Here is a 71,632-nt window from a genome sequence, read left to right on the forward strand (position 1 = left end):
AACGAATGAGCGGGAGCTTTTATTGAAATCCTCTAATACAATAGAGTTGTATGTAACAGAGCCAGTCCGTTGGAAATGAATGACTTAGTGAAGAAGGGGAGGTTGTGCCAGCACATCTGGATCGGTGGTCCAGTCTGGGCCTCCTCTGCTCTGTGCAACCTTTCTACGTGCAGACGCCGGGGCTCTTGTGGAGGAGGGCCTTTCTGGTTTCAGAGTTCCGCTGGTAATAACCACTGTAGCCAGGACTGAGAACGACCGCCTCGGACGATGGGTGCTTACGCAGTTGAGTTTGTAATTTCGCTCTGAACTGCTAGCGCTCCTGGAAGAGAAGAGAAAACAGGAATTTCAGGAATTTCAGACTCTTAATGTCTTCAAAACTACCTCCAGAAGAGGCGCTTTTTCCTTACCCGGCTACTGAGTTTGATTCTGTGGATGTCTACAGCTGCTCACTGTGTGTAATAAATAGTTTTATCAGAGGATTCAGAAACAGCCTTTACCTGGAGGACTTTTTATTGATCCTCGTTTGAAGCTGATGATATAAAAATCCTGAGTGTGCGATGGTGCTTCTCTGTGAAGCGAAGTGCAGCTGCTTGAGGCCCGAGGTTGCCATTTAATCCATGTGCATTTCCAGCCCCGAGCACTGTTGCTGGCACAAGTCTTGGAGGTGTTTTATAAATGCCTGTGGAATAAAGGAGCTCAAATATTTAATATTCTGGTGAACTAAATTGTTGTAAAGATAGAGCTTAGAAAAATCTAGAGTAAGAGATGATTAGCATGTTTCCTATGACCATCTGTCACTCATATCGATTGTTTCTGCTTGGACTGAAGACTTGTTTGGCGGGAGGGTGGCTTGTGTAAAGTTGAAAAAATCTAAAAAAGGATCCTAGGTCATTCTGCACCTGTTTGGTGGCTGAAAGTCAGTGTGGGGTTTAACAGATTGACATTCGTATTATTGAGTAAGAGTATGCAGTCATCGGTTGTTCTTCCCATAACCACATGCAATACGCGGTTAGTTCTGCCTCCCCCCTGCAGTCTGTCTCAGCATGAAACCCGAGTGATCCTTTGAGGACGTAAGTCAGTGCATGCCGCTTCTTGCGCGGAAGCTTCCCAGAATTCCCATCTCACTGAGAGTTAAGTAGGTGTCCTGACAGTGGCCTGTGTGTTGGGTGCGATCACCACCCCAGGCCCTTTCACGTCTCTGACATCAGCTAGTGCTCTCCCCTGGCTGATTCTTCTCCAGCTGCCTCCACCTCCTCACTGCTCTGAGAGCAAGCTGGACATATTCTTGGCCCTAGGGCCTTTGCACTTGCTGCCCCCTCAGGGTGGGGTGCTCTTCCTTGAGATGACCACGTGGCCAGCCGCCCTCCCTGTAAGGGCAGGTTCAGCTCTAGACCTCCGCAACCAAGTGAATATTACGATAAAGGAAGTCAAGCGAATGTTTTGGTTTCCTAGTGCAAATATAAAAGTTATGTTTACGCTCTTCTGTAGTCTGTTCAACGTGCAATATAGTGTTACATCTGAGAGAACAGTCTGTATACCTTAGTTAAAAAATTTTTTATTGCTAAAAACGCTAACAATCGTCTGAGCTTTCAGTGAGTCGTAACCACTGATCACAGATAACCATAATAGGTCTAATAATGATGGAAAAAGCTTGAAACAGTGTGAAAATTTCCAAAAACTATAGAGACACAAAGTGAGCAAATGCCGTTGGAAAAATGGCACCGGTAGATTTGTGCTGCAGAAACTTGCCACAAACCTTGAGTTTGGTAAAACAACACAGTATCTGTGAAGCGCAATAAAGCAACGCACAATAGAAGGAGATGGGCCTGTAATTAGCATCTATAAGAGGACCTTTGCAATAATCCCACTTGTAATGCTTTTCCAGTTGTGTGTGTGTGTGTGTGTGTGTGTGTGTGTGTCCATAATCACCAAGAATATGTTAGTATTATACTGTCTGTTTTACCTGTTGGGTCCATACACTCTCTTCATTCTTTTTTTAATCGTGTGTGTGTGGGGGTGAGTAACAACATAAAATGACAAAATATACCACCCCAGCCATTTTTTAGTACACAGTTCATTAGCCTTAGGTATTTGCGTTGTGGTGTAACCAGTCTTCAGAACTCTTTTTATCTTGCAGGTTTGAAACTATACCCGTTAGACAGCAGCTCCCCTTCTCCTCCTCCCCTCAGCCCTGGCAACCATTCTGTTTTCTGTTTCTGTGAATTTGACTGCTGTAGATACCTCATGTAGCGGATACATATTTGTGGATACATACAACATTTGTCTTTCTGTGACTAGCTTATTTCACTCAGCATGTCTTCAAGATTCATCCATACTGTAGCGTGTCAGAATTTTCTTTCTCTTTTTTTTTATAAATTAAAAATGTTTGTTTAATTTTAAGAGAGAGAGATAGAGAGATAGCAGGGGAGGGGCAGAGAGAGAGAGGGAGACAGAGAATCCCAAGCAGGCTCCGCAGCTGTCAGCACAGAGCCTGACGTGGGGCTCGAACTCACAAACCGCGAGACTGTGACCTAAGCCAAAACCAAGAGTCAGACGCTTAGCCGGCGGAGCCCCCCAGCGTCCCAGAGTTTCCTCTCCTCGTAAGGCTGAGTCCTACTGCATTGTCTCTACATGCCACCTCTTGTTCATCCACTCCTCTGCCCAGGGACCCTTGGGTTGCTTCCGCCTCGTGACTGTTGTCCGCAGTGTTGCCGTGAACCTGGCGTGCGACTGTCTGTCTGAGACTGCACACTCTTCTCTTGAGATCCGTAGGCCGACAGGAAAAGCATAGCAATCAGTTCTGGTTTTGTGTACGCTTCCAACTTAATTTCAGAGCTCTTAATTTTATTTCTAAGATCTTAATTTTATTTAGCAGCATGTTTTTCTTTTATGTAATTTACTCGCACTTTGTAAAATTTGTATTTTGGCGTAAGCTAGGGAAGCGTAGGCGGGCCCCTTTTTTAACATGGTTCACTCCTGGAAAACCGTACGTCAAAAAACAGAACAGACTCCTTGAGAAAACAAGCCGTGACTCCTCACGGTTACATTTCCCAAATTATCTAGAGAGCGAACGGCCTAAACTGTGGCAGGAACATCAGGATGGTGTTGCATTGTGGCAGCAAAGGAAGAGAATGTTTCCAGAAGGAAGGAATGAACACCAGTGTCGCGCTCTCCCGAGCAGGCCGATGAGAGGGTGCGCGTCATCTGGACTCAGTGCCCTTAGCAAGAGTGGTGGGAGGTGGCTCCTGAAGGTGGCGTGTGGACGGGGCGGAAGCAGGTGTGGCGCCAGCGAGGAGAAAGGCGAGGTCAGTACGCGCACACAGTCACTGAGACATATTGAGACATTTGCGTGAAAGGAAGAAGAAAGTTAGATTAACGGTGGAAGGGGACTAATTCATAGTGAAAGTCCTAAGAAGGCTGGAGGGGATGGGCCCCAGGCCGGGCCGAAGGACCCACTGTTGGGTAGCGGAGGAGAGCTTCCCTGACTTGTGATAGGAGGAATGGAGGGATGGGAAGGCTGGATGGATGCAGAGGTGGGCGTGACGTCCCTGTGGGCGGTTCCTAGGTTTGGGTCTTAGAAGGATAAGAGAATTCCCACTCGAAGCTTCAGTTTCCTCTCTGGACTAGGGGCGGAGGTCATCTGTGGAGACGTAGGCGTTAAGAAGGGGAATTACGGTTCCCGGGAGAATAAACAGGGTTCGACCTTGTCATTGTGGAGACGGGGAAGAGACTCGAGTTGCCGGGCTTTTAGAAGGAGGGCAGTGTCCGCTGCATTTGAGTGATGTGTATTAAGCACAAAGTTAGACATCAGATACTCGAGGGGGGAAGAAACCCTTTTTGATGTTTATGTGTACACATTCCTTGAATTCCTGCCTAAGTGGTATGTTGCAAGACAGTTCTTGCACCCAGGGAGCTTATCAACGTACGGAACATTGATTACATAAAATAAGAGGTGAGGACAGTCCTGAAACCTCAGAGACCAGATCTGATTGAGGAAGAGAGAGATCTTTGGGTTCGAGAAAGATTTCAGTGCTTGTGCACGGGGGAGGGCTTGAAAAAGCTGTACACGGCAAAGAGCGGAGATAAGAATCCTCAGGTACCATGTTAATGGGATGGTGAACAGTCCAGTTTGCTCAGAATTCACCGTGAGTCACTGTGCCTCCATGCCGTTTAAAAACACACCAGGGAAGGGGCGCCTGGGTGGCTCAGTCGGTTGAGCGTCTGACTCTGGCTCAGGTCATGATCTCGCAGTCTGTGAGTTCGAGTCCTGCATCGGGCTCTGTGCTGACAGCTGGGAGCCTGGAGCCTGCTTCGGATTCTGTGTCTCCCTCTCTCTGCCCCTTCCCCGCTCATGCTCTCTCTCTGTCTCTCAAAAATGAATAAACGTTAAAAAAAATGTTTTTTAAACATACCAGAGAAGCGCAGAATTTAAAGACAGTTTCCTAAAAATATGTGACCCCCCCTCAGAGGAACTTACACGCATAATGTCTATTTTAGGGAAAATTTATGACTAGCCGTCCAGTATATAACAGGGTTTATTACTGCACTGTAATTTCCCAGTTTGGGTATGATGAATTTGTAGAGCTCATTAAGTATAAGTGGTGTCTCTCAATCCATTCAAGCTTTTTTCTGTCTTCAGCAGGAGACTGGAAAAAAACGATTCCAAATTTGAATCCAGGACTTGAAAAGTATCAGTGGTCTAAATACAGTACCATATTGTGATAAATATAGCTGTTGAAATTAAAAAAAATCTCTTCGCAAAACTTTGTTTTAATATTCACAGCAGAACTTTTTTGGGAATGTTATCTGAGAAACAGGACCATTTTCTTATCAGAGCTGACTATTAATTAGGGTATTGTTTCAGATATAAAAGTTGATCTGCCACTGAAATTCTATTTGAATATGTATAGTTCCAAGCTTGCTTTGTGTATTTAATAACTTTAGTACCATAATTACTCTGTTTACAATTAAATTTTGGTGAATATGCTAATACGGACTGTGGCAGTGAGTGATTTCAGCAAAGGGCAGTGCTGATTTGCATCTTGATGTGCTTTTCCACTCGCATCTGTATCGCATTTACTATCACTGGGGAAAGAGATGTTCAGATTATGTAACGGGTTATATGACGGCAAAGTTTTCCTTTTCTTTGCCTCTTCCCCATAAGCTCCCACAGTAGTGGATTCGCCCTGCTCCTGGTGGGCAGAAGCGACGTAGGAAGGTTTAATTTGGTGGAAGTTCGCGCCTTCCAGTGTATTCTTTAATAGAAACCTGATGTAGGTATTGGTTTCGTTACTGGAAGAAGCCTATAATGTATTAAAGCGATTGTTGAACTGAAATTAGTGTTTTAAGTTCTTTAGGAAAAGTCACTGAGTTACCGAGGCAAATGTTTATGGGTGTAACACTTCGTTTTTGAGCAGGGGCTTCTGGTTTTCAATAGTTCTCCTCTCTTCTTTTGAGAAATCACTTAAAAAGGAACAAGGAGATTGACCAACGCCCATCTCCTACTGTCTGAAACCAGGAGACTTCTGTAACCCTGACCCAGAAAGTAAGGGGGGCGGCCAGATGCCGTCAAGATCAAACGGCTGTGCTGGGACGTGGAAAGGGGACACTCCGGGGGCCGAGACACAGATCTTAGACCACACCAGCAGAGTAGGGTTCTCCAGAGTGGGGGCCACAGCCGGTAAGCCTTTGTTTGGGGGAACAGGAATGGGTGACGACAGCAGCTTCGTGTGGAACAGAAGAACAAGTTCATGTGAACTTTTCTTGTCCTTCATTGACCCCGGCTGTGTGGTGGGTTTACGTTCCTCGAACCCTGCGGATCTCCCTAATGTGCATGAGGGACCGAGGAGAAGAAACTGGATAACCATTTGGAAACTTCCAGATTCTTAACCTCTGATTGTATCTTATACCAGTGTAAGTGTAGACAAAGCAAAGTTGTATCAGCAAATGACGAAGCCGTAAAATAACTAAAAGAAGGCCTGGGAGATGTTTGACAAGAGTCACTGGAAGGGGTCTTTCCAAGGGTTCCATCAAGTCCAAAAGCTAAAAATACACAATATCAAAGGGCAGATGGGGAAGATTATTTGCAGTTTCAAGAGTTTATTTCTCTACTAGAGAATGTATAACAAGTGCCTGTAAATAAAAAAGCAAAAGGCAACTGATAGCTCACAGGAAACCAGGTGCAGATTTGACTTAGGAGTGCATGGGTGTGTGTGTGTGTCTGATGGGACAAGCTCATAGAGTGTGAAGAGATTGTCAGTTTCAGTCTCTTGGTGATTGTTAACTACAGGAACAGTAATTTTTTTAGTGCTTAAAAACAAAATAGTTCACAATACGGAAGACCTTATTAAGCAGACAGATACAGACTCCATGAATTCTAAGGTACTGTTAGAACCACCCCCGACGTCATAAATTAGAACCCCCGGCCCCATCCTCACCACAACTTTCTTATGCTTCCAAAAGTAACTTCTGTCTTTTGTGGCGAGCATTTCCTTTTCTTTATAGTTTTATCACGCACATGTGCATCCCTAAACACTGCAGTTTAGATTGGCCTGATTTTGTTTTGTTTCAGGTACTATGTTGTTTTACATCTCTTTGCATCTGGTTCTCTTCTCCCCCATCTCTCCTTTTTCTACCCTTACCAGTTGCAGAAATGGGATTATATGGACCTTAGGGTTTCCCACCCTTGGGATTTTGCTGATTGCAATCCTGTGCTATAGCTTATCATGTTCTTCTGTTCTTTTCATATCCTGTGAATTGGTAGGTTTGATCAGATTCAGGGTCTATTTTTTCTTTTTCTTTTTTGGCAAGATTACTTCATGGGTATGAGCATGTTCTTTTATCAGGAGGAGTACAATATGTCTGGACATCTCTCATATTTTGATGTTAGTAGCTATCAGGGCTCAGTGTCTGGATCCATTAATTCATTAGAAGGTGGAAAGGGTGCTAACCTAAAACCATTCTTATTCATTTATTAGCTGAAAATTTTCCATAAGGAGAAATTTCTCTTCATTTAATATTTGGTTACCCTGTGGTACAGTTCATGTAAGTAAGAAAAGATAAATGCTTGATTTTTTTCATTCATTCATTCCTTTCTTTCTTTTTTTTTTTTTTTAAATTTTGGAACCACCTTTCAAAATTATGTGGTTTCCTATTATTCTCTAGAGGTGACCACTTAGGTTTTCTTACTATTATAAACTCTTGTATTTACCCATTTTATTTGTTTTAATCCATAGCGGTTATTATCTTTATTGACTCAAACTGGCCCATCTTTAGTCAGTGGGAGCATCTCAGTTGGCTCCTTAGACATATCTGACATAACCCCAGTCATCTTTGAGAGATTCCTTGACACCTACAAATGACAAGGTGTCCCAAGTGCACCTTGTACACTTGTAGCTTCAGACCCGGAACCAGCCATTTCCTCAAGGGACCTGGTTTCTTTTAGATGGAACAGTATTTCAAGAATACAATTTATGCACTAGAGATAATCACTACTACTGGTTTGGTTATTTTTTTCAAAGCTTTTTTTGCGAATAAGGCTAGCAAACACAAAAGGGTGTGTGTGTGTGTTTTGCAGAAGATAAAATAACTTCTGAATTACAAATATTTCCCAGTAAAGCATTTTAAGCCTTACCTCTTCTTTCATCTGCATCCCCTTTCTTTCAATTTGAATCTTGATTTTTAAGGATACAAGGGGATGACCATTAAAATATCACGTAATTACTCATTTACATTATGCCACAGCTGTATAGAGTAACCTTAGTTAACAAAACCAAGTAGCACTTGCGTAATGGTTACTGGAAAGTTGTTTTCTTTTTTGCGTATTTTCTCCCATTTTTTTTAAATTTTTTTAAATTTTTTTTACAGTTGTGCCCTACCTACTTTGTCAGGACACATGCCCATTATATACTCTGTGCTGTCCTGATTGCCCTTGGTGACTCGGTTCTACAAATAAATATATGTAAATGCATAAATAAATACCCGCCTCCCGCTCGCCATGTTTCTTCATTCATTTTGGATATCTAAGGCTTGTTCTGCCGTGGGTTCTGACTCCCTTTTTCCATGTGGAGAACACTTTGGTCTTTGTACTTGAAATTTAACTGAGCATAAAATCCTCCGTTTGTGTTGTCTTTGTCTTAAGTTTGTTACTTTCTCTTTTTTCCCTGGCACAAGTGTTGCTGTCAAAGTGAGGACAGCCTGATTTATTTTCCTTACAAAAGATCTGTTTTCGGCCTGGATGCTCGAGGAATATTTGCTCTCACCCCGGAGTTTGGTAATTTTTTTCTAGGCTGTGTCTGGGCGTGGGTCATGCTGAGCTGATTTCTCCTGTGGACCGTGTGTGCTGAAACCTTTTTTTTTTTTTTTTGTAGATTCACCTTTTTTTTTTTTTTTTAAGTTCAGCGAACTCTTCTTAAAGTGTCTTTAGTATTCTATTCCTTTGCTTTGATTCTCTTTGTGGTATGTGCGTTGTCTTTTTCTGTGTTCTGAATTTATGATTTTCTCCTGAAATGTTTCTCTTTTTCACGCTTTTTTATTTTTACTTGTTTTTTATTTTTTTTAAAGTTCATTTTGAGAGAGAGAGAGAGAGAGAGAGAGAGAGACAGAGACAGAGACAGAGACAGCAAGCGAGCACACGTGCAGGTGGGGAGGGGTAGAAAGTCAGGGAGGGAGTCCCAAGCAGGCCCCACGCTCAGTGTGGATCCTGACACTGGGCTGGATCCCACGGCCACGAGATGATGTCCTGAGCAGGTATCAGGAGTTGGGGACTTAACCGGCTGAACCACCCAGGTGCCCCCACCCTTTGCGATTTTTAAAGTTTGTTCCTTTTCACTGGCCTATTTCTGTTAAGTCACTGTGTTTAAATTGCATTCAGTTCGATGTTCCTTCTAGTTTAGTTTTCATTTTGGAAATGATTGTGGCTTTTCAGTTTCCTTCTATCTCTTGGTTTCTGAGTTTTTCTAGTTCTGATCTTAGTCTTTATAAATGTTTAAGCTTCTTTTGAAATATTGGTTCATAGCTCTCAAGTTTTTGGCAGGCACGCTTTATGTATTTTTCTGAAGGGATTTTTTTTTTTTTTTTTAAATTTTTGAGTTTGCATAGGACTGGGCCTTGATCCTCTTTTTGGTTGCTGAGTTTCATAAGCAATTTTTCTTTTATGTGCAATTAGTTCTAGATGGTGTAAATCGGGTCGACTTCCTGTCATCCTTTACAGCCTCCTTTTCTTTTTTGTTTTTCATTTTGTTTCGGTTTTTTTTTTTGGTGTCACGTTCCGAACCACGGAGGCGAACTTACACATCTACTTTGATTTGAACCTTCTTTCCCCTTTCTCTGTATTATCTTCGCGATGCTCAGTTTGGATTCCATTGCTAGCAGTTTTTCCTCCACCTGAGGGAGAGTTCTGGCTGGTTGGTCCTTCGAGCCGTGGAGGCCGGCCCGCCCCAGCCCTCCCGGGGAGCCCCCGCCGCTCGCCCGCTGCTGGAGTGTGCACAGCCCTTCCCGGCCGGCCGTGGCTGCTGTTCCTGCGTTGTCTCCGTGCTTCTGAGAAGTACCTGCTGGTGACCTGGGGATTCTCAGATTCGTCAGACACACCGCCGCACTTCTGCCGCTTCCCTGCCAGTTGCCGGTGGCTCGTGGGCCATCCCGCTGTCTGCGGCCTCTTCACCCACTGCCATTTCGGGGTTTTGTGGAGGTGGGGGATGTTGTCACCCGCTCTTGTTGGAGATGCTGTCCCTGGGGTTTGAGGCTTGCTCTCCAGTTGTCCTGGTTGGGTTTTCTGGGGAAATTTCGGGAGATGAGACCGGTGAGCTGGCGGTCCCACCCCCTTCAGTAGCAGTGAACCTTTGGACGTGGCGGTTTGTACAGACGTCGAGAGGCCGGCCGTGACGGCCTCCGCTCTGTGCGACGGCTTTTCGGGAGGAAGGAAAAGTCAGTCCAGACTGTGCTAATGATCACATTTAGGCTGTGGGAATAAAACTGAGAGTAAAAGCTAACTACGTACTTCGGAGGAAAAACGCTTTTTGTTGACCACCGTTTCTATTGAGTAGAAGGTGAGCTAGAATATTTCATTTGAAATATGGTCACTTTTGGAAAGGAATTCCAGAAAGACACAAAAGATAGTCTAGTTACTGTCTTGAGTTCCAGAAAGAGGAAAAGATTTTTTTTTTAACTCATTTTCAACTGTCTTGACTCCTCTAAGGACATCGTCAAATAGGAGATTATGCTGATGATTGATACGTTGGGTAAATTTAGAAGGCATCCCTCGTAGTGTTTGCTAGAGCTGTCTGTCGTGGTTGTTCCTTGTACTCAGCTACAACCATAGCTGTAAAAGTCACCTTGTGTATTGAGTCTGGCTGTCAGGGTTTACACTGAAACTCATTCAGGGAGATTTTACAATGATTAAAAATATGCATCAAGAGAACTGCTTGAGAGGAAGACATAATTGCCACCTTCATTTATTCTGAAGATATTTTGTTAACTTAGAGAAGATTCAGACGATGAAGAAGGGTTGGTGTTCTATAGGAAGAATTTTAAAAATCCCCCATAAGTTCATAAAGAGTATTTGCATCTATGGAGTTTATGCCTGTGGAGGGATAGAGGGTGGATATTTGCTAAAATATCCCCGTCTGATGTCGTGTGTATGGATTTGGACTGCCTGGGCTCCAGACCGAGCCACCTTTTGCGAATTGTCCTCTCTTAACAGACTTCGTTCACGTGAACAGCCGTTTCAGGTGCTGCGGACCACCCCATAAACTCTTACTGCCCTCTTTGTGGTCTCTGATAGTTTCAAGGAACTATAGCCTCCTAAAGAGTATTCGTTTTACGTCTTTTTCAGTTCGTACTTGTAGAGCTGAGAATTTGGCCCCCCGCCCCCGCCCCTTCCCCGCCTGGGTTCTTTCTCTCAGTGAGGTAAGCTGCATATGAGGGCACTTAAAGCCCAGAGAGAGGTGACTTGATCACGGTCACCCATCCCGCTGGTGTCATAGCTACACTGGAATCTGGGCCTTTTGATCCCAGCCCTGGGCCGTTTTCACAGTAACACACCGCTTTCCCTGAGTGTTACGTTCAGCGTGTCCGTGAGTGAGAAGGGTGAATCGAGGGTCACCGCCAGAAGGGACAGTGGTGACAAGGGAAGCATGCAATGCTGGCTGTCACCAAACAGCCCCAGTTCCCTTGTCACTCCTTCACTGCTGGTTTTGTACTTGGGGGCCGTGCTGCTGAGGCTTTGGGGCCCCGTCGGTCCTCAGGGCAGATTTCTGCTGCTCTCCCGCTTCCTAGGTCTCCAGCCTCGGATGCGCTGCCACACTTGGCCGAGCCTTCGTTTCCTCGTCTGTGAAATGGGGACGAGAACGTAAGGCTCACAGCGTTGTGAGTGAGGCTGCTGGGGGCCCACGTGTAAAGCGTCGCCTGTCGTGTCGTAAATGCGCTTCCTCATTTGAAAAGCCCTGTGGAGCCCAGAGGCTTTCCTTCGTGGAAAATGTTTCAGCACTTCTAGGATTATAACTCTGAACGTCGCTTTCTTTTATATTAGTGAAGATGCCTCGAGTAAAAGTGGCTCAGGCTGGAAGACCAGGGCCCCACAAAGAGACAACTTGCCGAACACTTTGCAGCTGGGGAGATCATCACTGACATGACGAAGAAGGAGTGGAAACTAGGATCCCCCATCGGCCAGGGTGGCTTCGGTTGTATATATCTTGGTGAGTGTACGACTGCTGCTGAATGTTTATTTTTGAGAGACGGAGTGCAAGTGAGGGGGGGGAGGGGAGGGGCAGAGAGAGAGGGACCGAGGATGTGAAGCCGGCTCTGCGCTGACAGCCGCGGGCCTGACGCGGGGCTCGAACTCACGACCCACAAGGTCATGGCCTGAGCCGAAGTCGGACGCTCAGCCAACCGAGCCCCCCCAGGCGCCCCGGTGTAGGACTACTTCTAATTGCCCGTCCACAGATTTACATGCTTTCTTATTGAAGGAGTTTCTAAGTCAGGAGCTTTTCACAGGTTGTTCCTAACGATTTCTAGATTCAACTTAAGACTGTATGGTTAGGCAACTGCATCTCTGCACAGGAGTGGAAAGGAAAGTTGATTTATCACAGTAGAAAAAGAGGGTAGCATATCTGTAATATCGTGCTTTAGATTTTTAAGATATTTTCTATAGTCTCAATCTCTTCCGATACCCGGAGAAAGCCCTGGCCACCTTCCTTTCTGTACCTCCATTCAGTTAGGATCGATTCCCTTTATTTTGGCTTAATTTGGAGATTTTTAGATCTTTAACAGGTGTGGATTTGGTTTTTCTGTCTATACAACTCTAGTAGGCATCCTAATGGAATTGGGAGAATGTGTTATTAATGAGCAAACTTACTCTGAAATTTGGGGAGACCCATGTGGAACCCTGAGATTCTACAGGTGAACTAAATTGTTGATATAAAAAAATATTTTACCTGATTGCTTCTAGAGCTGACTGCTTCACCTAGAATATTAGTAGTGATACAGTTAGAGTTCACGTTTCTTTTGGTACTTCTTTCTAACTTTTCCGTGATATGTTCTCACTCCACCTCTACTCTCCATTGAGTTAACTATTTACTTAATTATATAGTTTCTGCCACGAGGTTTATAACATTTTATTTTCAGTAGCGGAACCCTTTTTTCTTTCAAGCAGCATCTTACTCAAGATACTAATATTAGATACTAGGTTCGTGTTAGTCATGGAAACTGGTTGGCACTGAGATTCTCAGGTCCCACCCCTGGCCTAGGAATCCGAATCAGACACTGTAGGGAGAGGGCCCAGCGGTGCGACTGAACAAGTGCCCCGGGGGATTCAGATGCATGCTGACATTTGAGAGCCCCTTGGCAGGGATCAAGAGCTCTTACTCAGGAGGGTCCAACTCCGACTCCTCCAGGACCAGTGGGGGTGTCGGGTTAGCTGCCGCCTCTTAGAGGTGTGTTCGTGACACAGCTTGAAAACCCAGTGACTCTACTGTGCGTGTAAATACGATTCCTCTAGGTCAGCGGCGCCTCAGACAGGTGCCGATTCTTTCGTTTTGTTCAGAGCCAGAGCCTGTCCCGGTAAACTAGGCTGTCTGTTCAGGTGAGAACCTCGTAAACCGTGCAAGGTTAGTAGCCATGCTGGCCAGGTATGTAGGTTTTGACCTTGTGGTTTAGAGGTGGCGCGTGGTACGAGCCGTCTATACCGCAGACCGCGGGCACCCAGGACAGCTCACGTGAGGAGTGGCAGCTGGAAGCAAGGAGGCTCTTCGTTCTGCCTTGGTTAACTTGCTTTGTAACCTTTGGCACATTTGCAGCTTGGGTTGCGTTTGTGCTGTTTTATTTGTATTGTATTTGTCGTTGAAAGTGCCATCTGATAGTGAGTAGTTTTAATAGCCAGTGATTTCTGCAATAAAACTGTGCTTTTGTAAAGCTGAGCTGATCGATGTGGATTTGCTTTAATATCGCTGCCTCCAGTTTCTCTCTCTGGGCCCACTGATACACAGAAGCAGCCGTGTTCAGGATCCTCAGCAATTTCTGCTAATGTATTCAAAAGATTGCTTTTGGATTTTCTTGGGTATTTTCTGTGGCATTTGCTCGTGTCTGCCTTTCCTTCTCACAGAGATGGTTTCCGTTGTGTTTCACGGTGACGCTTCCCTCGTGGTGTCCTTGCTGCCTCTTCGGAGGTGCTTGGTCGTTCTTGGAAGACTTCTGTGCTCCCCAGCTTTCCTTTCTTGGCTCGCTTGCCATTCTGTGTGTTCTCTCTGAGTGACCTCTTCCGTTTCACGGCTGCCGTTACTGTCTTTTCACTGTCGATGTCCACATGTTTTGTCTGGAGCCTAGGACTCGATCCCCCAAGTGCAGGCCCGCAGCCGGTGGCCTTCAGGGCTCTCTCCTTGGACGTTGCACAGGCGCTCTCGTGACTAGGAGAGGATTAGCTCACGCCAGGCACTGGGAAGGCCTTCTCAAGTGTTCCTTCACCACTGTCCCTGGTACTTCATCTAGTCCTGTTGCTTTACCTGTGGGGCTTTCTCTCTCCATGTTTGCCGACCCTGCCTTAGTGCAGGTCATTTTCAGGTCTTGTTTGGATTCTTGCCACGGCAGTGACTTTTCTCTGTTCAGTCTTGCCCCCTGCATCCCATTGTTCACATCGTGGCTTGAACGATCTAAACTAGTTAAATTCTGTAATGGCTCGCCCTGACCCTGGGGACAAAGTGCCAGACTTTTGAGAATGGCATACAAGATCCTTCCTATAGTCTGGTCCCTGTGTAACGTCTATCTTCGTCCCTTTTATTTTCTCAGAATCTGTGCCTTGGCCATCATGCTGCCCTTTGCCCCTTGATCTCTGTACGTGATGCTTCTCTTTCTTCATTTTTCCAAAGCTGGGTTTAGAGCAGGTACCGTCTGTGTATATTTGCTTTGCGTTAACCTTTTTTTTTTCCATTTTAATTTTTTGTTTTTGAGAGAGAGAGCCGGGAGGGGCAGAGATAGAGGGAGACAGAGAATCCCAAGTAGGCTCCGCACTATCAGCACGGAGCCCGACGTGGGGTTCGAACCACGAACTGTGAGATCATGACCTGAGCCGAAATCAAGAGTCGGATGCTTCACTGACAGAGCCACCCAGGCGCCCCAACCCTTTCTTACTGCTTTCCATGCTGTGTTGAAACCATTTTTCTTTCTCGGCAATGGGAGATCTCTTCTTACCGTACTCTTTGTGCGTGGCATATTTTGTAGCGTGTGATGTTCACATGAGTTGTTGAGCTGCCTTTTCCCCCTTTCCTCATTTGAATTGTGCAGTATGACTGGGATACTATCCTTGTTTTAATATTTTGTATACTGCATGCTTATTTAAAAAAAAACAACAACCTGATTTCTATCGCTAACTCAGTATCTGAGTGATGTATCTTGGAGCTCCCACTTTCCGTCCGCCCACGTTAGCCGTTCTTGTGACTCAGTGTTCCTTCTTCAGTGTGAAGCACCTTAGCTGCAGCCTCTTCAAAATACTGCCGTTTCCCAGCTGATTGGCAGTTTCTTGATTTCCTTTTCCTTCCCTCCTTCATCTCATCACCTTCTAACGTGAGAATGCCTTAGGGCTCAGTCCTGGGGTCTCCTTTTCTGTCCTCACTCATTCCGTAGGGGGTCTTCTGGCTCCTGGTTTTAAGTGAGTGGTATTTCCATGTTGACGACTCTCAAATTCATTTCTCGAACTTGGACCTTTCTTGTGAACTCAAGACTTGTAGATCAACTGCCTATTTAACAATTGAACTTGGATGTCTCGTGAGCATCTGAGACTTCAGGCAGCCTGGAGCACCAGCTCTTCCTGCGGTTTTCTCTGTCTTAGTAAGGAGCAGCTTCGTCTTTGCAGTTACTCAGGCTCAAAACTTGGAGGCCTCCTTACCTCCTTTCCTGCCCTTGTCCTCTCTATCCAGTTCACCAACAGATCCGGTCGGCTCTTCTCTGAAAACGCCCACAGTCAGACCACTTCGCGGCACTTGGTCGGCTGCCACCCTGGCTCAGGCCTCTGCCGTCTCTCGCCTGGAGCGTCGTAACAGCCCGGCCGACCTCCCTGCCTCTGCCCTTGCCCTGTGCACGCCGTTGTCCGCCAGGCAGCCTGAAGAATTCTTAAGGGATCAAAGTCTGATCTTGCCATCCTCTTCCCGGCACTTTCCAGCGGCTCTCCAGCTCAATCGCAGTGACAGCTTTATGTCACCTGTCATGCTGGTGTTTGTTCCCTGCTGCGTTTCTGATCGGTCCCCTGTTCCTTTCCACCTCACTTAATTTTTTCCAGCTACTTTGGCCTCCTTGCTTTCCTCAGACTCGTCGGAGACTTTCCACGTCAGGGCCTTTGTGCTGGTTTGCCTGGAATGTTCTTCCCCAGATATTTGCGTGGCTTATTCCCTCACTGCCTCAGACCACTGCTCCAGTGACACCCTGTCAGGGAGGTTTCTCCCGGTACCTTGCAACATTTGTCTGCCTTCCGTTCCTGCCTCATTTTCCCTCTGTAGCACTTACACCATCAAGCGTACTTGGTATTTTAATAGTTGTTGGTGTCCTACCGCTGAAACGTCAGCTTCACAAGAGGAGCGATTACTTCCTTCTGTTCATTACCGAATCGCTTTCCTAGACACTGGCATATAGGAGGTCCTTGGTAGAAATATCTGTTTAATGAATGTGGGCAGCCTAACACTCCTGACGCAGTATTCCAGGGCACCTGTGCTGCTCTATTTGCAGGAAATGAAATGGCAGCCACATTAAGATTATTATGGATGGCAGCTCAGAGTTCTAGTGCCAACATCCTGGCTGTTGGTTTAGAGGAGTTTTGTTTTGTTTTGTTTTCCCCCAAAACTAGTGGTTTTGGAATTTTAGCTCCTCTCTTTTCTTCCTTTTTTTTTTTCTTTCTTTTTTTTTTTTTTTTTTTAATGCCCCTTCTTAAAAGGATTCCCTGGTTTGTATATTTAAGAAATTTTATCAGTTACCGTCCTCTTGGGAATTCACAGCCTACATTAGCATATCAAAGGCCATGAGTACTTTCGAATTAAAGAAATCTTTAACTCAGAGTTTTCCATACTTAATTGATGATCATTTTGAAGATACCAGCAATTATAAGAGGCATTTCAATTTCAGACATGTTAACTCATGAAAAAAAAGTCTTCAAATTGATGAGATATACTGTAATGATAATCCTGAGACACATATTTGGGAACTGAAATTTATTCTATCAAGGAATTTTAGATATCCAGACCTAAATATTAACAAAGGGTTAGTTAACAGGCTAATTAAAATGATGCTACTTCTTGTTCTGATATTACATATGTCACTTTTTCAAACAGCTGATCTGAATTCCTCGAAATCTGTGGGCAGTGATGCACCCTGTGTTGTAAAAGTGGTAAGAAAAGATTTTAGCTGCTTTTCTTCTTTGTTGAATGGGTATAGTATTTACTTTGTAAAACATCCTTTTTGATAACTAGAATTAATTGAACCGTAAGGTACTATATTTTTAACAGTGCTTAATAAATATTTAATAAGACACAAAAGTAGCTTTATAATTTGCAATAATTTGCATTCAAACGTCTGTTTCCTCTCTTTGGAATTAGAGTGATACTGGTATTTGGTGGAAAATGAATGGAAGCATGGAGGTATACAGACATGGAATAAAAATACGCAGCTCATTCTGTTTATTTCAGCTATGTTTGCAATAGTTGAGATGCTTTATTTATATCATATAAGACTGTACTAGTTTAATGAAATTTTACTGTATTTTATCTTGCATTTGCTTGTCAGCTTCCACTTGGTCAGTTTTTTCTTTTCCCAGGTTTCTCCCCTTCCCCTTCCATTTTTGTAAATTATATTATTTGTATAATTGTGATCACTTGGGACTTTGTTTTTGCCAAACTGATGTTGAAATTGGTTTGTAACGAGGAGAGGTTGACGGCATCTTATCTGGTATAAGCGTACTTTGCGTGGCCAGGTCCGCTCATATATTGGTGTGCTAAAGAGCATTTTAGCTACTATTTTTTATTAGGAATATATTATGCATCTTTCTGCTTACAGAGTTACAGTTGTAACTCCTCTTAGAGTTTTTTAATCCGTGTGAAGAACATGTTTTTGTTAAATAATGGAAGAGAGAACAGGGTCTGTTATTTAGGCAAATCACCCACATAAGTTCCCCACCCCTACTTTTTTTCTAGAGGCTATAGAACTCAGAATTATCCTGAAGATTTGTGTTTGGTGTGTTTTATTTTACTTTCTTTTCAGTGAAGAGTAGATTTGATCTCTTGTGAATTAACTCTTTTGGACCTGAATTGTTTTAGTGATTGTTTTTAACACTTTTTTATTCAGGCGTAGTTTTTACAAGGAAAGCCATAGATACTAAATAATTTGAATACTTTTGACAAGTGCATATACCTGTGTAACTCTCACCCCTCTCAAAATAATACAATATTTCCATCACCCCAAAAAGATTTCTCGTGTCCTTTTCTGGTCAAACCCCTACTTCCTGTACTCTTTGAGGTAACCACTTATCTGAGATTTTGGTTGTGTGTGTGTGTGTGGGTTTTTTTTTTTTTTTTTTTTTTTTTACTTTTGCTGTGGATAAGTTATTATTGTCTGAAAGGTCACAGAAATGATACTGTACTCTATATACTGTTTTGTTTCTGACTTATTATGCTCAGCATAATGTTTAATATTGCTTGTTCATGTTGTTGGTAGTTCCTTGTTCAGTCTTACTGCTCAGAATATTATATTATGTGGACATATTACAGCTTTTTTTTCCTTTCCATTTCCTGTTGATAGACATTTGGATTGTTTCCAGTTTTAGGCCATTATGAATAAAGCTTCTCTGAAGATTTTTGTAAAAGGTTTTTTATTTCTCTTGGATAAATACCTAGAAGGAGAATCGCTGGTTTACAGGGAAGGTGCATATTCACATTTATAAGACGGATTTTCCAAAGTGGTTCTGCCATCTGACACGTCCACCAGCCACGCGTGAGAGTTCCGGTCGCTTCCGCGTCCTCCTCTGTGTGTGTGCTTGTCGGGTCGGTCGGTTTGCAGCCGTGATACGTGTCTTCGAGTTTTACTAGGTGGCAGATTTTGATCACTTTTTCTAAGTAATTGTGTTTCCTGGGCATTCGGAGTGCCTCTTCGGTCTTTCTTTTTTTTTTTTTTTTTTTTTTTTAATATCTAGGTTGTTTTGCGTTTTGTGATTGAGCAGTAAGAGAGTTGTTCTGGGCACAAGTCTCCTTCCAGATGTATGTGTTGTAAATATTTTCTCCCGGGTTGTAGTTTGCCTGTTTATTTTGTGAATGCTTTCTCTGCATCGGCTGAGATGGATCCCAGGCTTTTTCTCCCTCGTTCTGTTAATGTGGCAGTGATATCGATTGGTCGTTTGAGCGTAGGACTATTATTCTTAACATACACTCCACTTAGTTATGACATGTCACGCTTTTTACATAATGCTGGAATCGATTTGCTGATATTTTGTGAAGGGTTTTTATGTCTGTGTTCATGAGGGATGTTGGTCTTTAATTTTGTTCTAATATTTCTAGATTTTAAAAACGTCCTATCTCCTGGTTTGGTTTTGGCGGCGGGGTCATCGGCCTCCTGGCCCCTCAGAACCCCGAGTTGCCCCCTTTTTACTCAGGTGCCTCCGTGAGGAAAGCTGGGGCTGCCTGGGGCTCGTTCTGTTTGTTTCCCGTCTTTTAGAGGTACTACCCGTTCTGCGTAATGTCTGAAAATAGTAACTCCCTCTTCTGTCCAGTGTGTTAGTGATACTTGTTGACCGGGGGCAGCTAACTGGGTCCCGGTTACTCGGTCCTGCCCGGAGTGCAGGTAAGGTCGACAGCTTCAAGTGTGTGTCCTGCCATTTCCCTTTTCTTCAAGCCCTTTCGTTTTGGATTTTTCTCCTGCTTTCGTGCGTTCACGTTCCTTTTGAAATACTCAGTGTGCTGCTGTAGCAGAGGAGCGAACGTTCTTACTTTTAAATCAGGTTGTTTGTGTGGAGGTGCAGAATATTATCTGCATTTGTCTCCAACACGACAGGTTAAAATTAAAATCTGTGGGGAAGACTAGTTTCTTCTTAGGATCTTTACAGAGTTAACATTGTGTGAAGAGGGCAAGTCCACTTAGGACTTCTCCTGATCTTGAGGTTCCAACGCCGTGGTTCCCTGTGACCACTCTGCCGTTGGCCAACGTGCACACAGTGCTCCCCACGTCGTGGAGGGCCGCTGCCGGGGCCGCGTCCTGGGGGTGGGATGGGTGTGTAGACAGGTCTCTCTTCGTGTAGCCCGACAGCCCTTAGGCTGCCGTTTATTTTAGAATTAGGCTGTTCTGCTTTCTTACGGGCAATTCCAAGCACTTTTAGTTGGTATTCAGTGTAACTTCACTTTCACCACCTGTTTTACTCGCAGAGTTATGGCAAAAATAGGTAGGAGCAACATTTCCTAGCTGCTTAATAAGGTGGTAAATTGCTCTTTATTTCTAAGTTTAAAGCCTTTTGTTATCAAACCTAGTTCAGCGTTCTGCATCTCCTATCTCCTAATTTAGTTCTGTTCCCATTAGCCCGTATTACTCCTTCTCTTTGTAATTAGGACAGTGATAAATATTCAGCTGATTTCTCTTTTGCATGTAATATCTCCGTAACATGTTCGGTGTGGTAGTTTGGCTGTGATCCTGGAAGAACGCCACAAACAAAACGGTATTAGTGACTTCCCCTTTCCTCTCTCAGGGAGAGAGAGGGCTTGCTGGTTTCCTCCTGGATACTCGTCTTCTCTGAGCTCCTTCAAACTCTAGAGGCACTCCTGCTGTTTCCCTGTAGTTTGCGGTTTCATAAGCTCACATCCTTCTCATGCCGCCAGTTGGTTTTCACTTTTGTAGGTTTCTCTCTCTGGCTGGATTTTAAGTTGTCTGATGATGAGGACCTCGTTGCAAACTTGTTTTCTTGGTGTCGTTTTTAAATGCCCGTTTTATTCTTTTGAAAACTTTGTAGCTGTAACTTCCCACCACCTTTTAATTTCTAGATGCCACCCGTCCCTCGTCTGTTTCTTTCTGAGCAGGCCTCTTCACGATTTGCCTTCGCCTGGCGACGTGCTGGGCTGTAGCTCTGTCCACTACTGTTCTGCAACTCTTTTGTTCTCAGAGCTGTATAACATTAAAAATTGAGATGGTTCATCAAACAGAAGCATATAAAATAAGTACCAGATCTTTCCAGTATGAAAATCACCTGTTTATGAACATTCGCCATTTAAAACATTAGGGACTGTTAAAAATCATGTTTCCAAAGAACAAGTACTACTCTTTGGGGGAAATTTCATAATTAAGTATTAAAAAAACAAGATACAATACTACGTGTAGTGTGGAGGCAGTTTTATAAAATGGTCATATATATGCAAAGAAAATATATCAAAGTATTTCCACATTTTCTAAAATAAGCACATATGTTATCTTTGGGAAAAAAAAACCCTCAGCAAATTGTTATTTAAGAAATAATCGAAGGCAAATTGATTTTTAATGTGAAATTAGACGTCATAACGTAATGGCATATCAAGTCAAACAGTGGTTCTCCTCTCTGGTTGTACGGTGTAATCAGAACCTCTGGGTGCAGGGCCTGGTTATTGGTATTTTTAGCAAAGCTCCCCGAGGGATTCTTTTGCGCGTTAAGGTTGAGAACCGCCGGTAGAGTCTGGCACACAGCACACCTTAATTATATTCAGTGGCATCCTGTGTGCATACCCCCGTTGACCTTTGTGGATCCGTTTATGCAGGAGAGGCGGCAGGTACCCTATGCTTCTGGGAGGGCCTCTGCCTCCGTGCGGAGGACTTGTCAGAAAATGTGGTCCCTGCTAATACGCGAGTCTGCTGTGTGAAAGAGCTTCAAATGGTTAACCCACAGATGTCTTAATTACACGTGGTCTTGAAATGCAGTTAAGACACACATATTTAAGATAGGTGTTCAGGTACATGTTAAATATATTCCCTCTCCTACCCAATGGCCGTTCTGGTTCTGTTTAGGGCCTTATTCCTTACTGACTTACGGGCGCAGCCTTGGAGTTGGGGTGCCGGGTCACCAGCGACGGTGAACTTGTATCCTCTGCCTCTAGATAACCGAGAGACACTGTATTTTATCTCAGGGAAGACGATGTGCAGCGATGAATGGTAAACTGGTAAGATGGTGGGTAGCAAGGAGGAAGAGTTCTCTTTTGTGTTTTCTTATTAACAGACTTTAATATTGAATTCGTTTTCTTTTCCACACCCCCTTCCCGTCGCGTCCAGGAGCTGATGGCAGAACTGAGCGGGAGGCCGGCCTTTTGGGTCTTGTATCCTAACAGTTCTTTACAGTGCGGTCACTTAACAGGGTGAACTGACATAAAAGCCGTATTTTCGAAGTTCCCTGGCAAGAAGTTTACAGACTGATGTTTCGTTTCCCTCACCGACTGTTTGAGAAGTGACCTGAATTTTCAGTTCCTATACCATAATTTTTTGGTAGGAAGGGGAAACTTTATACAGCTTCATTTTTAAATGGCAGCCAGTTGCTTTTAGATGGTGCCATTGAAATATATCACATTTTAGGTTTTTTTCTGTTGTCTTCTTCATTTTGACACTTAGAAATCTTAAAGAAACGTTCAGTGATATTCTAGTTAAAATGTCAGTCCCAATTTCTTTTCTAAATCTTGGCTATTACAGAGTTGGCAAAGTATTTTAGATTTGAAATATGTTAATAAAATTTTAGTTACGAGTTAAGTAAGGTATTTTCTTCAACAGAAATAGCTAGCTTTGGCTGCAGAGTGCAATGCCAAGAAAGTAGCTCCTTTATTTTGTTATAATGGACTCTTATTGGATTAGAAAAAGTATGAAATGAGCTCAAAGAGCCTTCGTTGTAGTGGGGCTTTCCTTATAATAGTCTGATTTATATGGGTTGATTCTTATTATTATAAGTTTAATAAATTATTGCCTGAAGGGAAGCTTGAAAATTAAACTTGATATGACATAGGTTGAAACTGAATAACTCAGAATTTTATACTGATGGTAATAAGCCAGGATTTGTCTTAGGAAAAACCCTTTCAAACCTGAATTATATTAATAAGCTGTTCTACAAGTTAGCCTTTGGAGAGGAACTTTACCAGAATTTCTTCTCTCGAATTTCCATTTCTCCCTTCGTTTCTTGCACTGAGTTTGCTGCTCCTGCCGAAGGCCCGTTCTTGGCCGTAGGCTATACGCGTGCACAGGCGTCTGTCCAGCAAGCGCTGAGGCTGAGACACGAGCCACAGGTCACGGTGAAACTTGAGGTACTGAGTCCAAAAGTTCGGGATCTGGACTCGTACCTTGTATGTTGGTTAGTTTCCCTCTCGTAAAAGGTGGCGAGATGCCACATCCCTGTGCACCACTCTGTTCCAAGGCTGGCCTGAGGAGTCTACTTACCTGGAACAAGGCAAGTTTATTTTCGGTGTCTGAGCCAGGTGTTAGTTATATGCTGCGTGTTTGCTGTTGAGCGCTCGCTCATTCTTAACTGGGCCTGGCCTCTCTGCATGTTGGCTAGTCTTCCTATAGGGGCTTGAACTGGGGATTCCTGAAAGGCTTGGGCCTCATCGTCGTTTCTTCTAATGTTCTGCTGACCCTTGAACTCCAGCTATACGGGTGTTCTGTCCAAAATAAGTTTCTTCCCATATTTCCTAAAAGAAAAGCGACCCTAAAATTAATTTGGAAAAGTTAGCTTCCTCCTGTGACGTTTTCGCTGCTTTAAGAAATTGTTCTCAGATTCTCGATAAACAAGATCATCCCAACAGAAATGATGAAACGTGAAATACTAACCAGTTTTGATTCAGACATAATTTACTATTTAAAACGTCCACAAAATTGTAAGACCGTTTTTACCCTTCTAAAGCTATTTCACAATGCAAAACTCTCAACAGGCTGATATTTCTTGTTTGTCCATACTTGTGTGTGTGTGTGTGTGTGTGTGTGTATACCCCTTTACAAATAATTTTCACGGTTAATATTCCTTAAAATGTAAAATGAATGTAGTCCAGTGTAGTTGGTGGAACACGATTTACTGAGCCCTGTTTTCCTCTTGACTTTGAATTATCACGGGGGAAGTAAATTGTAGGGCTCCTTAGTTTGAAAAACACGGGAATCGGTGTCAGAAAGGAAGGGATGCAGCTAAACGGCCTGTGCTTGCTCGCTGTGGAGTTCCAGAAGATTCTCATTGTGACAAGGTCACAACTAGATACAACTGTGTGAGAAACAGGAAAAAGAGTAGGATTTTGCCCGATTGGTTAAGTCGGGTATTGAAATTTTATTAGATCTCAGAGGCATCTGGTAGCCCCTTGGTGAAACAGTTCACATGGTTGCTGATCGTTGCTTTAAGAGAAAGCTTAATAAAGATGAAAATGAGTTTAAAGATTTTTCGTAAACTTCTGCAAAGACTGAGCTGTGTATCTGATTTTGAGCATTTTATCACTGACAAAAGTGTAGCTTGAGAGAAATACAAGACTCATGGCCTCTTAGAATATCTAGAACATTTCGAAGGAGTTTGACTTAAACGTAGTTATTACAACCTTAAGTTCACAATTATGTTGGAAAGAAAAATTGGTGTTAGTCCTTTTTGAAGTTTCATTGATGCTAACGACTTAGTCCTTTTTGAAGTTTCTTTGAAAATAACTCCCTGATGTTAACAACTGTTAGCGTCAATTACCCGTTCTGTTTTAAGGAGCCCAGTGACAACGGACCCCTCTTTACTGAACTGAAGTTCTACCAGCGAGCTGCCAAACCAGAGCAAAGTAAGGAGTACAGCACACATCTGCTTACACTCTTAAAATGACCCCTGGTTGTTGTTTTAGGTCAAAACCAGGGCACTGGATCTTATATTTTGATGCCTTGTAATTTTTATTTTTTACTTCATGAATCAATTTCATTTTAATGAGATTTGTAGGAGAGAATTCTGATTTCTTCCTGGGTTTGTTATAAGATTTCACCTAAATTGATATGTAGAATAAAGTTAATAAATGATATGATTTAGGAAATATTGTTAAAAATTGAGATATAATCCTAATTCATGTGTATCACTCAAGGATCTCTCAATCTTTTTGAGTATTTTTTCTAAACTGCAGACAACATAACCTGGGAGGGAGGCAGGATGCTATAATTGTTGAACTTGAAGAGACTGTTAAGGAAGAGAGGGGGACCTCTTCAAGCCTCCCCTCCCCTCCCCTCCCCTCCCCTCCCCTCCCCTCCCCTCCCCTCCCCTCCAGCTTGGTATCCCGGTTGAAGACTTTTAGAATGAGGTGAACAACTTCTAGATTGGGTAAAATGTTAGTCTTTCTGGAGCAGAGAGTAAACATTTACATAATTAGAGTTGGTGACCACAACTGCAGTGCTGTGGTTTGATTTTCTTTCTTTAAATGCCTCCCGCAGATTTTCAGTTTTTTTCCCCGTGAAAGACAGCGTGCGTGCAGGTGCGCGTGCCTGCGCGACCGGGTGGGGGTGGGGGGCAGAGGGAGAGAGACGGTTTTAAGCAGGTGTGCAGGCTGGAGCCCGTCGTGGGGGTTGATCTCATGATCATGAGATTATGACCTGAGCCGAAATCAAGTCAGGTGCTTAACCGACTGGGCCAGCCAGGTGCCCCAGATTTTTCATTTTAAAGATGATGTTTAGAGCAGGATGACAAAATTTGGTGGGTTAATAAAAATGCTTTGATTGTAAGGTACTTGTTATTTGCTGATCATAACGTTCACCTTTTTTTATGGAAAAAGGTGCAATCTTAATGCATGTGTGAGTACGTTCTCTTAATGATTTAAAAAAATACATAAAACAAGTGAAATCACAAGCTTTTTTTTTTTTTTTTCTAACTTGTAGTTCAGAAGTGGATTCGTACCCATAAACTGAAGTACCTGGGTGTTCCTAAGTACTGGGGGTCTGGTCTACATGATAAAAATGGAAAGAGGTAAACATATGCATGTTCTGTTTTTCTTCCCTCTGTTCTAAGCACTTGCTGTTCACTGTTCAGTGAGCGCGTGCAGGTACCGCTGGGCCTTCGTCTGGGCCGTGTGGCACACACTTGGCAGAGAGGAACACGGCGTCACCTCTGGTCTGGAGGGTTTGTGCGGAGCTCTAGCAAGTGCCCGGAACCCGGCCGATGAGTGGGAACCGGGCAGATGAACCCTGTGCGTTTTCTCCCCTGACACGTAAACAAGCAAGCAAGCAAAAAACTCCGTGCCATTGATGTGACAACAGGGAGCCTTCAGGTTCTGGTTCGGTATTTCGTACTAGATGTCCGGTCTGCTCGCAGCAGCGTCCTCCTCTTTATGAAATTTCAGCCTAGCCAGTGAGAAAAACAAACTTGTGTGAAGCAATTATAGCAGCCGTGTGCTAAACCGTGTGACTCTGATTTGTTCGTGTCTCAGGAGTTCCAAGAAGGGAGAGGATGTTGTCAGCACAGCTGAGTTGGAGAAAACCTCCAATTGGGTGCATAATTGACATTTCAGAAATATTTGAGTGAGTGAATGGAACTTCAGAGAGTAAGGCTGGCAGCTTACTGTGGACCTGGGGGTAGGTTGGTAATGGTGCTTTCAGCTACACGCAAAGGGAAGCTTTGACTCCGCTCCCTTCAGTGATCATCAGGAGCCCAGCTGCCTTTATCTTGCACTTGGGCCCGAAGGGGAAGCCCTTGAACTTGTTCTGTATTAATGCTCCATTGTGTGGTCTCAGGGTGGCTGCCCCATTTCTAGGCATCGCAGGCAGACACAGCCGCCAAGAGCAGAAGGAGGTATTGCTTGTTGTGTGTTTCGCTTTCATGGCGGGGAAATCTCCCTTTCTCTCATGTTCTCTTGGTCAGGGTTTTATCAGTGCCCATCCTTTTATGTTTTTATGATTTTTTAAATGTTTATTTTTGAGAGAGAGAGGCAGGGAGGCGGGGAGGGGCAGAGAGAGAGGGAGACACAGAATCCCAAGCAGGCTCCAGGCTGTGAACTGTCAGCACAGAGCCCGACGCGGGGCTCGAACCCACGAACTGCAAGATCATGACCTGGGCTGAAGTTGGGCGCTTAACCGACTGAGCCACCCAGGTGTCCCCTATCAGTGCTCATTCTTAAGCAGGTCACTGGCAAGGGCAGAGTGATTGCCATGATTGGCGGGGTGAAGCACGTGGCCACGTGGAAGAGGATGGCATGCCTGGACCAAATGGGTGCTCTGCTGGGAAGGATGGGGAGGAGAGGTAGTTGTTGGGTGGGCGGCCAGTGCTGAGTTTTACTTGGAAGTTCTTATCCTGGGATCCACGTATCTCTTAGGGAGTGTGCGAACTGCCTGAAATGTTAGCGTTTTGTTGTGTACGGTGTTGCTGGGACAGGTCTCTAGAGTTTTTGTGAAAATTTCTGTAGAAATAGCACGTATAGAGCAAGGATTCTGGAGCCAGTCTGTTGGGTTTCCAAATCTGTGTTTTGCTCCTTAAAATGTGTGTGACTGGTAAGTTATTCCTTCTGGCCTCCATTTCCTCCCCTGTGAAATTGAATAACAGCTACCCACTTAATAAGGGTAACATAAAGCAGTTAGAATATATGTTAAAATACTGTGTTAGCTTTTACTCTCAGAGGGGTCTTCATTCCCTTAAACGTTAAGAACTGCTGATGTAGAAAACCGTCGGAGAGCAGGCTGGTGTCTCCAGCAGGAGAGTAACATGAATGGGGTCAAGGGTGGTTTCCGGCCTGCTCTGTGGCACGTGGTGGCCATGGATGTCTAACAAGGAGCAGGGCGAGCGTGCGCAAGAGAGAAAGAGCCTCACCCCAGTAATGAAAACCCGGGTGAGGAGGGAGGAGGAGCGTGGCAGCCTGGGAACCTTCGCCACCTTCTGCAAGGTTGCGTCTACCCCTGAGGAGTCACATGAGCGTAGTTTCTAAGTAACTTGTGCAAGGTGAAACCATCAACGTGCACTTCCCTGGGGACTCGGATAAAATGACACGGGCGATGGGAATGTCCGTTGACATGTGTAATTTAGAAATAGTGAGGCGGTGAGGGGGGGTTGTTGACGGTGGTCGTGGAGTGGCCTGTGACTAGAGACAGAGATATGCTCAGAGTGGTGTCTTCATGGGTCTCCTGTGGAATGAAGTTGTATTTTAGCCCTCGTTTAGACGGTCTGCAGAGGTTTGTTGCCCACGTGCTATACTAATTAGTAATTCTATACTAATTACATCACTTACCGTAAAAATGAACGTGTGTGTGTCCCGGTCCCATTCCTCAACTTTCCGAACCCGTGGACAGAGGAAACCAGGAAGTCCCATTACTGTTCTTTCTTTACTAAGTTAGAGGTCACATTGTCCTGGAAAATCTTGCACGAATGAACACATTTTGCCTCTGACTAATCACATGACTTCGGACAAATCACTTTACCTCTGTAGACGTTAATGTATTTATCAAAAGATGCTTAGACAAGATGATCTCCAATTCTCTTCCACTTCAAAAGTGGGTAGAATCCCGATTTTTTTTTTTTTTTTTTTTTTTATTTTGGCCTGTTGTCTTTTTTTTTTTTTTTTTTTTTTTTTTTTTTTTTTTTTTTCAACGTTTATTTATTTTTGGGACAGAGAGAGACAGAGCATGAACGGGCGAGGGGCAGAGAGAGAGGGAGACACAGAACCGGAAGCAGGCTCCAGGCTCTGAGCCATCAGCCCAGAGCCTGACGCGGGGCTCGAACTCACGGACCGCGAGATCGTGACCTGGCTGAAGTCGGACGCTTAACCGACTGCGCCACCCAGGCGCCCCTGGCCTGTTGTCTTTTAATGTTAGCTTTCCTTCTCTGTTGAACTGGACATGTGGTATACGTCATAGGCTTCTCAGCTAAAAATAAGTGGGAGTTTTGGGTACCACTGACATTTATTTATTTGGATATGTTTCACGTAGAGGTCAAAGCGTGGCTCCCCCCTTTCCTGGAGGACAGATTACCAGGTATCAGTTTTCTCCTGCTGTAAAATGGGGCGAATAGGAGCCCGTGCCTCACAAGGGTGACGTTAGGTTGGCACGCACTGGTCCATCTGAAGTACTTAGAATAGTGCCTTGCTCAGACCAGGCTTCCGTGAGCGCCGGCCGTCGTTGGGATGGTCATCGTTCATCTTATTCCCATTGGAAGGTACGTTGTGAATGTGGTCTTGGTTTGTATTGATTTAACCGGACGAGGCAGAATCGGGAGACTTCATGAAGGTAAAAGCTGACCCTTAGAGCACAAGGTGCACTGTGTTACTGGAGCAGGGTGTTGCACCCACAGTGGGCACACACGAAGTGTCACTGGAGGCTGTTGAATGTTAGAATTCGAGTGCCAGAAAAGACCTTGGGAAGCCTGAGGCCCCACTCTCGTTTGACGCCGTGGGAATCGGGGCTTGGAGAGGTTGTGTGGCCTGGCCAGGGTGACACGGTGGGGTTTATGGCAAAGCCAGAAGTCTTCTCATTTCCCCTGGGCGGTGGTTCTTCCCTGAGTCTCGTCCTTTGGATATTTAACGTACAGCCCTTTAACGCCATTTATGCCGTTTGATTGAATTTAGCCGTTGTTATGGTGTCTCCTGATAGTCTTGATTTTAGTAGGAAGTTAGTTGCTAAAATGTGCCCTGAAAATAGAGAAAAACACGATAGTCACAGGCAAGAAGCTGTTATCTAGAAGTATAAGGTAACTTAAGTAGGAGAAAAATCAGTGATCTTACTGAGTCTTCCTCAGATTGTTTTATCTTCACTGTGAATGAGTCTGCTGGACTCTGTCTGTGGGCTGTAGACACTATTGCAGGGAATAGTGTCTTTGGGAAGCTTACTGGCTGAGACAGGAGGAGGCCTTCAAGGTGAAAGGCAGACGGCGAAGCACTCCCCACTCCGGAGATTTCTAGTTGGAAGAAATTGTTTCAAATGTTTTTCTTTCTTTCCTTCTTTTTCCTCTCTTCCCTCTTCATTCTGCTTCCTTACCGAACGTTGCCTTGAAGAAACTACTCTGAAAGGAGGGGAGTCATTGTAGGATAGGTTTTCCGGAGTTCCGTTTCGTTCATTGACTTTCCCTGTTTGTCTTTAGTTACAGGTTTATGATAATGGATCGCTTTGGGAGTGACCTTCAGAAAATATACGAAGCAAATGCCAAAAGGTTTTCTCGGAAAACTGTCTTGCAGCTGAGCTTAAGAATTGTATGTGAGCTACACTCCTTGTTTTAATCCCGTAAAGTCTAGTTGTGTTGAAGCTCGGTCCTCTGCTGGTTGGTGTTGGGTACTGCACTAACTTATTCTATATGGTGCTTTCTTAGCTGGATATTCTGGAGTACATTCACGAGCACGAGTATGTACACGGAGACATCAAGGCCTCAAACCTTCTTCTGAGCTACAAGAATCCTGACCAGGTAGCTTTATTAACTTTAATTTCTACTATTTAAAAGCTGTTGTTTGAAAACAGATACGGTTGCTTTGAACTTTTGAACCTGTGCAGAAGTTTTACTTTTTGAAGTAGATATGGTAATAATAATATTTCTTCTTGACACTTTTATCTAGTTAACATTCTACATTTTTGATGCGATTTGTTGGCACTTTATCAAGTTGGCTATTTTGTCCTAAATAGTATTCAGAAGAAGCGCTTGTGATACAAAATGAATTTCAAATAGCTATTTGGGGGTGGAAGCTTAAAATTATATAGTGCACCGATGAATTATGTTTGCCTGTCTGCTTTGTCATTTTTTTTATTTCCTTTGTTCAAGAAATCCATCAAATGTAAGTGTTCTGTTACTTGGAAAATTTGGTCTTTAACATGTTGATTATTCAAATCAATTGGTTTACAGAAATATCTTAGCTGTCTAAATTTGTATGCCCTTAGTGTTTGGAATTCAAATGTGCATTTTTTTAGTTTCTTACAATTCACTTTGTAATTTTTACTTTTTAAGGAAAAGAGAAAAGCTAATGTTATCGTACCTTTATTTGGATCAGTTTGGCTGCAGTAGAGGGCTTTACGTGGTTTTCCCGAAGCCGTTGCCACGATTTCGGTTAAAGTGAGGTTTAGTTGGCACGACATCGTCGGGCCACTGCACATCATCTGTCCCGTGTTTGTTCTCGCGTCTTCCCGATAGCGTGTGAGCAAGGACTAGATATTTTCCGTGTGTGTATGTTGATACTCCACTGTATTCTTCTTCTCGGACCTGTCTTTAACTTCCCCTTGCTTAATTTTTCCGTTTTCCTTGGCCTTCCCTTTATTTTCTACCATCTCAGGTATTTGATCCCGTCCCCCGTCTCCGTGACGGTGGCGGTCAGGGATCTCTACACGCATAACAGAGGGAAGTCGCCACGCCGTAGCATGCTGTTGGGGAACTCTTCCGGGCGATCACAGGATTCCCAGACGTCTTGTGTTAGATGTTTTAAAAAGGTTAAAAGCAAGCAAGCAAACAAAACATCGCTGAGAACCTGAACCATAAGGGTTCCATTAATTGAAGTGAACTGGATTTGTACAGTGTAATAAATAAAAGTGCGGCTTATTTCAGTTTGCAGTTAACTAAAATATGCTGCCTTTTGTTTATAGGAAAATATTTTTGCACTTCTGTTATCCTTCGGGCATATGCTTTGGATGGGATTCTTTTTCTGGTGTTAGATGTATGTGCTAGATCCGTCCCCATATTTTTACTTCAGTTTCCTCTTGTGATCAAATGCCTACGTTTGGGAGCCACTTACCCACAATTAGAGATATGATATGTGGCTGTGGAGTAGCAGAGAGCCGAATGTACTGGCTTTTGTATGCTCATCAGACCCACGTGTACGTGCCCACAGAGAGGTGCACTGTAATATTAAAATTCGGTTTTAATTGTGAAACTTGACTTTAATATGTAATATTTAAATGCAGATAAGAGCCTCATCTAAAAGTTCTTCAGGTCATTATTGTACTCTGAAATGTTTTTATGAAATGAATTGATATTTGATTATTTTGTAAGTGAAGGAGCAGAGATATAGAAGATCGTTACCGCACCGAGTGTCATCTAAGTCAGTCTTAGACCTGGTGTGGGGCAGTTGTATTGCAGCGAAAGGTTCGATGGTTTCCTCTGTGCTCAGTTCTGTGTTAGACCAAGTGTAAGAAAAGGTGTAAAATGTATAAGCTTTGCTCACGTCGAGGAGACAGGATTAATTACAAGGATAACATACTTATCCAAAAGTGTGTATAACGTGGGCTCCTGTTCTCTGGACTATAATGACACGGTCATTTCACGTTTTTCTTGAAGTGAAAAGTCCCTCAGAATTAAGTATTTGCTGATGTTAGCTTATTGGCTCGCGCTTGTTTGGGGCGCAGTGGTGTGGCCTTGTGGATGAATCCAGTGACAGAATTTTGTCTCTGAGCCACAAAGGAGTGTGTGTGCAATCATTTTGGCTTTGACTTTTCTTGGTGCTCGGATGTTTATAGGTGTACTTGGTAGATTATGGCCTTGCTTACCGGTATTGCCCGGAAGGAATTCACAAAGAATACAAAGAAGACCCCAAAAGATGTCACGATGGCACGATCGAATTCACCAGCATCGATGCGCACAACGGCGTGGGTATGTCGGCAGCGCTTGACCAAGAAATACACCGCCAGCATTTTGGTTGAACTCCTGCGTGGTTCTTAATTTTGCATAAATAAGTAGATAAAATAAATAAGACCCCAAGGGGCAAGGTGGGGTGGGGGAAAACCCGGGAGGAGGCTGGTCTCCTGCAGTTGTGTAACTGGGCCACCCGTGTCTTCCCCCGTTTTCCTTCTGTCCTTCAAAAACACCTCAGCTTTAGCAGTGAAGGTGGTTCCGTCAGCTCGGTGACGGTTTCTTTTTGGTTATATTTAGCTTAGTCGAATGTGGGGTGTTCCCCCCCACCCCCCACCCCCGGCTGCCTAAACATCTGTAAGTTCCTCGTGCAGCCACAACTTTGTAGCAGGCAAGCTTTACTTTGTCACTTACGAAGTTGGCCTGTTTCTACAGCGGGCATTTCCTCTTTCCGCGCCCAGCACTGGGGAGGAGCTGAAACCCCCCGGTTCTCTGGGCCCCTTCATATACAGCAGTTTTAAGATCTTCAAGTTTTCCAAGGGCAGTATTAGATGTGTCACCGCTTTATAATTTATTTCCTAGACTAGCAGTCTCAGTTTGAAATTCTAGAGTTTGCCAGTTTGGATTTCAAAGTAAATTGCTAGCTGGAGGTAAATTATTTCTCTCATACTGCCCGATAGTTATTTAGTATTTTATTAAATGCAGTGCTAAGTTTTGATGAAAAACAAGACTGTACAATTGACTGTTTTACCTTACTGCTTTATATATATTTGAAATCATACATTAAAGTTATTTTGGTATACTTAACCTGATGCTTCTTTTGTATTCGTAGCCCCATCAAGACGTGGTGATTTGGAAATACTGGGTTATTGCATGATCCAGTGGCTTAGTGGCCATCTTCCTTGGGAGGATAATTTGAAAGATCCTAACTATGTTAGAGATTCCAAAATTAGGTAAAGGAAAACTTAAATTATTTTGGGTAAAATCATGATAAGGTAGATGTATTTAAGTCAGGATTTCTCAATGGAAACTATAGTTTTAACTGATACTAATGTGGAAATAAGAAAGTACTTGCTAAATATTAAGGGTCTTTGGTGTTTTGTTCAGTTTGTTTTAGAAGAATGTCTGTGAGCATATTTAGGATGTAACACAGTGCTGCTTAATGTGCTATTTACTGTTATTAAATATTAATAAGTTTCCATGGCATACAGCTTCCAACAATGACTCATTCTTTAATTTTTAACAGATACCGAGAAAATATTGCAGGTTTGATGGACAAATGTTTTCCTGAGAAAAATAAGCCAGGTAGGAAAAGACTTCTTAAATGTTCATGGGGGTTTTGTTTTCTGGGAGGAAGAGCCGTGATGTCCACGGAAGATGCTGTGATGTAAAAGCTTAGGCGTTTCTGAGTGTAGCCATTGTGCTGGGGCCTCTTGTCATCCCGGACACGGCAGTTCCCTTTCCAAAGGTGGGCTGAGTGGGTACCTGAGCTTGCTTACATTATTATTCAGTGCTTTCAGGAAAGGAGCCAAATTTCATTCATGAATTCAACTGGTTGTTTTTTTTTGTTTTTTTTGTTTTTTTTTTTTAATTGAGGCCTTAGTGTATGCCGGGGACCATTCTAGGCACTAGGGATATACCAGTGAACAAAATAACTAAAAATTCCTGTCTTCATGAAGCTAATGCTGTAGTTGGGAGAGAGAGACAGTAAACACAAGAGTGTATTTTACAGTAGATTATATGGGTAGTACTATGGGGGAAGAGAGAAAGCAGGGAATAGAATTGGTAGGTGTGGGGACAAGGTGGGGAATCGAGTTGGGGAGGAGGGTTGAAATTTTAAATGCAGTGGTCAGAGTGGCCTTACTAATTAAGCAGGTGACATCTGAGCAGTCTGAGATGGGGAGGTTGCTAGAGGAAGCCCAGGGAAGGGTTGTAGGCAGAAGGAACAGAAGTACCTGCTGTACTTGAGGAATGCATTCTTTTAGGCCATCAGAAGGGCTTTGCCTTTCACTGCGAGCAAGAGTGTAGGGTTTAGAGTAGAAGAATGACATCAGTGTCTGTCTTTACGGGAAATCTGTCTAGCTCCTGTTCTGAGCATAGACAGCTAAGGGGGCAAGGCAGGGCTCGGCTGGAGCAGGCTGAGGCTGGGTGATTGCCACAGGAATCCAAGCAGGGGAAGGGGCAGTGGGAGAGAGGCGGTCACTTTGCATATACTTAGATGTCTTTAGATGTCTTTTCAAGTCTTCACTCAGTTGTCTCCTTTCCAGGGAAGTCTACCCTGACCTCAGGCTATTTAAAACTGCAGTCTTACCAGCCACACAAGAAATGGAATGTCATAGGCTTCTCCGAGTCCCTCCTTGTGCCTCCTACCAGTCACGAGCCCCTCTCTGGCCTAATAAATAACTAGCCTAACTCCCAGCCCCAAAGATTTATTTTCGAGCTGTATAAAAATGGAGTCATAGAGCGAACAACGTAGGTAAAAATCCCTGCCTTCATGAAATTAACTTGTATCTCTGGTAGAGTCATTTCTTTGACTCAGTATTGTATTTGTGAAATTCGTTCCCATTGTTGCACGGGTTTTTTTTCTTTTAATGTTTTTACTTATTTACTTTTTAACTTTATTGACAAATATAATTGTATACATTTAAAGTATACACTGTGGTGATTTGATATACATTTATATTGTAGAATGATTAACAAGATCAAAGATAATTAACACTTCCATCACCTCAGTTAACTGTGTGTGTGTCTGTGTGTGTGTGTCTGTGTGTGTGTCTGTGTGTGTGGTGAGACTGCTCAAGATCTACTCTCAGCCACTTTCCAGTCTATGGTACCAATTATTATTTTTTTTAAGTGTATTTTATTTTATTTTATTTTATTTTATTTTATTTTATTTTTTGAGAGAGAGAGAGAGAGAGAGAGAGAGAGAGAATGAGAGAGGCAGGGAGACAGAGCATGATCGGGGGAGGGACAGAGAGAGAGTGAGACACAGACTCTGAAGCAGGCTCCAGGCTCTGAGCCGTCAGCACAGAGCCTGATGCAGGGCTCAGACTCATGAACCGTGAGGTCGTGACCTGAGCCGAAGTCAGACACTCAACTGACTGAGCCACACAGGTGCCCCTATGGTATCAGTTGTTAACTACAGTCACCAGGCTGTGCATTAGATCCTCCCGGGGCCCCGTTGTCGCACGGGAAACAGTGATGTGTTCATTCTCATCTCTAACAGAATTGTTGTATTTATATGCCACCATTTATCTGTTCTAATGTTGGATTATTTCCAGTTTTTTGGCAGTTATAGATTGCCAGTTACCCATAAAGTTATATATTCCGTCTGTAATTGATTATTGTGCATTATATGAGGAGAGGCCAGGTTTCTTCCCACCCTGTGTTTGTAAACAGTTGACCCAGTAGCTTTTCTTGATAAAACCACTCTTACCCTATGGTGCTGCCTTTGTCTTAAATCAACTGTGGATCTGTGGATGTTTCTGGACTCCCTTCTTTTTATTAGTCTTTGGTCTATTCTTGGGCCATACTGTCATAATTACTCTATCTGGCCTTGGTTCTTGATTATCTGGTGGTTTAAGTACTCCAGCACTACTGTTCTTTAAACTTGACTCTGGTGTTTTGCTATCCTTGACCTTTTGTTGTACATTTTAGAATCACCTTGTCAATTCCACACACATCCCCTCCCTTTCCAGTTTGCTGGAATTTTGAGTGGTATGGCATTGACTCTACAGATTAACTGACATCTTTTTACTATTGGATCTTCTGGTCCACAGATGTGGTATATCCTCCACTTAATTTCGTCCGACTTAATTTATCTCACTGTTTTATAATTTTCTCTGCAAAAATCTCACCCACCTTCACTGTATATGTTGCTAGGTATTTGACAGCTTTTGATGCCGTTGTAAGTGATCAGTTTTTTAAAAATCTTATTTTTCCAATTGTTCGTTGCTAGTATATAGAAATCGATTTTTTTAATATTTACCCTGTATCCTGTGACCCTGATAAATTTACCTACTAGTGCCACTAGGTTTTTTTTTTTTTTTTTTTTTAATAGATTCCTTAGGATTTTCTGCATACGCTGTTGTGTTTGTGAATAAACCATTCCACTCTTTATGCCCGTTTCTTTTCTTGCCTTCGTGTCCTGACTGAAAGCATACATGGCTATTACACTGAACAGGAGTCGTGAACACGCTTCACATTTTCCCCTCTCGGAAGGAAAGATTTCCCTGTGTGACCATGCCCAGTGAGGTTTGCCGTAGGTTTGCCAGAGACCCCCTTTGTCAGATTAAGAAAGTTGAAGGGAGGGATTCTCACTTCGGTTTTCCTCACGTATCCCGAGTATCTAGAATTGTGCCTGCCCCATAGTGAATGCCAGTCAGTACTCAGATGAATGAAGGTGTGTGTGTATGTGTGTGTAGCACCGTCAGGATCTCTTGGTTTTCTGGGTGTGGGGTGTGGAGAGAGGTTTTTGTCCGGAGGAGCTGGAAGGATGGCATTCTCAGTAACGGGGGCGGGCGGGCGGGGGACGGCGGCGGAGCAGGCTTAGCGGCAGATCAGGAGTTTGGGTTTGGATCTGTTGGGATTGGCGAGGACAGGTAGGGGTCTAAGAGCCAGCGTGTGAGGCAGCGGGCGCACAAGCTCCCTGGAGGGCGCTGGAAGGGAGAGGCTGGGGAGCGTCGAGTCCGTCGCCTCAGGATGGATTTCTGGTGCCGAGAAGTGTTGATCCTGACTAGTAAGATTTCTTTCTGGGGGTGCGCTTCTGCCTCAGTGCACAGGAAGCCTTTCGTCGTTCAGAAGCTGATTTTTCTCTTCTATGGGAAACCGAGGCCTTGCTTCCCTCTCCTTTCTTCAGCTTGTTCTTGGTACGTTTGATTTCTCACGTACGCAGACAAAGCATGCGGCTGTCTTCTGTGGGACTGATGGCTTCCATGGCAAAAGATATTGGCCGTGACATTCCTGATCTTTAGGTACACGTTACTTCATTATCTGTTCAAGGCCCTTTCCTGTTCTGTTTTTGTAGCTTTAAGACGATGGCGGTTGTTTCCGTGCATGTTTAGATTTTAGTATGTCTTTTATCTTTCGTCCCTTACGACGACAAAAATGTGTTTCACGTTACATCCCAAAATAAGTTTTTTATTTGACTCGCCTGACGATTCCTGACTTCGAAAGCGTACTTTCCATTGAAGAAATGATTGTAAAAAACGTATTTTAACCAGATACCGATATGTGGTCTAATTTTACTGTAACCATGAGTTATTTTCTTAGAAGTGAGAGCTAAGTACGTTGTATTTTGATTGAAAGATTACAGAATAATCGTGTCATTCTTTTAGATGAAATTGCTAAATACATGGAAACAGTGAAATTACTGGACTACGCCGAGAAACCTCTTTATCAGAACTTGCGAGACACTCTTCTGCAAGGACTGAGAGCCATAGGCAGCAAGGACGATGGCAAGCTGGACCTCAGCCTTGTGGAGAACGGAGGCCTGAGAGCAAAAACAGTAACAAAGGTGAATTTTGTTATAAGTGATCCTTTGGCTTCCTGTGATGATAATTGCAGCAAATACTAATTTTCGGAAAGTAAATGAGTAAAGAAAATTATAACAGACTGCTCGGCAATTAAATATTTATCACCATCATATAAGGTGATATAAGACAGAAAAACATGTAGAGGGTTGTAGAAAAATGAATGGATGTTTCTTTATCCCGTGGCAAGTTCGTAAATTCCTAGCAAGATTCTGATTTGGGATACTGATGTCTGGCAGGGGGATTTGAATGGGGCACTCAGCCCGTGGTTTGGGGGGTTTTGACCTCCCAGGCCACCTGGCAGGGTTGCTCTGGGCTCTTAGCTCTTCCTCGTTTGTTGGTGTGGTCACAGCGCACCATTTGAAAGTCGGGGTTCGAAAATTACTATTTGAAAAGTAGTGTTTGAAAGTTTCCTGGTTTGCTGGTGGGGAGTGTTCACCATTTGTTTTGTTTTTTGTGGTTTTTTAAAATAATTTTTTCATGTTTATTTATTTTTGAAAGAGAGAGAGAGAGAGAGAGAGAGAGCGAGCGAGCAGGGGAAGGGCAGAGAGAGAGGGAGACACAGAATCCGAAGCAGGCTCCAGGTTCCGAGCCGTCAGCACGGAGCCCGACGTGGGGCTCAAATTCGTGAACCATGAGATCATGACCTGAGCCAAAGTCGGCCGCTTAACTGACTGAGCCACCCAGGTGCCCCCACCATTTGAACATTATTTTGTTGTTTACAGAAATGTCGTCACGTAAAGCGACGTATCTTCATATAAGGAGGTTTAATTTTTCGGAGAGCGATATTAACAATGGGCTTGATGGGTGAACTGTTGCGCTGGCATGTAAATAACTCCTGGTATCACTTTAAAATTTTAGATTTGACAGGTATACGTCAACTTCTGGGTTATTTTTAATAATTAAATTATTGACTAATTTAGTGATTTCCCTTACAGTCTGAAATTATTGAATAAAATGCGTTAGCTGCTTTTAAATAGAAAAGGGAAAGTACTTTTAGCAGAAAAATATTTTTTTGTAGCGTTGCCTGTTTTTACTGTCGTTGGCTGTAAATTCCAGTACATTCCTTTCTTATTCCAAACTGTGAGAAAAAGGGTTTAAATAAGAAACACCATCTTAAAAGATTTTGGTAATTCTTTTTAACTTCTAAAGGAGATAGGAATTTTGAAATCGTATCATGAATTTGACGCTTTTGGCAAACATTAGGTCTCTTTGTAGTCTCACCACAGGATCCGAAATTATGCGCTGCATCTACGTACACACGTCTTTTCCTTTTGGAAGTTTTGTCTTAATGGCATCGCCCCATTTTTGTGGTCAGCCAGTGTGCGGAAAACCACGTCCAGCTTTGCAGTGCAGGGGTGAAATGGCGGCCCGAGTGGAATCGTTCAGTAAGGCAGCAGATTTGGACTCTGCATGTGCCTGCCAAGGCCAGAGTTTCCATACGGCAATATTCATAGCCAGCGTCTGTGGTGTTTTCTTCTAAATTTTTGCCGATTGGGAACTTAAAGATCGATTGTGGTGAGACCTAGTCCAGTGCCACAGCCCCTTACTCTGCAGGGCGCCATTGCTGGGACTTCCGTGCTGGAGAAAACGTGGTTTCTGCAGCTTGGCTGACTCCATAGCTCTGCAGAACCAGGGTCTGTGATGTCACAGTCCTCCTGTGTCCTTGGGTAGTTCAGAAGGCCGGAGATTTCCCTCTGGGCCAACCCCTATCTGCAGAAAGAAAGCTTCGTTTAGAGGGCAAAAATGAGTATCAAGTGAGTTACTAGATTTCCCACTCTATTAGTTTCCTGCTTTTTCCCTCCTTCCCTCATAGCTGACTGACACAGGGCTATTCTTTGTGTTAAAAAGAAGTTATTAACAGTTAAGATTAGGTGAGATCATGAAACACTTTGATAGCCATGTTACTGTAGGTGAGTTGTTAACTTTGTTGGCCTTTTGTCTTTTTTTGTAACGTGGAAGAGTTGGTCCAGACTGTTTTTTTTTTTTTTTTTTTTTAAGCCTGAGAACGTTTTCTTCAAATAAATTGTAAATAGCCCACATCTAGAGCAGATAAGGGCAGAGCTGCACTGACTGGCAAGTTTTCCTTTGACAAATTAATGGTCCATCACTTTTTTAGCAAAGGGTATATAATCAAGATGTCATTATTTTGCTCCGGCTACTAGGAAGCTCAGAGCTAATTATGATGCTCAATCATAGAAATTATGTTTAACCTTGTAATTAGTATATATTTTTCTCCTTTCCCTTTGTCATAATCTCTTAAAACTTTTTTTAAAGTATATGTTCTTTGTATTTTTGACACTCAACTCTCTTTTGGAAAGGGAAAGGTTTAATCAATTCATGTATATTTCTCTGTTCCCAAGAGTTGTCCATTATGGCAGAAACCTACGAGAATTGATCTGCAGCAGAATAAAGCAAGGTCTCTATCCTTTTTTTTTATAATCGTGCTTGGTTGCGGTGCAGCACATTTGGAAACTAGAGTGAAGTATGAATTTACCCACTTGAAAATGTTTTCAGCCTCAGTAGCCAGAGAGTTTTATTTAAAGCACAGGATTTGGGGATAACCTACAGCCGAAGCTGAAAAAAACTAAGTACCGCTCTACCTTTAGGAAGTACACAGCCAAAGATTTTCCTTGTTGATTAGAACTGAACACTTGAGAACCGGGCAGTAGTTCCAGCAGTTACTGGATTCATTGTGTTCTCTTAAACCAACATTCAGCGATATAAAAGTCTAATTTATGCGCCTGGTCTAGGCTAGGTCCCTGGGGCTATAAAGACCAATAGCATGTGGTTCCATCCTTAAAGAATTCCTCCCTGTCCCATCTGGGTTCAGAACAGCTTAATTTACTGGAAGGAACTCAGCAAGTTAAAAGGAAGGTAATGCCTCCACTAGCTGTTTTCTTGCATGGCCTTGATTAAGTTGCTTGCCCAAGCCAACAACAGGGCTGCTCGTCAGAATTTCTTGAGTCTCATCCCTGGAGATTCAGTGAGTAGGCCTAGCGTGTGGCCCTGCAATTTGCAGACAGTGTATACTCTTGTTTCCTGTGAATGATGTGTACGTAGCCTTCTTTCCACTCCCATATATTCTAGTTTTTTTTTTTTTAAGTTATATTATGCTAGTTGGCCTTTCTAGAGTTTCTCTGAAAAACCATTAACCATGGTGAAATGAATCCCTGCTGGCACTCAGCCTGGAACATGGTGCAAAGAGTTGAGTAAGGGTAAAGGCTTTCCGCTCTGGTGGCCACCTTCCTGTCTCTTGAGGTGACTGCCCCCCATGTAGTATTAAATTTATACCACGTAGCCCGTAGTTTCAGTCAGATCGCCCCAGATAAACCCTCTGAATTTGGTGAACATCTGTCTAGCTGGTTGAGCATGCTACGTAGTAGAAAGTGTATTTTCTTTACATAAATTTAGGTTGTTGAAGTTGATACATTTCTTTGTGTTCCACTTGGTGGTTTAGCCACAGTTCTCTAGGTCAGCGGATTCGGTGTTGACTAATGATTCTTTTCCTTAGCTGCTTGAGCTCTGTAGTTTAATCTTGTCTTACTTGTCTGGGTTTTGTCAAGTAGCTTTTTTCGCCCTATATTTTTAAGTGAGATTGTGATGTATGTACAGAAAAATGGCACAAATAAGTGTGGAATTTGAACTTAACAAAGTGAACATATACATTTAAACATCCCCCAGATCGAGGTCTGGATCATTACTTGAACCCCAGAAACCTCTCTCATGCCTTCCTCTTAGCCATTATTCCTTCATTAAGAGTAACCAGGGGGCACCTGTGTGGCTCAGTCGGTTGAGCGGCCGACTTCAGCTCAGGTCACGATCTCACAGTTCATGAGTTCGAGCCCCGCGTCAGGCTCTGTCTGTGCTGACGGCTCGGAGCCTGGCGCCTGTTTTGGATTCTGTGTCTCCCCCTCTCTCTGTTCCTCCCCCACTTGCACTCTGTCTCTCTCTCAAAAATAAATACAGATTAACAAATTAAAAAAAAAAAAGTAACCAGTATTTTGACTTACAACACCATACATTGCTTTTGCCCTTTAAGGAAAATTCGCAGTAACGGCACCATATGACATGTACCCTTTTGTGTCGATCATATCATTGTATGTCTGAATTTCCATGCTGTTGCATGCAACCGGAGTCGTTTATTTTTCGTTACTGTGTACTGAGCGCTGCATTATATGACTGCATCATAATTCACTTATCCCTTCTAGTGATGGACGCGTGCACTGTTTCCGGTTTTTGGCACTTGCAAGAATGCCGGTTAAGAACATTCTTTTAGCTTCTTTTGGGAAGCCAATACATTGATTTCCGGCGGGGTGTATACATAGTGGAGTTACGGGGTAGAGGGCTTACTTAACGTGTAGCTTCAGTGCTGATGCCAGGCAGCTTCCCACAGCAGCTGTCCACTTTATGCTCCCCACCAGCAGCCTGTGAGAGGCTGCTCACCAGCACTCACCAACACTATTTGTTGCCTTGTATTTAATTTTATCTATTTTGGTAGATGTGTGCTGGTATTTCTCTGTGGTTTTAATTTAATCTCCTTGAGAGTATTGATTTGGAACACCTTTTCCTATGCCCGTCAGTCTCCATTGTCCTTTTGCTGTGAGGTGCATTTCAAATCTTTTGTCCATGAAAAAGTGGCGGGGGGGGGGGAGGGGAGGTGATTGTCAGCTTTCTTTTGATTTGCCAGACCTGCCTACTTCGTATATATGCAGTCTGTGTATTACACATTTTTTGTTTGTTCGTTTGTTTGTTTTTTTACGATTAGTAGTTTATCTTTTCATTCTGTCACTATGGTATCTCTTGATGGCCGAAGTCCTTTATTTTAATGAAGCCTAATTTATCAGTCTTCTTGTTTATGGTTAGTAGTTTTTGTATTCTGTTTTGGGAACATTTTGTCTACCAAGATCATGAAGATATTCGGTCATTGTCAAGAAATTTTATCTTTTGCATTTAGGTCTACGATTTACCAGCAGCTGATTTTGTGCGTGGTATGAGTCCATGTTTATTTACCTCCTGTGGATTATTCGTTGATTTGAACCATTTATTGAAGACTATAATGTCCCCACAGCATGTAGCAGGCTTTCAAACCATATGTGTTTGGGTCTGCACATCTGTGTTTTGATCCTGTTCTATACCATTGGCCTACTTATCTTTGCCTGGCCACACTGTTTGAACTACTGGCTTCGTAATGGTATCTGATGGTGTAAGCCCTGCAACTTTGTTCTTCTCTTTGTCTTAGCTATTCTTGGTGCCTTGGCTTTACATAAATTTTATAATCCGTTTAGTAATTTCTACAAAAATGCTTCTGGGATTTTGATTGAGAATGCGTTGACCATATCACTTTGGGAACAATTGACATCTTCACAGTATTCCTTTCTGTTCCATGAATATGGTATACCCTGTATTGTAAAGGGACTTTCTCTGCCTGCAGCTCATACTTGGGGAGGACCTGGAGAGCCGAGCTTAGCTGGTACAGTGGGCCAAATCATCTGTCCTCAGTAGTTGTTCCATTCTCTTCCTAGCCAGAAGAGGCAAACATTTGGTAAAATCTAAATTCACAGTGAGAGAAGCCTCACTGGGGGTTCTTCTCCATGGCTTTTGCTCTCATTTACTTGTTTTCTCTTTAGTCATCTATTTTGGTAAATCATGTTTATTGATGAAAATAATTAGTCCTGAATGACTGTGGTTGTTCTGCCCTCTTTCTCCAGGCTTCTTCTCAGCCAGGGGAGAAACAGACTTGCGTGTCCAGCTTTTGATGAGGCACTGTGGGAATAGGGAAGGTCTCTTTCGGGGCTGTTCCAGTCTTCCTTTCCAAGCTTCCTATTTATATTTTGTAAATTGGACATCAGTGTCAAAAGATTCCTGAATGGTGTTCCCTCATGATCTTTCTCCAGTGTGGTTCAGCATTGGGTAGGAGCCTCATGTTGCTTTCTAGAAGTGTCTGACTGTTCTTGGCCACCACTTCCCAAAGGTTATGGTGTGAGGCACTGTCACTGTTTGCTGCTGAAATAGTTCTTAACTGTCCTTTGTGTTCATTTCTTTAGAGTTTGGGTGGAAGGAGGTTGAAATATTGTCTGCCAAATATCCCCCCCCCCTTATTTTTAAACACTTATGTGTTTAAAACATCTATTTTTAACTTTTGTGTGTGTGTGTGTGTGTGTGTGTGTGTGTGTGTGTGTGTGAACGTTTCAAGATAACCCGAATCTATGTCCTCCCCCCACAAGAGTAAACCAAGCGTGTTTCACTCTCAGCTCCTTGCAGACAGTCTGCCATGTTACGGTCACTGGAGATTTTAGTTTTTGGTTTTTTGTTTGTTTCTGTACACTGTGTGTCATTAGTTCATTTTCAGCTAATAACAGGGAATCCTTCATTCCTCATGGGAAATCCTATATTGAAACATTTTCTTTTGTTAAACCCAGTCCCCCAGACCTGTTAAAATCAGCAAAATTTGCTGGAGTTGTACTTCCTCTTCCTACGTCCAGAGTAGATAACTAAACATGGAGACGGGACACGTAAATGGAAGCAAATAACAACAACGAATAAAATGAAGTCATGTTGTGGTAGGGCCCCCTCCCTAAGGAGAGGGGGAAAAAAACCCCGAAAACAAAAACCTCAAGGCATCCTGGCTCTACGCGTACGTGACAACATCCCTCACGACCTTGTAACGTGAGACCGCCCCATCAGACTGCATGTTTGTGTGTTGCTGTGTGTGAGAGACAAAAAAGTGGAAGTGTGTGAAAATCTACACCTCGTGGTGCTCGGGGCTCAGTTCTTCAGGTACGAACCCACCCGAGTGGGGCCAGCACAAGTAAAGTTGCTTCCTGGAAAGCATCGCCGCGGTGTCACGACTCTCTGTGCGAGGGTCCTGCTGCAGTGCACGTGTCCCATTTATGTACGGATTGATCCTTCATAGAATGGCATTCCGCGCGCGGGGGGTCACGTTGGACTTGAGACAACTTACAGACCTACAGTGATTTGATAGGACTTCCACACGTACGGTTTTAGAAATTTCACTTGCGTGTGCTTAATGGTTTTCTAAAAGCCGAAATTAGTCTTTTGCTTTCATCTGTTTGGTAGCATGTCTTTTTCAACCTGAGAGCGAAGCCTGTTAACAGTTGCGGGCACACAGTAGGTGCTCAGTCGATGTGTGGTGGGTTCTCTGCCCCCAGTAACACGGAGGCCGGAGTTACTGCAGAAGGAAATGGTGACGTTCGCGATTCTTGTGACAGCCTTCATCACTGGAACTCTTTTAAAACAATAAATCACTTTAATGCATTCTTGCAGAATAGCTTTAGATTATTCTTCAAATGAATCTGCCCCTCTTTTTAAGTCCCTTACTCGCTTCCTGACCCACTTCTTTTCTTTTCATTTCTTCTTTTTCCAATTACGTCTGACCTTTTCCTGCTTTTCCTCAAAATACATCTGTACTTGCTTGATGTCCACTTCAACGTTACACAGTTTGCAAAGGGTTTGGAGTACGATAGGAAGTCAGCTCTTCATCGTCACAGCGCTAGGTGGACGGTTGCCGGACAGGTGCAGACCCGCACATCTGTCCACGTACAGTGCCACGCGGGGCTCACCGAGAGCGCGCAGGTGAAGAGCGCTGGGCTTTGCCAGGCGCACCGCTCCGTGGGCTTGACCCCTTTAGGAAGGGACACGTCAGTGTGGAGGCAAAGCAACTGGGAGTTGCCGCCTCCTGCCCAGGGTGAGCGGGGCGGCACAGCTCCGAGATGGAAACCCTGTAAAAACAAAGAGCTCCGAGTTCTGGTCTTTCCCTACCCCCAGCTGGGAAACACCCCACAGTTCCCTTGGCCTTGTGCCCTCCCCAGCCTCCGTGTTTTGTCTGCATCGTGAATTTTAACTGAAGCCCCCGGTCGCGTCGCGTCTGCTTCACCTTCGCAGAAGATCCATTCGATCTTTTTTAGTTACTGTTGAGTAACAGCCTGTTTTTCTGGTTGCTGTTAACGTATGGAGGAGTAATTTATAAACTGTGTCTATCCGCATGGTGACTTTAGGTGGCCTTAACCAAATGAACAAAGTAAGATGGACTGATTAGTACAGTCACCTGTTTGTATTTAGAATTCTTTGTTCATTGACACATGCACGGTTCCAAAGGCTGTATATGCTAAGTCTCTATAATAAACATGTGTGATTTTTGTAATGAGGAGGAAAAACCAGCCACAGGCCTGGAACCTCCTCTCCTTTGCTATAGCCAGACATCTGATTGGCTTTTCCCAGAGGCTGTTGAAAGGGTCTAGAGGTGATCTTTTGGTCTCTGACCTGGGAAGCAGAGAATGAACAGGTCTTTGGTTTTTGCCTCAGAAGATTTTAATTCTTTGCCCCGTTAAAACAGCTTTAAGTCTCTGACTGGTCTCTAGTCAGTGTTTAGACTATTAGTAAATTATCAGTCCAAATGCATCTAGCTGATTTGTCTCCCTGTTTCTAAGCTGGAAGTGAGAAGCTGCTAATTAACTAAATTTTAGCCTAGCATATCTGAACACTTCAAAAATACAATGTGTAACACATACGCTAATGCCCTTTGAAATAAACCTAATTTTCTGCAGATATTTTAGCTGTGCTGAATTAAAAGAAAACTCTGTTCTGAGTTTATAAGTTATTCTTGTGTGTCGTACAATATTTTGATTTCGTTTATAAATGCAAAGGCACTTTGTGGGACCTGGTGTGGAATATGACAGAATCAGAGATTAGTGTGGTGCCTTTGTGAAGCCGTTTTCTGTTCAAAGAGAACCAAAATACACACTATCTGAAGCCCAGGATGTTGACAAATAATGAAATGAAGCATTTGGAGACAGTCGGGAGAAAGAAGCTGCCAGTGAATTGTTTGGAATTTTACTCGTTGTCTTGTAGAAATAACACACTAACTTACATGCTATTAAACTGGAAGGGTTTTTGTTTGTTTGTTTGTGTTTTGTTTTTTTAAATTGGTCTTTTCCTGTAGACCATTGGCCCTTTCTGTCAAAACTAAATACGTTCTCAGAAAAGTTGGGCTGGAGATACACACCGGAGATTCAGTGTTCTACCTACTGCATGATGCTTACAACACGGGTGGTTTGTTTTTGCTTGAATACTGGCTGATTTTCATTCCTGTGTCATTTACCTGCATGGAGATTAAGGAAGCTCTTTTTTTTTTTTTTTTTTTTTTTTTTTTATTAAATAAGCTTGAAAACAAGATGAACACACTAGGTTCTTTAGAATGTATTGGATAGCCCCCTTTGTAATGAGCATTTAAAAAACTGCCCCCTCAAGATCGGAAAATGCATTCTTTCCCGTATGGAAAGCAATATAGTAGTGAAATATTCCTCCTTAATTTTGGTCCGAACGAACAAAAGTGTCTGTGTTTATTCCTGCCTAATGCATCACAAATCTGCTGACATGCTAACCTTGGAGTCTTGGCTGGCGTTAATCAGGCCTGTGCACCGGCAGGAAAGATGTACCTAATGCACTCCATCAGTGCAGTTTGCATATGGAAGTTCTCACAGGGGAGCTGCCCTGTGCCAGCTGAGGGTTACCTGCCCACTGCAGTTATTGTATGTAATTATCGAACCAATCTGTTCAGCCCAGCAGGGTTTAGATGGTAATCATGAAGCAACACTTTGGAAAAGAAAGATGTAAGGCACTCTCCCCTTCTCTCATCAGTTATATGAAGTTACAGCCACTCTCACAGCTATTTTTGAGAGGCAATACCTCCCTATACAGATCTGCTAAATGAACGCCTTTTCAAGTTTCTTAAGGTGCCGTCAAGTTCTTTTTGTGCACGTGAAGCGTTTGCTTTAGGAACGTGGTGGGTATATCTGAGTCCCGATCTTTCCACGGCCACCTTAAGAATATTTTGAAACAGTGGGATTGTTCGTAATACGTGCATAATAACAGTTCTGACCATTCGGGGGTTTTAAGATAATGTAGTTTGAGTCGAGTCGAGCTTTTCCCGTGTCGTTCTCTGTGGAACGGAACCCGCGGTTGCCATCAGGCGAGAGAGCAGAGTGCAGAATGGCCTGCGGCAAGGGAAATGCTCGGGTGAAGTTTAACTTCACATGAATTGTTACAAAATACAAGCGAGGACATTCCAACGCGTTGTGAATCTGAAATCGGGGACAAATGAGAGGATTTCCTAAATGAAATCCAGGCAACTGAGGGAAGCTTTGAGTAGTCATTTGGATTTTAACACATTTAAATTGGGATAAAAGTATACGAGAAATACAAAGTTGTAAAGTTATTACTAAGGTCTTCCATTTGTAGACATGTTGAGTAATTTAAAAACTTCACACAGGACTGAACTAGTTAGAAAAGTGATCGAAAATAATAAAAAAGAAATTGAATGAACACTTGGAAAGACGGGCCGGTGGCAGAATACGAGCCTTAACTTTTAAGTACCCTCAACTAGAAAAATAAATAGAAAGTTGGAAAGGCCTGAGGGAAGGATAGAAAAGCCAACCTGCTTTTGAGGTTTTAGGAGAGCCGTGTACTTCCTCTTCAGACTCCTCCTTTACAGGTAGGTTTATGCCCTCTTAACCTTTTAATAAAAAGTGTGCCAAAAGAATACATTTACTGGAAGTTTGTCATTAAAGTAGACTTTTACCACCGATTTGTAGGATATGACCAGTGATCCATACTATATGGACAAGGTGTGGATTTTCCCACTGATCAGGTAGAGAGATTACCCCCTGCTCCCCCACCGCAGACACAACACACACTGTGAAACGGGGAGAATAAGTATCGTTGGCCCGAATGGTGATACCCGTTTTGTTAAATGCTTTGCTTTAGGAGAGAGTTTCCGTATAATCGATCCCGATGGTGAGGCTTTCAGTGGTAAATGATTCTGAAGAAGCATAAAAAGTTAGAGGTGGCAGTAACAAATCAGCTCACATTTAGACTAAGTGTATCCTTGAAGATTCTCTTCATCCCACTGGCTGCCGTCCCCAGCCCCTTCCCTTAGGGGCGGCCACCACCCTGACATTGTGAACGGTCTTCTGCTTGTTTTGATACGCCCACACCTGGATAGATTCGCATATATGGTGGTTTTATGGTAGGTTCGTGTGTTTACTTCTTTGACCGTCAGACCACATCTCTCTTTCTCTCTCTCTTAAAAAATCTTTACACGTAAGAAGCGAAAGAAAGGAATCGAGAGCACAGAATCCAGTGTTGAAGATATGGAATGCTCAGATACACAGACAGAAGAGGCCACACAAACCCGTAAGTTGAACGGTCTTGCCTGTTAGCTTTCTCCTTATGTAAACACAGATTTCATTTCCTTCCACTCAAGAGGTTCACTTACGGTCGTAACATTTTGGTTGTCTAATAAAATACTGTGCAAGAAGAGCTCGTGTTTGTAGAGTGTGGTCACAGTGTCCTCTGTACATACACCGTATTATTTGCTGTCCATCGTGATCATGAAGTTGGGGCGGGAGGTGCTCTCATTTTGCATCTAGGGAGCCCACGACACAGAGCATTCAAGTGCCGGAGCCGGAACTCTCTCTTCCATTTCCGCACATTGATCTACGGAACGGGGTGAGCGGACTGTCCGGACCGGGCGAGGAGTTCCTGGGCTTACCGCAGCTGCCAAGCCCCACTTGCCTGAGCCGTCCGAGCGCTCCCAGCAAAGTGTGCCAACTCCTCGTTTCTCTGGACAAGCTGGGACGCAAGGAGTTAGAGCCTCGGGTCGTCACCTTTCAAAGCTCTTGAAGCAAAAAGCAAAGTCTACAGTCCTTTCCGAGGTGGCTTGTAGGCTGGTGCCGGAGGCTCCCGCAGTGCGGGGCGGTGCCAGCGCTGGCGTTAGGAAGGTGGCGCCTGCAAAGGGCGCAGCGAGGGCGGGCTGCGGTGTGGTCGGCTTCGAAAACGGCGCACCTGTGGGTGGCTCAGGAAAAGGGGCACCTGGTCCAGGTTTCACAAGAGGGGATTTGTTGGACTCGGTGAAGAAATTCAGTGCTGGAGTGGTACCATTTTTTCCTTTTTCCAGACTTCTATCTCTCTGCCTTTTGTTGGTCCTGAAACAACGTTTCTGGATTTCTAATAAAGGCTTTTTTTTTTTTTTTTTGGTAAAAGTTGTGTTAAAGCACAAGTGGCCTATTGAGTCCAGCCAGGGATGTGTCCTACCTTCCCTTTGAGAGTGTCACCTGTGTATGTTTGTGGACAGCAAACACTCGACTTTCAAAGAGAATCCTTTTCACTCCGATTCTGTTAACATAGTCTTTATTATGTAGTATTTATTGAGCGCACATCCTTAGGTTTATCTGAATTTACCCCAGAGAATACTGGGGGCATCCAGAGAGGGAGGACAGAACCTCACCCTGGAGGCTAAAGGTTTTGAAGAAGTTCCTCTCTCTTTTCTGCAGCCACTTCCATTTCCTCATTTCCACCCTCCCCACCTCCCGTCTTGTCCGTGTTTTATTAGGAGGTGAGGAGCCCCGAGGAGCCGTGCGTGGAAGCCTGTCTCAGCCAGAGACTGGCAGCAGCCATGACAGTGAGGTGGGGGGGGGGGGCGGGGAGATTGAGGAGCATTTATAAAGATAGAACAATATTCTTAAACAAAAATCCCTTAAATTTCAAAACGGGCAATATGAGCTGAGCGAAGGGCCTACGCTGTCACAGTAAGGTTGGTGCCCGTTTAGACCAAAGCGGACTCAGTTGTGCGTGGAGAAGACTCGGGCCCCTCTTGACTGCCTGCGGGTTGTTCGTGACCTGAACGTGGCTTAATGAGATACAGAAGTGACTTTAAATTTGCCTGTACCCGGGAACAATGTTTTTTATACCTAAAATTTTTGATTTAAAGTCCTTAGAAGAGTGTGGACCCCATTGCAAATTTAAGGAGAACAATCCAGATTTTTTTGTTTTGATTTAAAAAAAAAGAGATAAAGAATAATCAGATTCTCCTTTATTCCTATAAACTCTGCGTTGCTTGATGCTTAAATGCTCTTTCGCTTCTCATTGCAATTCATCTTTTCCCCGAAAGTATAGGGCTAGGTAAGGTATTTTACTGTCTAAATATTCACAAATGAGAGAAATATTACCTGAGATGGTAAAATGTTACTGCTTCTGGCAAAAAAAAAAAAAAAAAAAAAAGCCAAGCGTTCATGAAAATATAGATTTATATTTCATCATTTTAAAGTAACTTGAAGAAGGAGGCACATTATTATGTTTGGATTTTGTTTTAAAGAAATATGTAATACAATTCGGTGACTTCTGTGTTTTAGAGCTTTTAAGATTTTGTGTCATAAATGTGTTTCAAGAATGGTTACCTCAAACAGCAGCTTTAGAAATGTCAGTTTCTTCATTAACAATTTTATTTTCAAACACAATTTATGGTTTACAATATGGTAAGAGATTTCTCTCACTGTGCGATCTTTCAGGATGCTGTGCCTGGCAGAGTGGGAGCAACTTTCCTTTAATATCTATTTAGACCGTTTTAAAAACGTGTATAATTTTCTTGATACACCTAAACTCATTTTGACTAGTTGGGGGTCTATTGTGTAAGAACACATTCTGAAAGCTTTCAAAATGTGTATTGTGTGGGTTTTCTCAAAGAAAGAGAGGGGGTGATGGGGTGGTTTTCAAGAAGAACAGAGGCCTCTAATCCTTTTATTTTTATGCAAGGCATAATTTTTACCAATTGAGAAAATTTGGTTATTTGCTGCAAGTAATTTTTCCCCCCACAAAATGATAAGCCTTAAAAAGCCATGCATATTCTGGCATTTCAAAACCATGCCAGTATTTCAGAATTGTACTAAAAATTAGTTAATGTAGCCATGATATTTATGGCTGCTGTGCTTTGTCCCTCCCGTTCATGAAAGGACAGTACTCCACAGTCTCTTCTCTTGTTAGTAGTATTTGTGAAGTGCCTCGAGTTTTAGTCCATTCTTGACGAAGCCGAGGCAAGCAGGATTTATGTTTACCTCTTGAGTATCTGTGATAGAGTTAAAAAAAAAAGGGGGGGGGGGATATTTTAAGGCAAAGAAGCCCCCCACTTGTTTCTTACTTCTGCATTAATAAAATCGTAGAAGAGTACCCAAACTTGTATTTTTTCATTTTCCACATATTAAATTTTATGCATTAGTCTTACAGCTGGACCTTTTACCAGTGGGAATATATTATGAAAATGGGTGTATTTTTAAAAGAGATGAGGAGAGGAAAAATACTGTTTCTGCCACAGTCAGAATTGATTGTTAGGGGAAATACTGAATTGATACATGCAGCAAAGATGCCATGTTGCAGAATGCTGATTATGTAACAAATTCCAGGTGGTGGTAGTGTTTCTAGTTGCAGTGGAAAGTTTTAAATCTACATTGAAGGGAGTCAGCAGCAGTGGTATTTAGGAGTCAGGTGACAAATTAGGATGTTAACGAGAATAATACTCCTTGAACACCGTAATAACTGTTGTTAAGTGTCCTCTGTAACATGACGATAGATTCCAAAATTTATTGAAAAGTAGATGTACTACAGTGCTGATTATTGACCTTGCCTTTGTGACGTCCCATTATGCCAGCGTCTCCCTGTCACAACAGTCTTCGTTTCTGTGCAAAATTAATCTCAAAATTCTTGAATAAAAAATGAAAAATCTACCGTGGGATAGTTTTTATATACCAGAAAAGTTGAAGAAAAAGCTTACAAGTTTAAGCCAGCCATATAGTCTAAGTATTAACAGTGGCAGGAAAATAAAAGATATTCACGTAAATTTGAAGTTTGCTCTAATTGAAGTGTATGGCGATTAAATAAAAACTGGCACTTGGAAAAGTAAAAAAACACTGATCTTTAAACGGATCTTCCGCATAAGCAACTGAACAAAAAACCTTTAGAAATTGTTTAATAGAAGACGTGTGGTAAATACCTTGTCCTCGATTCAAAGGGTGTTTTGTACGTTTCAGAAAAGAAGTTATTGATCTGTTGCTGACTGCATTCATTGATTAATTATGGGCGACCCGCCGCCCCTCAGCCGGTGCCGCTGCTCGTTTCCTGGCAGAGGGAGGCGCGAGCCAATGGGAAGGCGCTTGGTTTGCCGGGCACCAGGCAGCCGGGATCAGGTTTAGACGCATCCTTGCCACTGCTGTGCTCTCCTTGGAGCTGGAGTGGGGGTGCTAGGTGGGAACCGAGTCTCCTCGGTGAGGTGGATTCCCGCAAAGAATTCTGCCTCCGGTAAAGAATCACCGATTTATCCCAGCTCAGGAGTAGATGGGTAGGAACTGTCATGAGGTACTTAGACCGGTGTCAGGCCTGAGGCTTCTTTAGAAGGCTGCTCGGTTGGGGTCGATTTCATTCCTGGTGGAAAAGCCTTCGGGTTTTGGAATGGCCCAGGCCTCTCCTGCCCACAGAGTATGTAGGTAGCAGGCTTTACAGGGCAGCACATTTTATCATTTTACTCTTTGCTTTTCACAATATGCGTTAGTTCATCGTTGCCAAGAAATGAATGCCTGTCTTGTTGCTTATAGCTTACATTAGCAGTAACTGTATTTTAAATCGCACAATAAAAATTTGGGGGAGAAATATTTCAGTGCCCTTGTAGATTGGATATGTTTTACCAGTGGGAGAGTTCTAACGTACTGGAAGATGTCGGCGTATCTTTTCAAGTATTAAAAAATGGACACAATTTCCTAAGATTTTCAGGCTATTAACCAGTACCTTTGTATATGACTTTCATCTCCACAAATCATCATAGTCAATTAGATTTTTAAATATGGAAAAGTGTATAAAAATGCATGTATTTCTGATGTTTAGGTTTGGTAAGTTAATGATTTGAATTTCTTTGTTTTTTGTCTTCAAGGTTCGAAAGCCAGGAAGAGAGTCCAGAAGTAAATCAGATGCTGTCAGCTGATTTTTCTTTTCTTCCTTTCGTTTGGCTTTCTCCTCTTTTTCTATTTTCAACGTTTCTTTTTCATGGGAGTCTTTTAGGGTAGGGCTAACCATGAAGTACCTATGTCTTTGAAAAATATGAACTTTTTTATTAAATACTTTGTACAATTTATTAAAGGCCAATTTATAAAATTTAAAATCTTTAGGTTATACTCTTGGAGCTATCCCAGGCTGTGTGTGTTTGAGGTTCTGGAGTAGATAGGAGAAAAACTACCATGCTGTGTACTTTTCAAATCATTGTACGTTGCCCAGAGTGTGTAAGTGTGCTTAGACAAAGTCCTTACCTTGAAGGAAGTAACAGCCTTAAAATAAAAGTCTCTTTGCGTGATAACAAATACACCATTTGTCGTGGCCGTAAGATTTGGATTGTATTGATTTTGTTCAGTTCCGCGGGCATTTATTGAGCACCTGCTGTATGAAACAAGAGGACCAAAGAAGGGAAAGGGTTATGAAAGCAAAGGTGGGGTAGTCAGTAGGCCCGTGAGAGATAAAACACAAACATTTGAAAGTTAGATTCCATGACAACCAAGTCAGCACGCAAGGTGCACGAGAAGAAAACAGGTGACAAATCGGCAGGTTGGGGGCATGATCGGATTTATCGCCTGGCTTCTTTTAAGGAAATCCTGTGAAACAGACAAACAGACAAAGCAAGCTTATTCATTCACAGGAGACCATCTTTCTTGTAAGTGTCTTTTTTGTGGCAAATAAGGTCTGTGCAGTAAACCAAGCATTGAGAGTTGCGGTGATCAGAAATTTTAAGATTTGGACCTTTTGTAGTTGCCTTGGCAGTAAAAGCTTGGGACTTAAACATTTATGAACAATTTCAAAGTTTGCTTTGTTGCAGAACTTGGAATTAGACTGTATTTTCTAAAGAGTGGTACACCTCACCACTTAATGGTGCATCCAGTATTTTTAGATGCTGTATAGACATAACTTTTATTTAAATATTTAAGCATTAAACATTTATTTTACTATGTATTCAGCACGTAAGCATAGCACATTAAACTGGTGATTTCTCTATTGCTTAGGACAAGCCAGCCTAAAGTAGGTATTTTTGTTTTTAAAAAAGTGAGTTGATTTGAAGAAAATACTAAATAAATAATAGTACAGGTGGAACACAGACAGATCCAAATTGTCAGACGGCCCTGAGCAGCTCTGAACCAGCACTGAGATTTGAAAACTTTGGCTCCCTGATGTGCGTGTTCAGTTGTGGCGAGAAGCGTTTATGACTGTAGTGGTCAGATGTTGAGAAACGCAGAACAGATCTGCAGACTTTCCCTTGCAAGCTAATCTTTTAAATACCTCCTGAAGTTCCCGAGCTGTGTGTCTTTGCAGAATAGAGAGCTCGATTTTGGGCAGAGCCTCCTCCTGTTTGCTGTGGAATGTCAGATTTTAGTGCTCATCAGTGTTACGGTCCCAAGTTTATTTGTAACACCTAAATCAACTCTCAAGTTCTGTTTCAAACACATTGACGCTTAAAATAGGATCAAATGTGTGTGGTGTGTTTTTGTGTATATGCCTTAGCCTTTTTTTTCTTTTCCAGAACACAAAAACATAGCAAAACCTGTTGGTTAAATATTAAGAAAACAAATATTTCTTCACATATTGTTTTTAGCAAGTGCTGGCATTTTCTCTAATGTTACTCTGTTGGCAGGGCTTCAGGAATTAAAAACTAGTAGCCATAGTAGCCAGTTGGACCCATCGGCCTCATCTCCTTATTCTGCTTTCTTCTTTCCTGCCTCACTTTGGTTTTTCTTATGCTCCCTTTATTTGGAAGAAAAAAAAAAGAGATTGAATAACCTTGTTGTTCTGAGTTTTACTTTTTTTTTTTCTTCTTGCCTCTCTCAATTCTAAATTTACCCTTTTTATCTTGTCTCATTTTTCTTTCCTTTCCAACACGTGTTTTGGTGGACTTCACCAGCCTTGGTTCCTTCATAACCCAGCGTCCGTGTTGCGAAAGGTGTTCCCGGCACCTCGTGGCCCCGCCTTTTCTGCCATTTTCCTAGGTTGTCAGTGAGCCGAGAGTTCGACACCTGTGCCAAGCTCTTGTCCCTCACACAGTGGAGGTAGTGTGTGTGCTATGTGTTCTAGAAAGCAACTGATAAATCTTCGATAACCAACTAAGCCCTGAAGTAAAATAGCTTCTAGGTCTTCTTCAGTAGTGATCTCTTTTTTTTGTTTTTAATTTTTTTTTAATGTTTATTTATTTTTGAGACAGAGACAGAGCATGAACGGGGGAAGGTCAGAGAGAGAGGGAGACACAGAATCGGAAGCAGGCTCCAGGCTCTGAGCTGTCAGCACAGAGCCCGATGCGCGGCTCGAGCTCACGGACCGTGAGATCATGACCTGAGCCAAAGTTGGACGCTTAACCGACGGAGCCACCCAGGTGCCCCAGTAGTGATCTCTTAAGACAAATAAAATGCTAATAGGCCAGAGCTATAAAATCCCAACTATTTTTTTGAATTCCTAAATTAAATGTGCATATAAAGGCCTGTGTTGCGAAGCAATAAATCAGTGGTAGAAATATAAATAAATTATGTTTTTTATGTGTGTGTGTTTATATGTAGTTGAGCGGTATGTGCTTGATTATCCCTTAAAATTCTGTTTTGTTGGCGCTATTCTTGTGATTATGAAAATTTATTGATGATACCTGGTCACTGTAGAAAATTTAGAACACACGGACAAATATTAAACGACAAACCAGCCGTACGACTCCCACCCACAGGCAACCACTGTGAATGTCTGGACACATTTTCTTCCAGTCTTTTCTATGCATTTTTATCTTCAATAAGTATTGTGCTTTATATAAAACTTCACATATTGCTTTTTAAAGCTCGAATTAAATACTTGCCATGTCATTTCAGATACTTCATGAATATAATTTTTATGTTTCTATGATATTTTTTCTTGTGGATTTATGACACTTTCCTGATCATTTCCCTAATATTGGACATTTAAGTTGTTTTTAGTATTGAGATATTTAAGTAATATTCTTGACCAAATTGGGCAGAAACCTTTGTCCACATCCCGAATATTTCCTTCGACTTTCGGAAGGGCACCACTGAGTCGAAGACCATGAAAATGGAAGGTCACTGACGCATGTTACCAAGTTGCTTTGCAAAAATGCACCAGCCCGTGCTTTGCCCACTAAATCAGGGCGCACGACTTAGATTTGTCATCCTTCAGTATTACTAATTTTTATATTTTGATGAGGTGAATTTTTTTAATTGCTGGTGAGCCTGAGAAATTTTGCTTTTGTAAACTGATCACTCCGTTTTCTCCCTAGTGTATTTGTTTGTACTCTTTGTATAGCGACAATCTTAAACCCTTTGTTATATTTGTTGCTGACTTTTTCCCGTTTGTTTTTGTTGGGTGGCATTTTTTATTTTTATGAAATTTAACATTTATGGCTTTACTCTTTGGATCCTTTTCATTGTAATTTCTGCCACTGTTTTAAAATATTTCCCATCCTGAATCAGAAATACTTATCATGGATTTTTCTAGGCTTTTTGTTTTAATGCTTCTATATTTTTCAATCTATTGGAATTAATTTTGGTGTTTGTATGCCAGGAGCTAAGGATTACAATGTACTTTCTTTCCAAATAGCTAACCAGTAGCTCCAGCACCTTCATCAGATAAACTCTCTTCCCCAGCCTCTCATGCCCTGGTTCGTGATGCCTGTTTTATTATATATTACGTTACTACACCAGGGTCTGTTTCTGGACTGTTGGATTTCATTGATCTGTCCGTCTGTCCTTAGGCCGGCACCACACTGATTTAATTAATGCAGTTTTACTTCTTAATTGTTATTTGTTGCCCAAACCACATCAACTGAAATCAGAGTGAAGGAAAAAATTCACACTACAAATATCAAACTCTTGTTCTTTGACTACATTATTTTTTAAGTGCTGTTGTCATGCCTACATAATTTTTCATAATTATAACGGTGGCATAGCTAAGGTTTTGTGGGTTTTGGTTTCTTTTGAAGTCCCACAGGTGTTGTGTTCCTCATTTGTTAGGCTCCAATGGTATAAGGAAGACCAGGCACGCTGAAGAATCGGTCCTGGAAAAGGGTCTTTGGATGAATACCGCCTCACACACCGTATTGGTGATTCTGTGCAGGATACCGCTGACCAGGCGGTCTAGGCAACTCTGTTCCTTGGGTGTTATTTTGCAAATAAAATGCATACCATTTCCACTGTACTAATAAGCAGGTGTTATTCATAGAGTGGTGAGTGTTCTTGTATTACGGCAGTAAGGTTTTGCGATTTGTGAGTCGTATTCCTGAGTTTTTGTAGTTTTGGCTCAAGTTAACCTGTAGAATTTCTGCACTGAGCAAATTATGGTCTTATTTGCAAGCCATCATAAATGATCTTTGAAAAACTCTTGACCTCTTTTTCACTTAAAGTGCAGCACTCATTAGAAATCTGAAGTATCAAAAGGATGAATGGAGATGATCTACAGGATAACTTTTGTGCCTGGTCTGCGGAGGCAGGAAGGAGTCCTAAATGCGAGTCCAGAGTTTGGAGGGGGAAGAGAGGGGTCGGTAGTCTGAACCTGTTCTTGCTTTTCTCTAGGTTGTCTTTTCTGCTTCTGATATCTTTCCGAAGCGAGTGAAAAGTGATCACACTTATGCAAACAAAAACCTGGTAACAGCGAAGCCACTGTTTGTTTAAAAACTGAAAAAAAACTGCCGCATCCAGTGTTCTTTCTGACCTTGACACAAAAATCTTAGTATAGAAATTCATGCTGATCCTTCTTGGTATACTTCTCAGATGGGAGTGATGCCCCTACACGCTTTCCCGAACTTTCTTCCTAAGGGTCCAGTATGTGTTAGTACTTAAATGTCAGACTAAAGCAGCTGACGCATCTGCCATCTGAACACTGGAAAGTTCCAGGGCGGTACATCACAGGGAAAGTTTCCACTGGGGTTGCCTGGTGAGGAGAGAAGGGAGTAACAGTTCTTGAACTTTTCTAGATAGAGAAATGTGCTTCAAGATCCTTAAAAAGACCTCACCCTCATCCCCGAAGTGGGGGGAAAAAGCTGTGTTCTTTTGTCTTCATTTATTTCATGAACTCTTCCAGAACATTCTGGTGCTAATGCTTGAGTCCATTGGACTGGAGAAGTATTGTGCATATCCTGATGTAACACTGTAGTTACAAAGGTATGTATGTGGTCTGGTCCCCGTGCAGTAGCCACCCACCCATCCCAGCCCTTCAGGTTTCTAGCCCGGAAATCCTTGGCGGAGATTTCAAAGCTTACGGCAAAGATCTGTAATTTGCCCTACCCTTTGTAATTTAAGGAAGGATCATTTCGACATTTCTTAAGATGCACGTGTAGTCGCAGTGATTTGCGTTTTCCGTTTTTTCAGATTCCTAACCAGGTTTCGGAAAGAAGTCGTCTGTATATTCCAGGTGCCGTAGCCCCCAATCGGTCTTTGATAGGCCATGCAAAGTGTTCGGAAAGCAAAGGTGGCTGAAATTACAGGAAAATGGTTTCCAAGGCCCTGCCTGTTCCTGTAGAGGTCAGAGAAACCATAGCCTGCCAAAACACAATTCCAGGTCAAGAATCCAAAACACCTGCTGTTCCCAATGAACTGTATGATGCACGTAGAAAACGTCTGGAAGCGAGGGTCGAGCTAAGTGAACAGTCGTGATAATACCTGGTTGGTCTTTTAGCAGCAGAATTGGGGGGAAATATGAAACTTCTAAAAACGGTGGTTTATTTTTTTTTTATTTTTTCTATTTTGGTGTTATTGTTGATATCCCTATTTGAATGTAAAGTCCCTAACAAAAGAAGCAGGCTGCCTTTAGACTGCATTTACTGCTCTTGATGACTCCAGTTGTGTGTAAATATTAGAAAACAGCAGGGTCCTACATTCCAAGAATCACTTGAGCAGTGCCACGAAGACAAGTGTCCTTACTGGTATTGTAGTCATACTCCCAAGCTCTCCCGCTGTTTCTAATCTGTGCGCACAGCCGTGAAAAAACTGGACTGACATTTACAGGCACAGCAGGGAGACACTTGACTAGGGAATGTTAAAGACTCCAGTACCTCCGATTCAAAGTGGCCACCACACATGATAAATCTTCACAGGAGAGCCAGTCTGCACTTCAACTGATGTCATAATGAGGGTATCTGTAATGAAGCAAAGAAGTAGAACATTTTTTTCCCCTCAGCTCAACTTTTTAGCGGTCAGATATTTATTGTTGTCTTTTTCAGACCTACGTCTGCATCTCCTTCTGTGTAGGTGAAGGATCTTTTCCTTTCGAGCCGTGCTTTTTGGGAGGGCCTCTTTCCCTCTCCGTCCCCTGGCCTCCGTGCCTGCTCGGTGTAGACAGGAGCGTTCCTCGGCGCAATAGCACTTGCCCATCAACTGTGAATAAAAATAAAATTTCCCGGGATCTGCTGTCACGGGGCCGTAAAAGAGGGTCAGTTGCTTTCTGACTCGAGTTTGACAGACTTTACTCCGTGTTCTGTCCCAGTGAGCTGCCAGATTTGTGTGCCATAATACCAGTAATGCAATTAGGTTTGCTGCACATTGTCTGGTTGACTTCTCAGTTAAGAGTTTCTTTCCCTATGGGAATAAGACTAGACAGACTGTCATTTGCTATTACTAATTCTGCTTAGCATTATCACTGGAGCTTTTTTTGTAATTAGCTATCTTAGTTGGCTCTTAAATTTTAATAGCCAATTGAAGCTACGTTTTAGCCAAGTTCCATATCTAAATTGCATTCAGTCCATTAACAAAGTTGGTTAAAAGGCTATTAAAACAGAAGCCAATGTATGGCGGTTCGCACTCCCGTCTTTGTGGCCCCGGCAACGCCAGCCTCCCCCGAGTTCTCCAAAGGAACTCACTCTCCTTGAGCGAAGTTACACGCAAGCTGGACCGAACTTCCAGGTGACGAGAAATTAACGCTGACAAGATTTTTGTTACATTAACGTATTCAGAGATGTCACCGCTTACACCCGGTTCCCTTTTCTGAGGGTTCTTCTGGGGTTGGGATTTATTTGGTTGGTAGCGGCAGAGAGGGGGGAAGAAAGGGGCATCTAGTATATTCCAACTTAAAACTGACGGTTTTTGAAAGCGAATAATTGAAGTGATGTTTTTCTCCATTTCAGCTGATCAAAATTATTAGCAAAACCATCTGAGGCACCTTCTGGTAGAATTGTAGTCTTGCTGGGTTTAGTTTGTAAAACATTCTGCCAGGCATTAAAAAAAAAAAAAAAAAGAAAAAATGTAGCCGAGCCAGCACATAGGCTCCCGGCGCCCGGTGCCTAATTGACAGTCCCCATTGTTATTATTTTTAAGTTCGGAAGACCATTTCTAACACTAACACCCCCGCCCTTTGCAAATTAGTTTACCATGATTTTCGTTTCTCCATTGATTCTTCCTCCTTCCAGACTGGGGCAGTGGGTCTATTTTCCATGTTCAAAGATACTTAATTTCAGAAATCTGTATAATTTGTGAAGCAGGCTGTCAAAAGGAATTGGATTGGTACAGGGCGTGTTCAGTTGACATTTCATCTCTGAATCCCGAAGATGTGGGGAGAAACCAGCAGGCCCATGAGGCTGTCACCTTGACTCAGCCAAGTGCGGAGGAAACGCTTCCCCGCCCCCACGCCGCCCGTGCGGCCACTGTCCTGTTTTGAAATGAATAGGTCGTTTTTCTGCTTCAAAAGCATTTATTAAAAAAAAACAAAACCCCAAAGAGTGGCTCTGTTTCCCTATTCAGAAGATGTTGGGAATTGCGGTTTAACCTTAGAACTTTAAAGCAGTGAGTGGGTTGGAATACTTCTCATTTCCCCGCATCTGGCCACTCTCATTGGCTTTCTCCGACACCCTCAGAACTGCTGTCAACCTTCAGCTCTGATGGTGCTGTCGTCCCTACCGAAGGCCACCTGGCAGACTGATTCTAGTGAAGCCCAGCCGCTCCTTAGACTTGCGTTTCCGTGTGAAATGTGTCTGGTAGCCCACGCTCGCTTAAGGCCTTTTGTCCTGATTTGCTTTTTCAGCCTTTCAGCCTTTGGCTCTGTGGCTGAGGCACCATCAGTGAAAGTGCCCTCATTGACAAAGAGGTGAAAAGCTTCACTTGTCTTAGCAAAGGACCAGAAATGCTGGGAGGCCCTCTCTGGTGATTTTGTTCTCTCCCAGAAGCTGATGGAAGAGGGCAAGAGAGGCCATTTTATCCAGTGTTCAATTATAGGAAGTTAGCATACTGTTAAAAATGTACATGGAACTCATTGGCCTTTAATAAAAATGGAACTGGCTTTGAAGATGAGGTCACCAACTCTCCAAAAGGTCAGAGTCTGCTGGCCTCTTCCATAGAAGACTGAAGGCAGGACCAGCTCTCCCGTGGCTTTTCAGGGAGCCCTCTCACTACTGATGGGTGAACTCTGTGGGCTTTAAGTGAATGTCTGCAGTGTATGTTAGACCTCACCCACCCGAACATCATTTTAAGCTAATTGTTAGCAAATACTCACTTTTTGAACAGGTAATGCATGGACGTGGCACATGATACAGAAACCAAAAGGGATTAAGTAAAAAGGTGAAGTCTTAAATTGACCATCACGGGCCTCCAGGGGATCTAGATAGAAAATAATCCCGTTTGGGGCCCCTGGGGCTCTCGGTTGGTTAAGCATCCGACTTCCGCTCAGGTGGTGATCCTCTGTGAGTTCGAGCCCCACATCCGGCTCTGTGCTGACAGCTCGGAGCCTGGAGCCTGCTTCGGATTCTGTGTCTCCCTCTCTCTCTGCCCCTCCCCTGTTCAACCCTCTGTCTCTCCAAAATGAACATTAAAAAAATTTTTAAAGAAAAGAATTCTGTTTTATTTGTTGCATTAAAAGCTGTGAAGCTGTGAAAGAGTGTTGTCTGGGTGGCTCTGTTAAGTGTCTGACTCTTGATTTCGGCCCAGGTCATGATGTCACAGTCGTGAGATCCAGCCCTGCTTTGGTCTCCACAGTGGAGCCTGCTTGAGATTCTCTCTCCCTCTCTGCTGCTCCCCCACTCGCGCACGTGCCCATGCACATCTGCTCTCTCAAATTAAAAAAAATTAACAATCTATAACAGAAAAATTAAGACCCTTTCTTTCCCCCTGGTGCCAGTTTCCCTTCCCCAGAAATAATAGCTGTTATGGGTTTGGATAGCTTTCCAAAGCCACAGTCTGCATATCTGTGTGTGTTTGGCGGGGAGGGGGGGCGTCGAGAGAGGTGAGGTTGGGGAGATGGAAAGTTCTTGCATTTTCTGCGTTGCAGTTCATTGGATAAAGCCTCTAGTCAAAGTATGGGGCCAAATGCCAGATTCGAAAAAAATTTTTTTTTATTTGTTTTGAGAGCGCCAGCTTGAGGCCGGGAGGGGCAGAGAGAGGGAGAGAAAATCCCAAGAATCGTGCTTGTAGCGTCGGCCGTGATGTGGAGTTCAAACTCACAAACCATGAGATCATGACCTGAGAAATGCAGAGTCAGACAAACATAACCCGCTCAGCCACCCAGGCGCCCGCAATGCCAGATTTTAACGTAACTGCTCGTGATGTGAGGGGATCTCTCGTCTCATTCAGTCTCAGTTTTACATGGTTACTTTTGAAGATCTCTCAATGATCCATCAACAGAAGTGACCGGCTTTGCTTGTTCACGCTGGAGACCTGTAGCTCTGGCTCTGGAGCCCGGCATGGTCCTCGGGCACAGGTCTGCACAGCCCCATCTGTACACACGATGGCCTTCCTGGTCCCCTTCTCCCCCACCCTGGGGCTTCCTCTCTGCATCTCCTGTGTGGGGTCACCCCTTTCCTGGTCCAGTGTAATCCTCTTGCTTGCTGGTGGAGTACACCCTCCATTAGTTGCTTGAGAAAGAAGATGTGTGGGAGGTAATTGTTTTGAAATAAATGTCTTTGTTCTACCCTTCCTCTCGCATAGTTTGACTCATACAGAATTACAGCTTGGAAATAATTTTCTTTCGATATGTTGAAGGCATCACTCTGATGACTTCTACGTTCCGAGATTGCTGTTGAGCACACTTGTCTGCCCTCTGTTTCTGGAACTTCTGTTATTCAGATGTTGGGACTCACGGGCTGATCTCAGTCCTTTTTCCTTCTCCCGTGGCCCCCCCCCCCCCCTCCACTTTGTCTGTTTTGTCTTTTTTCCCCTCTACTTCCTGGGAGATTTCTTCAATATTTTCTTCTCTGCTTCTGGTTTTTAAATTTTTCTGCTATCATGTTCTTAATTTCCAGGAGCTCTTTGTTCTCCTCATGTCTTTTATTTGAAGTGTCATCCTGGTCTTAGTTCGTGGATGTGGCATCTTCTGTGTCTGAGGATTTTAATTAAAATATTTGGAAGCTTTCTTGTCCCTACATAGTCTCCCTTTCTCCAAGTTACATTCCCACTCCTGTTTGTTTGTTTTGGTCTTTGTCTTTCATTTGAGATGTTTTCCCTAAATGTCTGGTGTTTCTTGGTTAGCTGTTCATACATAAGCCACTAAAAGGTGATTGGGAGTTCTGGGTCTGTGTGATGGGGAGAGGTTTGGAGCGGTCATTTTTTGGCTTCCCTGTAGCATGGGCCGTTTTTAAAAGAATCCCATCTCTTAACCTGGGATCTTCAGAAAGCTGAGCCGGAGATAAAGGCTTGCGGGCAGGTGGTTTATTTGTAAATGTCCTGGGGAGAGGAGTGGGAAAGGAGGGAGCACATTTACAGGGATGCATCATCAAGTTGGCTGCGAACTAAGGGCGACTGGCACCTAAATCTTGCAGGACCTTCTGAGTAACCAGTGAAATGCATCTCACAGCCTTTCCTTGGGTCCTCACTTTCCCACGATTCTGAGTTGCATATGTGGAATGCCCACTGTTCCTGGCAGACATTCTACGCAAATCCCAGAGATGGAAATAAGGGGGGCTGTCAGGTTACACTCGGAGCTGGTGGAAGCCTGTGCAGAGTCCGTCACTGCAGCTTGGGCTGGAATGAGTGGGTTTGAAGTGACGCCCAAGAGGTGACCCCACACGCTGCTGTGTCATTATCTGAGTCTTTCCTCTCGGACTGGTCAGTTTCCCTAGAGAAGATGCGTCCTGTCCCTTGCCCAGAGGGTTGGATTGTGAAGACAGCCCGATTGTCCTGTCTCAGGCTGCTGTCACAAAAACCCAGTAGACTTGAGTGGCCTATGAACAATAGAAATTTACTTCTCATAGTTCTGGAGGCTGGAAGTCCAAGATCAGAGTGCTAGCGCAGTCAGGTTCTGTTGAGGACCCTCTTCTGGGTTGTCGACTGCTGGCTTCTTATATACTCACATAGTGGAGAGCAGGGTGGGGGTGGGGTGGTTAATAAGCTCTCTCCTGACTCTTCCACTAATCCAGTTCATGAGGGCCCACCCTTGACTTCATTTAGCCCTGATTTCCTCCCACGAGCCCCACCTCCTAGCACCATCACATTGGGTGTTGTGTGATGCATTTCACTGGGTTAATTAGAAGGTCCTGCAACATTTGTATACCAGGTAGGGTTCCACATGGGTATGGGGGGACACAAATACTCCGTCCTTAACACCTTTCTGATGTATTGATTTTTGCCTTGTATGGATTGTGCTGTTGGTGTTAAGCCTAAGAACTAGGCCCTAGATCGAAAAGATGGTCTATTTTTCCTAAGAGTTTTATGGTTTCGTGTTTTGTGTGTTCATCTGTCATCCATTTTGTTAATTTTTGTATAAGGCCTGACTTTTACACTTGATCTTAGCCAAACAGCTAAGCGATGATAAGGCCTGACTTTTAAGTCAAGGTTCAATTTTTTTTTTCTTTTCTTTTTTTTTTCCCTAGAGACGACCAGTTGTTCCAGGACAAGTTTGTAAAATGGCTGTCTTTTTTTCCATTGAGTTGCTTTTGCACTTTTGTCAAAGATTAGTTGGACATATTTATAGGTGCATCCGTTTCTGGATCTTCTGTTCAGTTGATCTGTATGTCCATCCTTTTGCAGAAGCATGCTGTTGATTTCTTGCAGCTGTATATATGCCTTCATGTTAGTTAGAGTGATTCTTCCCACCTTGGCCTTTAAAAAGTTTTATAATTTTGAGAAAGAGAGCGAGTCGGGGAGGGCAGAGAGAGAGAGAGAGAGAGAATCCCAAGGAGGCTCTGTGCTGTCAGCATATAGCCCAATGTGGGGCTTGAGCCCACATACTGAGATCGTGACCTGAGCAGAAACCAAGAGTCAGACGCTTAACCAGCTGAGCCACCCAGGCACTCCATGGCCTTCTTTTTGAAGACTGTTTTAGTTATAGAACTTTTGCCTTTCTATATAAATTCTAGAATAAACTCATTTCTATCCTCAAAAATGACTTGGTGGAATTTTGATAGAAATCACAGTAAAACTATAGATCAACTTGGGAGAATTGCCATCTTTGGCATATCCAGTCTTCTGATCTATGAACATAGTATGTCTCTCCGTTTACTTAGGTCTTCTTTGGTTTTTTTCATCAGTATTTTGTAAGCTCCAGAATGCAGATCCTCTGCTTATTTTGTTAAGTGTATAACTATTTTTTCTTCTTGAAGCAATTGTAAATGGTGTTGTGTTTTTAATTTTGGTTTCCACATGTTCATGGTTAGTATAAAAAAAATGCAATTAAATGTATGTGTTGATCTTGAATCTTGGGGCATTGATGAACTCCCTATCAATTTTAACACTCAAGTACCGAGTTCCTGTTATGATAGATGAAATCCTCGTTCTTTTCTCTCTTCCATCCTCTCAATACAACTACATATTTTTACATAAATTGGTACTCAGTGTTTACATTATTTTGACCAGGTAGGTATTGTTTATTTCAATATACTGTGGTATTTCCTTTTCTTGTAAAACTTTGTTTCTCCTGGAATTAAAAGGGACCTCACTGATTGTGTTTTATTATTTAAGACTTTTCTACATAGTTCTCATTCTTTATAGTTATTCCATCGGATCCATTATAATACCTATCACTAGCTTTTTTCTTTTCTATGCTCAGTCATATCAGAAAATCTATCAATTTTCCTTTTTTAAATTGGAGACTCCCTATTGAATGTTGGTGAGTCCTGGGCTCCCAGAGCTCCCCTCACCATACCACTGGGTCCTCTTTACCACTTTGCTGTACTTTGTCTCCTGTTCTTATTTCTGTAGCTGATTTTCTTGATTTTTTTTCTCTTGCTTCCCACTAATATATCCTCCAGAAGCTTTCTTAAAAACATACATGGGAGGTTATTAACTGTTTAATCCTTGCATTTCTGAAAATGTCATCTTTTTTTTTTTTAAGCTTATTTATTTTGAGAGAGAGAGCAATCATGGGAGGGGGCAGAGAGAGAGAATCCCAAGCAGGCACCACAGTGCCAGCATGGAGCCCTACATGAATCTCGAACCCACAAGCTGTGAGGTCATGACCTGAGCTGAAGTCAAGAGTCAGACGCTTAACTGACTGAGCCATCCAGGTGCCCCTGAAAATGTCTACCTTCCCATCTAATAGATAGTTTGGCTAGGTATAGAAACCTACGTTGAAAATTCTTTACCTTCAGATTTTTGTAGTGTTGCACCACAGTCTTCTAGCATTTAATGTTGATGAGGGGAAGTCTCATGCATTCTGATTACCTTGGCTCTCTGAAGCTCTTAGGATCTTCTCTTTATCCTTACCTTGGTGAGGCTTTTTGTCACTTGTACTGGGAACTCAATTATTTGTCAAATACCGAACACTTCCTTAGTCCCAGGCACTGTCCTAAACCCTGGAGATTCTGTAGTGAATAAGATGGACAAGATTTTCACCTTTATGGAGCTTATAATCCTGCGGGGGGGGGGGGGGAGATAAGAAATAGGAAAATAACCCAATAATTTCAGATAATGACAAATACAATGAAGAATACACAACAGAAAAATGACTTTGGAGGATGTCTGGCCCAGGGAAGAATCTCTGTGAAGAGGCAGTGTTGGAGCTGAGGCCTGGAGGGCAAGGAGGAACCCACAAGGGGAAGAGATTTCCAGGTGGAGGCGTAAACTAGCGTAGAGGTCCTGCGCTCAGCAGGTTTGAGGAGCAGGGAGTGGAGTGTGGCTGGAGAAAGGTGGGCAGAGGAAGCAGGGGTGGCAGGGGCGGGGGGCAGTGAAGTCCTAGAATTCTTCAGAAGCCGTATTTCGCATTCAGGGCTGGGGAAGGGAGGTAGGGTTCCATCCTGTTTGCAGTGAGAAGCCCTAGGAAAGTTACAAGCAGAGAAGTAACAGGCTCCACTTGACCCTGTTTAAGACCACCCCAGCTGCTCTGGGAGGACGGGCCAGAGAGGAACAAGCGTGGAAGCAGGTGGCCACTGAAGAGGCTTGGACTTTGACGTGGCTCAGTGGCCCTTTCAGACCAGAGGACTTTATTTCTCATTCTGGGGAAATGTTCTTGCCTTGTATCTTTGTTTCCTCCTTTCTGATAACTCTGTTTCTGAACCTCTTAGCAGTTATTTTCTTAGGCCTCTGTTTTATTTTTCTAGTTTTTGTTCTTTTTTTTTTTTTTTTGAGAAGTTTCCTTTGTTTTAGCCTTCAGCATGCTGAGAGATGTTTTTAAATTTTTTAGAGCTGCTAGGCTGTGCTGAGTGGGGAAGGAAAAGTAGGGTCCCCATGAGCACCCTTGCTTCTAGCCCTGCCCCTCTTTCCACTGCTCCCCCCTCCCCCCCCCCAGGAATCCGGAGTCAAGCCCTCTGCTCCCCTAGGTCAGTTCCCACCCTCCATCCTCTCTTCAAGTTCACTTACTTAACAATTGCTTATTAGGTACTCGCATATCTTTTCCAATGAAAGGATGAGCAGAACTATTTATGTGTTAATTTGTTTCAGTTTTCCCAGTGGAGGAAAATTTTTCTTAAGGGATGCTCTGAGCTGAAGAGAAGTATGGAGCTGGAAGGAATACATTTCAGATGAATCCAGGTGCCCACTGACCTGTTGCCCCCCCCCCCCCCCCCCGCCAGCGAGCAGTTAGAATGTACTGGTGTTCGGTGGCAGAAACTGTTGGTGATCTTTTGAGTAATGGAGAAAGTGAAAAACGTCGGAGACCCAGGATGGGCAGATCTTCAAATGTCAACGTCCTACCGTATTCTGGATTTAGCCATTCAAATTGATGATGCTAACGCAGTCTTTGTCTTTTCTTGTTTTAGAGTTTTCTTTGCCTTTTGTCCCTCCTTCCCTCTCTTCCTTCTATATTTACTTTGCTAGCATTTAGGAGGAATAAAAAATACAAAACTTTATTTTAGCAAGGAAGAGGGAGGGTGCTAGGAAAAGCACGGAACTATAGACGCTGTTTTTCAGAGTTGTAGCTGGCTGACGGAGCTCACCTAGAGGAGCCCCCACTGCCCTGCTGTGTTCTCAGTCCTTCCCTCCACATGTTACTTGTTTTATGTAAAGACGAAAATCTGCTTATCATGTTTACAGACGACATAATGTACTAGGACTAGCAATTTCCACTTTGGATGATACCAAGAGTCAGAAGAGTCTGCCCAGTCGTTTTGATGACTGATGAGCCTCCCTCAGCTGCCTGTGAGCATCTTGTGTTGGTCTTTGTAGCCGCAATACTAAGCACGGCGTCTGGCACCTGGTTGATGTGGGCTAGGCATTTGTCGAATGAATGGTTAGAAGACCGGAGAATTGGGAAGTGAAATTAATTTGCCAAGCATTTATATGAAGGGAAAAAATATCACTTACCCAAGAACAGGATGAAGGACACAAGGCCCAGGAGCAGACCCTGGGGAAGGGCGAGGGGCTTGGGTGGCAGGGCTGGGCTAGGTCAGCAGAAGGGGGATGGCCGCGTGGAGGCTGCTGTATGACTCACTACTCTGCACGCGGTAGAGCACATCCTGGTGCCCCCCCTCTGCCTGGACCTGGACAAGTCGAGGGGCTTCCAGGTGAGGGTGGGAGGGATGGACAGTGGTTAAGGAGCCACGTCACATGAAGAAACACTGGAAAAACCAGGACCATTTAGTCTGGAGAAGAAGAGAGAAGTGGTCATTGGAGTGTGGTGGAGAAGGTCTGTGTCTGCAAATACTTGAAAATCTGCCCTATGGAAGAAGAGTAAGACTTTGCTGAGTCACCAGAGAAGCAGAACCAGCCCTAAAGAGGCGGAAGTTAAAGGGAGCTGGCCCAAGGCAGAGGTGACTGAGAGCTACGTAGATCCACATAGAGCCAACAACCCTAGGAGGCTTCCAGTTAAGACTGCTAAATCTACTGTTGTGGGGATTCTTCTTATTAGACCCTCCACCCTGAAATTGTAAATATAAGAACATACTAATATCAACTCACTTTTATTGAGTGTTTACTACGTCCTAGGCGTCGTGCTCTATGTATATGCATTATCCCATTTAATCTTCGTAATGATCCTGTCACCAGGGTGCTATGATTTTCCTTCCGGGAATCGGATGCTTAGAGAGGTCAAGGGATGCCCAAAGTCACAGTTACGAGACGTACAATGGGATATGAGCTAAACTTTGTCCGGGTCCAGAGAGCCACGCTGTTTGCTGCTATCTGCTGTGGCCGCAATCTCTGTGAGTAACCTGATACTCAGCCATTGCAACCTGGCCCTGCACCCCTGAGTGTTTTCAGTCCTGCTTCTGTCAGTGTGGGATAGGCCATCCTAGAATCCCAGGGGCTTAAAAAATCACAGCGATTTGTCCTTCCCCAGGTTTTAGGACCCAGGCTGCCCTGGGAAAAAGTGGAAATACTTGGTGACCAACAGAGGCTTTCACGTAGGACAACAGCAAGTTAAAAATGGCAATGAATTATTGCCATGACCTAAAGGGCACGAATGTTCAGTAACGAGACTTCCCTTGTAGCTTATGGAGGGCGATCTTCTAGTTTTATCGTTACAAATGGGCTGTGAGGACTTTTTCATTCAGCAGCTCCCTGGGTGCAAGCCTTGGGGGCCGAAGCGTAGGCCATGATAGCAGAAATGTAGAAACTTGTATCTGTACCCACCCTCCCCCTTTCTTCTGCCATTCGGTCCAGAAACACAGGAGGAAACCAGGCATTCTTCATCTACAGCCAACAGCAAGTCTTGGCCTGCTCAGTTTCCGATTTCTGTCGCTCTCCCTCCCCCTTCCCCACCTCACCTTCTCAGGTATGGCATTGTTCTGTGCTCTTGTTTGGACACTAAGGCGCCTCATTCTAGCAATAAACCAACTTGTGAAAGGGCAGAGGTTCGAATCTTGACTCAGGTTCCGCACCCCCCCACCCCGTCCCCGCCCTTCTCAGAAGAGTGCGGAGAAGGTGGGCACTGGCAGGAAGTACTCATGGGGCAGTAACTGAGGTCAGTGAGGGGACGTTCCAGGTGGCCCAAGCTGCATTCGATGCATGTGGTCTATGAGGGGTGGGGGGACTTTTTCCTCTGTCTTTTCCCCACTGCTCAGCGAGTCCTCCAAAATTGAGGATGTTTCAAAGCTGGGAAGTTCAATTTCAAGTCCTTAGAGTGTTGCCGTACTCCCGTCTCCTCTCACGCACGGGCCTCGTCCGGCAGCTACAGGGATTCAGACTGCGCGGGGATCGGATTGGTCAGGGAAGACAGCTGACCATGATGCACATCTGTGACACAAAATAGCACTGGCTGACACCGCTTTGAGCGGAGTCTCAGATTTCTCTTACTCTTTGCAATTTCTGAAAGTTTGCTAAGATTCGGGTTGCTAGGTAAATCACAGTTCAAACGTGAATTTCGGATAAACAACAAATAATTCTGTAGTATAAATATGCCCAAATATTGCCTAGGACATGCTTATCCTAAAAAAAAAAAAAAAAAAAAAAAAAAAATATGATTTATCTGAAATCCAAAAGTCACCGGGTGTCCTGTTCCTGGTCGCTAAACCCCTTGCCCCAAAACGCAAGTGCTGCTGATTTTTAAATAATAAGGGACGGCTCAGGAAAGCACATCGCCAACACGCTCCGAGGAAGCAGCGTCTCCAGTGCCCTCACGAACGGTGATTAGGGAATTGGGAAGGCGCACGACAGAATGCAAAAGACAAATGGCTTTCATCTGCTTCCAAGAAGGCATGGTTCCGTGGCTTGGGTTACTGGAAATCCTGACGCCCCTTCATGAGGAGAGAGCTGGGGTAGCAAACGCCCGAAGCCGGATGAAGGTAGATGGGCCAGAGCAAATCTTTGTTGTTTTCTTTTAAAGGATATACATTGTTTTCAATGTTTATTTATTTTTGACAGACAGAGAAAGAGCATGAGCAGGGGAGGGGCAGAGAGAGAGATAAGGGGACACAGCATCCGAAGCAGGCTCCAGGCTCCAAGCTGTCAGCACAGATCCTGACACGGGGCTCGAACCCACGAACCAT

General features: G+C 43.4%; 1 protein-coding gene across 1 annotated transcript; it reads left to right on the top strand.

Annotated features, from left to right (window-relative positions):
- Positions 1–11,532: 11,532 nt before the first annotated feature.
- On the top strand, positions 11,533–53,709 carry VRK1 (VRK serine/threonine kinase 1). The gene is given in 13 exon segments (XM_030319933.2): positions 11,533–11,565; positions 11,567–11,693; positions 16,806–16,861; positions 24,176–24,245; positions 25,321–25,408; positions 29,501–29,609; positions 29,726–29,818; positions 31,852–31,984; positions 32,796–32,916; positions 33,210–33,268; positions 37,300–37,478; positions 48,621–48,708; positions 53,267–53,709. Coding segments are annotated over 13 exon segments (1,188 nt in total). The 3' UTR covers positions 53,299–53,709.
- Positions 53,710–71,632: the final 17,923 nt, after the last annotated feature.

The sequence above is a fragment of the Lynx canadensis genome, chromosome B3, assembly GCF_007474595.2.
Source record: "Lynx canadensis isolate LIC74 chromosome B3, mLynCan4.pri.v2, whole genome shotgun sequence".
Taxonomy (NCBI): domain Eukaryota; kingdom Metazoa; phylum Chordata; class Mammalia; order Carnivora; family Felidae; genus Lynx; species Lynx canadensis.